Here is a 72,089-nt window from a genome sequence, read left to right as displayed (position 1 = left end):
AATTGTCCAAATTACTAAAAATAAATAACAGAATTTAGAAGTCAAGAGGAACCACGGTTACTATCTAGTCTGAAATATACACAATAGAAATCTATACTGTGACATGACCATCAAGCAGCAGGACAGACTTTGCTCAAAGATCTCCAAAGCAGCAGAAACTACCACTTCTCCAACCAGCTGCTATGATGATGATGAAGCTTTTCCTGATATCAGGCCTAAATTGGACTCTTTATGACTGCCATTCATAGGTCTACATAATTCACAGAACCACGGTCATCCTTTCCACACCTCAGGGGTTAGGGGTACAGTACCTCCACCATCTGGAAAATCTCTGTACAATTTTTTGGCCCTCCCTTTGTACCAGAGAAGAAGTCTAATTTTTTTCTTTTTCTTTTACGGGGTGTTTACAGTGCCTTATTGTAAAATTTGGGTTAAGCATTTGGTCATAGGCTCTGTGTTGTCTGCTGGCCTTCACATGTCATCTGGGACTTTTGCAAAACTTCCAAAAAATTCCATTTAATTTCTTATGACAACTTATTTTATATTGAAATTGTGATGGGAAAAATCACAGTGTGGAAGGGATAACTGTGGGATTCTTCTAGAACCAATGAGAACAAATCTAAACCCTCCTCCATATAAAGGCCTTTCAAATACTTGAAGGCAACCATCATGTCCCCCCCCCCCAATCATGCCCCACTTTTCTCTTCTCTAGGCTGAACATGCCCAGTTACATCAACAGATCCACATCTGTCATGGATTCAAGACTTTTCCCCAGTTGTCTGCCCTCCTCTGGACACTCTCCAGTTTATCAATGGCATTCTTAAATTGTGGTACCCAGGCTTAAATGCAATCCTCTAGATGAGGTCAGACTAGGGTACAATAGGACCATCACCTCCCTATTCCTGAAAGTGAAGCCTTTCAATGAGGCCCAAAACTGCATTTGCTTTTTTTTTTTTTTTGGCTGTCATATCACGCTAATGACAAATGGCGTTTGGAGCCCACTAAAACCCTGAGGCATTTTTCAGAGCAAAAGCTGACTTTCCATGCCTACCCTATCTTACCCTTGTGAAGCTGATTTTTGGACCCAAATGTAAGATTTATACTTCTCCCAAATGAATTTCATCTTATGAAGCTCAGCCCCATGTTTTTAGGCTGTCAGAATCTCATCTCTGCCATACAGGGTGTTAATGATCCTTTCCGTATTTATCTAAAGTGCTTTGCAAACCTTAATTTGCAATATAAATTAGCTATTATCATTATTATTGTCTGCAAATTTGATGAGCATACCATCTCTCCCTTTATCCAAATCATTCATTAAAATGGTAAAAATCCCAGGACCAAGAACAGATTTCTAGAGTACTCCACAGAAGACTTTCTACCACATTAATATCAAGTCATTAACAACTACTCTTTAAGTGTAGCCATCCAGCAACTGCCAAATCCACACTCTCCATCTTCTCCATGAGAATAGTGTAAGTACCATAAGGGGCTTTGCTAAAATTGAGGTAAACAATATCCAAAGATGTCCTTTCATGTACTAGTTCAGCAATCCTGTCAAAAAACAAAATAAGATTAGTTGGGAATAACCTATGCTTAGAGGAGCAAGGTGGTGCAGTGGATAAAGAGATGGGCCTACGGTCAGGAAGACCTGAATTCAAATCTGGTCTCAGATACCTAGTAGGTGTGACCCTGGGCAAGTCATTTAATTCTGTTTGCCTGCGTTTCCTTGTCTATAAAATGAGCTGGAGAAGAACATGGCAAACCACTCCGGTAGCTTTGCCAGTAAAACCCCAAATGGGGTCATAAAAAGTCAGACGTGACTGAAAAATGACTGAAATGAAATCTGAACTATACTTAGAAAAAAACTTGGTTTTCCTTCCTCATAAAACTCAGCACAGTGCAAATATAGTGTGGTATGCTTATCTATAGCAATATTTATTTTTAAACCTAGGCACCTCTCAGATTTTAAGATAAAGAGAAGGCCACATTCCTCTATCTGGAACTCCCTACACAGAAGAAATCAAAGTCAGTTGAAAAACACAAATAGAAATATTTAGGTTTGCTATTTTCTATCATTTGTATGGCAAACTGAATGGTGACTGTGCCAACTTTGCTCATGCCTAGGGATTACCTTTTTCTAAACTTTCTCCAGAGAGGGACGGAGCCAAGATGGCAGAGTAAAAGCAGTGCCTTGCTTGAGCTCTCCCTCAAACCCCTCCAAATACCTATAAAAAAATGGGTCTAAACAAATTCTAAAGCAGCAGAACCCACAAAAAGACAGAGTGAATTTCCAGCCCAAGACAACCTGGATGGTTGATTGGAAAGGTATATCGCACTGGGCTGGGAGAGGAGCGCAGTTTGGCATGGACGAGCAAGCATAACAAGCCTCAGCGAACCTGGAGCAGGCCTCAGAGGACTAAATTATGGACAACTGTTGCAGTTTACAGACTTCTCAACCCATGAATGCTAAAAACAACTTAGAAGGTCAGTGGGAAAAGTCTGTGTCTGTGGTAAGAAAGAGAAGGTTGGTGGTCTCAGCTCCAGTCCCCTAGTCTGGCCCTCGGGCAGCGGCTGCCTCCTGAGTTTCTGGCCCACAGACTGAGGGGGAATCGCATGGTTGATCAGAAGGAGATTGCAGGGATCTCTCTGCTGGTGCAGGATTCTCTTGCTTTGCCTGTGCTTGGATCTGGGTCACAGTTCTGGGTGGCGGTCCTGGGGTGAGGAGGAGCACCAGCGTGGTGGGGCTTGTAGTGGCTGTGGAGAGGAAACCCTTCTCACAGTTCCAAGACAGAAAAGAGTGCTCATAGACCAGAGCACAGGCCAGTAAAGGAGTAAGCACCTCGCCCTTGATCATAGCACCTTGGAAGAACTGAAAATTTACAGGTCCTTATAAGTATCTCTGGAAACAGCTGCATAAAACCCCTGAAGCCTGGGACAGTACATTCTCCACACTGGAAACAGACTCCTACCTTAACAAAGAGTTTATAACTCAAGTAATTGACTGAGGTCATGAGCAAGCAGCACAAAAAGAGTCAGACTATATTATCTTATTTTGGTGACAAAGAAGATCAAAATATACAACCAGAAGAAGACAACATAGTCAAAGCTCCTATATCCAAAGCCTCCAAGAAAAATATGAATTGGTCCAAGGTCATGGAAGAGCTCAAAAAGGATTTTGAGAAGCAAGTAAGAGAAGTAGAGGAAAAACTGAGAGTGATTGAAGAAAATCATGAAAAACAGGTCAACAGTTTGCTAAAGGAGACCCAAAAAAATACTGAAGAAAATAACAACTTAAAAAATAGCCTAACCCAAATGGCAAAAAAGGTCCAAAAAGCCAATGAGGAGAAGAATGCTTTAAAAACCAAAATTGGCCAAATGGAAAAGGAAGTCCAAAAGCTTACTGAAGAAAATACTTCCTTAAAAATTAGAATGGAGCAATTGGAAGCTAATGACTCTTTGAGAAATCAAGAAATTATAAAACAAGACCAAAAGAATGAAAAATAGAAGACAATGTGAAATATCTCATTGGAAAAACAACTGACCTAGAAAATAGATCCAGGAGAGAGAATTTAAAAATTATTGGACTATCTGAAAGCCATGATCAAAAAAAGAGCCTAGACATCATCTTTCAAGAAATTATCAAGGAAAGCTGCCCTGACATTTTAGAACCAGAGGGTAAAATAGAAATGGAAAGAATCCACCAATCACCTCCTAAAAGAGATCCCCAAAGGAAAACTCCTAGGAATATTGTAGCCAAATTCCAGAGTTCCCAGATCAAGGAGAAAATATTGCAAGCAGCTAGAAAGAATCAAGTATCATGGAAACACAATTGGGATAACACAAAATTTAGCAGCTTCTACATTAAGGGACTGGAGGACTTGGAATATAATATTCTGGAGGGCAAAGAAGATAGGATTACAACCAAGAATCACCTACCCAACAAAACTGAGTATAATCCTTCAGGGGAAAAAATGGTCATTCAGTGAAATAGAGGACCTTCAAGCATTCTTGATGAAAACACCAGAGCTGAATAGAAAATTTGACTTTCAAATACAAGATTCAAGTGGAACATGAAGAGGTAAACAGGAAAGAGAAATCATAAGAGACTTATAAAGGTTAAACTGTTTACATTCTGCATGGAAAGATGGTATTTGTAACTCATGAGTCCTTTGTCAGTATTAGAGTAGTTGGAGGAGAAAAAAATTATATGTATGTATGTACGTATAGATAGATAAATAGAGAGTACAGGGTGAGTTGAAGGTGATATCTGGAAAATAAAATTAAGGGGTGAGAGAGGATTATACTGAGAGAAGGAGAAAGGGAGAGGTAGAATGGGGTAAATTATGTCACATAAAACAGACAAGGAAAGGCTTTTACAGTGGAGGGGAAATGGGGGAAAGGTGAGAGGTAATGAGTGAATCTCATTCTCATCGAATTTGGCTTAAGCAGCGAATAACATACACACTCAATTGGGTATGGAAATCTATCTTACCCTACAGAAAATAGAGGGGGAAGGGGACAAGTGAGCAGGAGGATGATAGAGGGGAGGGCAGATTGGGGGAGGGAATGATTAGAAACAAATACTTCTAAGGAGGAACAGGGTCAAAAGAAAGAATAGAATAAATGGGGGATGGTATAGGATGAAGGGAAATATACTTAGTTTTTCACAACATGACTACTATACAAGTATTTTGCATGATTACACATGTATAACCTGCATTGAGTTGCTTGCCTTCTCAATGAGGGTGGGTGGAGAGAGAGGAAGGGAGAAAATTTGGAACCCAAAATTTTAAAAACAAAAGCTAAAAAAAATTTGTTTTCACATGCAACTGGGAAATAAGATATACAGAAATGGGGTATAGAAATCTATCCTGCCCTACAGGAAAATTGAAGGGGAAGGGGATAAAAGAAGTGGGGGACAGATAGAAGGGAGGGCAGATTAGGGATATTCAAATTCATGCCATCTTGGGGTGAGGGGATGGATGAGATGGGGAGAGAATTTGGAACTCAAAATCTTGTGGAAGTGAATGTTGAAAACCAAAAATAAATAAATTAACAATAAAAAAAGAAAGAAAAGAAAAAAACTTTCCCAAATTTCTAAATTAAATGAAAAAAAAATAAACTTTCTCCAATCTCAGTTTCATTACCTATAAAATGAGGGGACTGGACCAAGCATCTTTGAAGGTCCTAATTCCTTCCATGAAACTAGTGTAATGAGAAGAAGAAGGAGAGTGATGGAACTACTCACATGGTAAATTGGGAGAAAGGCAAGATGGTGATTAATGGGAGGTCTCTGTTCCCTGCCTTTAAGACTTTTAAAAAGTCAGGACCTAACACTAAGTCAATCTTTTTACTCTCTAGTAGTAGTTTGGGTGACAGAGACAATAATGTAAGGAGAGAGTCTTCAGGCCTTTCCCATCCCAGGCCCTAAGTGACTACAGAACTCCTTGGCATCTTGGCATTTTGTCCTGCTTAGTTTTAGACAAATGAGATTGAAGACATCTATGTCCTTGTGAGCCTTGAGAGATATAGAGACTCCTACATTCTCCACTTGAATTGAACAATCAGTCCCTCATTCTCCCACCTCGGGGACTTTGCTCAGGCATTCTCTCTGCCTTCATGTTGTCTGTAACAGAACGTTAAAGACACACACAAGCTGGAGAGCTCCTACCATGCTGACATTGGACAATTCCCAACCACTACATTCTTTGAATCTGTCCATCCAAAGTTCTGAATCTATCTCACTGTCTTATTGTGTTACATTGAGACATCACTTCTCCACTCATCTGTGTTCTCAACTCATCGGTAATGATCTCTGCTGCAAGCTCCTCCCTTTCTCATATACAAGGAGATTGGTTCCTTACAAAATAATTGATAACACAAAGCTATTCTTGGCTAAATACTGTCTGTTTCCTTCTCAAAGAGACAGGAATTTGTTCTAGGTCTAGGAGAAAGGGGAAGAAAAGTTTTGGAGAGTGATAGGAGTATCTCCTCCCTTTACTAGATCAAATTAGGAATAAAAGACTTTGAGACATTGTCAGACCAGCGTTTCTGGAGCAGTGGACACAACTGGGCTTTTTTCAAGCCTCTCTCCCTTGGTTTCCTAAACCTGGTTTTCTACCTACCTTGGCCAATTCCTTCTACCATGTCTTCCTTTTCTTCTTCCTTCACTACAAGTATTCCAGAAAGTCGGTCCTCAGGTCTCTACCATGTCACTTGCCTCTGTTCCTTCTTTTCTACACTCACTTTTTCTAGGCAAATTTAGTTATTCATTGCTTTTGGCTTTTCCATTGCACTATCTTTCTAAATAGACACCCTGGCTCCATACTTATCCTATACCCCCTGATTGAAATTGGTAAAGAAGAATTTAAAGACGTCATCCCTCCTTCTGTCTCTTCTCTTTTCCCTCACCTCCCAAATCACCAAACTTTCATTCACTCTTCATCTCCAACAGAGAGACAGGGAAGAAGGAATGGTGCATCTGGAATCAAAGGGACTTTGAACCTAGTGGTAAGTCAATCAACTACTCTGGCTTCAGTTTCCTCATCTGTAAAAAGGAGTGGGAATAGCTGACCTATAAATTTGTCTGCATTTTTCCATCTATTGTGATCTTCTGACCAAGTTCTTTTAACCGGCTACTCAAGACCCTAAGTATTTTTGATTTCTATTTTACCCTCTGGTTCTAGAATATCAGGGCAGTTTTCTGATGTGGGTACAAAGGGTGCTCTAGGATTAAAATAATATTAAGGGTTACTTTCCCAGGCCCCCTGAGGGGGATTGAGGCACATTTTGTAGCCCATCCTGTACCTTGAGACCCTGGAACTTGAGAGCTTCTCAAGCCCTTTTCCCCTTATCTAGAAATGTCATACAACTTGTACCAAAAGAGTTACCTTTGTCTCCCTTACCCTGTGTTCCCTCTCCTGTCATTCATCTTCTTCATCTTGTGTCCCTAATCTCCAACCCCCATAAGAAACCCTAAAAATACATCATCATCCTACAGGCTATGTAGCTTTAGCTCTCCCAAATCTAAACCTCAACATAAAATGGTGCTAAAACCCTGGAGTCCAAATATTAATTGGACTCTGCTGATCTTTTCCTAGCCACTGGGATAACAGGTAAGTGCCCTCTTCTTTCTTCTCTTCCCCAGACCTTTCTGTTCCTACTGTCTCCCTGGTCGAAAGACCCCTGGAGTGCCCAGACACTGCCAGCGGGTCTGAATCTCCACTGATGTCCGGGCGGTCAGTCAGACTGTTGACCCTCGTATAAGGGGACACCCTTGCCCTGGTTGGTCATATTTTTTCCTCTCAAGAGTCTTGGGATACTAAGACAAGTGAGAGGCTACCAGAAGACTGTTAGCATGGGGAATTTGGGGAAAGAGATCTTAAAGAAAATCACATAGTGTTCCATTTTAACATAGCCTGACCTCAATGTAATTTAGAAAAATAATTTGTGAAAGCGATTTCTAAACAAGACAAGCTCAGTAAGAAATTTGATCTCCAAAACTTAAAGAAAAGGTACTTGGCTCTGCTTGAGCAGGCATTTATTCCCCTGCACCCTAGTTTACCCTGTGTTGTTCCTTCCCCTTCCCCAAGGACATTGGGGAGGCAGGTAGGTGGGCCTTTGAGCCTGGTTTTCTTTGGGGGTTCCTGCACCCTGGTTTCAAGCTCTCATTTTCTAGTACATGCAGCTCACAATTCCCAGGAGGATGGGAATGGAGAGCTGGACTGCTTAAGGCTTATCTGCTAAGTCTCAAAGGTAAAAGGGACAAGGAACTACAGCTCCTCTCCAGCTGAGACTGGAACATATGTAAACCTCCTCTCTCTCCCTATCCGTTTCTCACCCTCCAGGTGGGGTGGCTCTTCAAGCACCTAGGAAGTCCTGACCTTGGGTGAGGTCCCCTTGGGTGAGACAGCTAGAGGCTGTCTCTCACTCAGCCTGACCTCTCAGACTCTTGGTCCATCAGTTTGAGGCCATGGACCTAAGCACACCTTCTGCAGGACACACCCCCCATCCCAGGCTACCATGTGGCCTATGACTACAGAACTCTGTTCTTGGCGTCTTGGCATTTTGTCCTATTTGGTTTTAGACAAAAGGATTGCCAATTCTGTCAATTCTTTCAGTTCTCTCAGAGCTAGGGAAGTGAGAAAACTGTAAGTACTCCCTTCCCTCTACACCGAGAGACTCCTAGAAACTCCAGTTCAAGAAAGTAAAAGGTTTTTTTGGAGTTGGAAATTGTCACCATGTGCCTTCAAAAAAAGTGCATTTAAGTGTAATAATCTTTTCTTTTAAAATGTTAAGAGTATCGGGCCTTAGAAATTAAAATGTTACCATTACTGATTATGAATCCAGATCTGATTTGCTCATCCATCTAAGTTAAGATCAGCTGATGGGTAATTAATTGGTGCTGTTTCAAGTTTAAATACATGATAATTGCTTGTAGTATGGTGATATTTCTAAATTTTCTTATATTCTGTAATTTGGTTAACAATTGTATCACCTGTGTTGTTAGAAAAACAATTTCTCTCATAATCTAGATGTTGTTAGATTAAGAATTGTACTGTCAGATTATGAGGTTGTTAACTAAGACAAGGGTTTTTGGAACTATCTAGTCTTAAATTCTTATCAACCCTGTGCAATGTCTTCTATAGTGGAATTCCTACTGGGTAAATTTTTAAAGGCCTGGTAAACTTTGTTATTGTGATAAGGCTAGTTCAATTGGGTATGTTCTTCCTTAGAAAAAACTGAAACTTCCCAAGGTAAACACCTTTTGGTACTTAGGAATTTGTGATTATTGAGAATTTTGGTTTTATGGCACTTTGGGGATTTGTGATACTTAAAAGGCATTTTACAGCAACTTGGTTTTGATAAATTCCAATCTGTAAGGTTTCCAGCTAACTTACTTCATGAAAGTTTAATGATTTATAGAAGGCCTACTAAATTTCCATTTGCAAGCTAATTTGTTTCAATAATTTGATATTGATAATAATTATGGGGGCAGCTAGGTGGTGCAGTGGATAGAACACTGGCCCTGAAGTCAGGAGAACTTGAGTTCAAATCCAGCCTCAGACCAAACACTTGACAAGTACTAGCTGTGTGACCTTAGGCAAGTCACTTAACCCCAATTGCCTTACCCCCCCAAAAAAAATAATAATTATGTACAAATCTACTGTGAATTTTCTTAATTTCATTCCTAGGTTTGTTGTGTCTTTGGATTGGCCTTAAATGGGCACTTTCAGAGAAACAGAGTCAATGGTTCAAGCTGCAGGTACCATAAGAAAGGACATTGGTCTCATGAATGTAGGTCTGAAAGATTCAATGCCCCACTCTAAGTTTTTAAGGGGTGGACGTAGAAATGAAAAAGTTAAACTTCTTAACAGTTTCTGGAAATTTTGAGATTGATCATTAAGGAGTTTTGAAACACCTCCTGACAACCCTGGTCACTCCCTTCCCCCCCTCCCTTTCCTTCAGTCAAGAGGGTGTGTCAGTGGGGACTTCAAACAACCTTGGAGCTTTTCTGTTAACCCCTCTCATCCCAGATCAGATTAAGAAAAGAAAGTTTCACCCTTTCCCTCACCTGCAGACTCGCTTTCCCTCATCTGGAGAAAAGAAGAAGAGGGAGGGGCAGCAGCTGCAGTCTGGAAGTATCTTCTAGCACTCAGCTATGGGAGAAAGTGAAAGGGGATGGGTCAAGGTAAGGAATCCAGCCAGTCTGCATCTGCACTTAGTAAGCCAGCCCATTCTCCTATCAATAATTTTTTATATGATCTAGAAATGAAATTATTGTCATCTGAAGTTTATTGTTTGTGTTACAGCTAAAACACTTCAGTTATCACTTATGAAAATTCTAAGATTGTCGGTTATTGCTTTAATGCTAAAACTTAAAGCTGGTAATTGATTACTGTGTGTGTGTTGGGAAAGAACAGTCCTTAGGGCTAGTCAAAAAGCACAGCCGATAGCAATTCTAAAGGTAGATGGGATGGGTAAGGCAGCCCCTTCTCTGGGAATCCTGTCAATCTTCCTTAACTGTGTTGTAATCTTGCCAAAGAGTTTGTTTGGGATATGGAGTTCTTAAAGGAGGAACTTGGCTTGCTGGGAAGTTGCAGGTATATAGAAATGATCTCTAGTGATTGACTTTTGCACAAGGACAAGTTTAAATTTGAGATGTGAGTCCTGGTAAGTTTTTGATTAGTGAAACTTGCCATCTGAGATAAAAGTTCATGAGACCATAACGAATTGTGTTTTGTGTTGTCTGACGGATCATAAAAATCCATCAATAATCAGTAGTCAATTATCTGCCATCTGAGATATACGCCACAAGCTACTCAGAGAGAATGTGACTGTTACAGGTGGAGGTCTGCCTCTGGAAAAACTGAGAGGACGGTCTTAGCCTCAGCCTAAGATGGGATCCTCCTGGCTCAGTTTCCCCATTGTGTTCTTTTGAAAAATAATGTTTCCCACCTGACTACTCCAGAGTCTGTCTATGAGGTGGAATTAATATTGATTGTTGGAAAACTATGATGTTTTATCTAATTCTGTTCTTCCTTATCCTTTTTATGGCAAATTTCTGTAATCAAAGCAAGTGGTCCATAAAAGATGTGAGCACAAAGCAAGTACATGAAATTTTGCTGTTTTCAATCTGAATGTGCAGTCATCCCTTATCCCAAACAGTTGGGGAAATTAATACTCCTGCATAGTCATGTGAAAGATTAAATCCCTGGAATAGAACATTCTTTCTGAACGAAATGGAAATAATTAGACAAAGGGAAAAAAAGTTTGTGAACCAAAGGTATAAACACAATGTTGAATCATTATCTCACAGACTGAGGCTAAGATACATCTGAGCTACTATATTAAAATGTATGTTTAAGATTTGAGCTATTCAGTCTAAGATTATATTCCTTTCCACATCTTCAACATCTTAGTAAATGGGTATTGGCCTAGTCATCTGCCTGTTACTAGATATGTGTCTGTATGGAATAAGGTCCTTAAATGTTTCAAAATGATGTAAGAATAATTGGGTATTGGTACAACTGATTGAGAGACCTAACTGTTATTCTTTTAATTACTGAAACTAAATCAGAAACATCAATTTGGGGAAAATAATTTCAGTGCACTTTTCTTAGAGGGAGGTAACTTATGGAATATTTTTGCATTCATGGAAAAGTCAACTTCATTTAAAATTTACTACTGTTGTGGAAATAATATCTGTTTATTCTGCATGTCCTGTGGTACAAACATATTTTATTGTAAACAACTTATTGATATGCACTGTTTTGGAATTAATTACTTATGGATCCCATCCAAGTCTTTTATGATAACTGGAGTGAAAGTCAATCTCTTACAAGCAAATTCTTTTGTATATTTATTGAACTCAAGGATGGAAAGCTTCCACTTACAAAAGTATTGTTACTTATATTTACATGTATAGAGTTGGATCCTCAACAGCATCTGATCCTCCTAAATGGAATCAGTGGAAACTTTTGAGGAAACAACAACATCAGATAATCCTGCATGTCAAAAGTAAATAATAGCACCATGGGGCTCTTGGTTTCTTTCTTGGTTTTCCTCTTTTCTGACATCACTTTTAATGCTCCTTCTATTTGGGCTCTGCATATTGAAATTGTTTGTCAGTATTATGTTTCCTAGACTATTGGCTATCTACCCAAAGATAGTCACTCAACCAGGATACCTGTTCACACTCTCCTCATCCCCTGGATGCTGCTTCAGTCTCATTATACTCCCCTCCCCACCCTACTGAGGCAGGGACAGCTCCTTTGTCCCTCTCCCAAAATGCATTTGGGTGAATGGTGAGGTAGACAGGAGTGCTCCAGGCAGATGGAGCAAGTGGGGATGCAGGATGTGAGACATGGGATAAGATGCAAGGTGTGACCAGCCAGAGGAGCGATCAAAGAAAACTACGCATTGAAGCCCCTCACTGTGAACTTATCTATGTGCTTTCTGGTTATGCTGTATTCTGGGCCCTGCCTTCAACCATTTCTCCTGTTACCTATTCCCGATTCTCACTCTGTGCCTAGGGTTAGGCCTGCTTTCCTGGGACTGGGAATCAAATGCTTTAACTCAAATAGGGAACTCTGTGGGGCAGGGCATTGTACATGATTGCTGGGTGTGTCAACTAGCTTACACCCCCATAGCTCTCCCCCTATTCCCTGAAAACCCTGCATGGAATTTATCCTTTGAGCACTTGAAAGATTGAACAGGCAGACTCTTGGATGCCAGACATCCACTTCAGCCTGATATCTCCTCTTACCTTCTTCTGGGGTTCATGGTTTCTTCCCTTCTTTCCCTCATTCTGACCTCATTACTTGCTCTTTTATTTGGTCTAATTTGTGTCTTCTCTCTGCAGAAATTCCACTTTCAACTCTTAGGATACCAGCCCTTACCCTTGGTATCCCCAAGTAGTTTGTCTCTCTCCACGCTGGACTCAGCTAGCACTGCATTCTGCACCCCCATGCTGACCACCCCTCCTCAACCTCTTCTCGACCCTTGAAGTGGACTCTTCACCCCTGTTCAGCAGGAAGTAGCTACTGAAAACAATGACCTGCATCCCCTTTTTCAAAAGATTTCTCCTGCCTAGTGGTTGATGTTAATAATGTTTATTTCAAAATTGGTCTCCCAGAGAGGTGCAGAGCTAAGATGGCTGAGTGAAAGCAGTGACTTGCTTGTGCTCTCCCCCAAAGCCCTCCAAATACCTGTAAAAATACTCTAAATAAATTCTAGAGCAGCAGAACCCACAAAAAGACAGAGTGAAACAAATTTCCAGCCCAAGACAACCTGGAAGGTTAACAGCAGAGGTCTGTTGTGCCAGGCTGGGAGAAGAGTGCAGTTCATCATAGGCTGAGCAGACAAAGATGGGTCCTCAGCAAACCTGGAGCAGGCCTCAGGGGACTGAATCATGGGGCAGCTGTGGGGGTTTCCAGATTTCTCAACCCACAAATGCCAAAAACAACTTAGAAGGTCAGTGGGAAAGGTGTGTCAGACCTGGGTGAGTGAGGAGAGTGGTCTGGATCCAGGCCTGGTGCAGCCCCTGGCAAAGGTGGCGTTGACTGCTTCTGGAGCTCTTGGCCTACAGATGATGAGGGTATCAAGTGATTGATTAGAGGAAAATCGCAGAGATCTCTTTGCTGGTGCTGAGGCAGGATTCTTTTGCTTTGCCCATGCTTGGATCTGGGTCACAGTCCTGGGTGGTGGTCCTGGGGTGAGGAGGAGCACTGGTGTGGTGGAGCTTGTGGCAGCGGTGGAGAGGGAATCTTCCTCACAGTTCTAAGGCTAAAAAGAGTGCTTGTGGTCACTTATAGACCAGGATACAGACCAGGAAAGGAGTAAACATTTCTTCTTTGATCATACCACCTTGGAAGAACTGAAACTTTATAAGTCCCTAGAAGTATCTCTGAAAACAGCTGCACAAAAAATCCCTGAAGATTGGGACAATAAATCCTCCACACTGGAAGCAGAGCCCTACCTTAACAAAGAATTTAAAACTCAAGTAATTAGCTGTGAACATGAGCAAACAACATAAAAAAATTCCAGACTATAGAATCTTACTTTGGTGACAAAGAAGATCAAAACATATGACCAGAAGAAGACAACAAAGTCAAAGCTCCCACGTCCAAAGCCTCCAAGAAAAATACGAATCAGTTCCAGGCCATGGAAGAGCTCAAAAAAGATTTTGAAAAGCAAGGAAGAGAAGTAGAGGAAAAATTTGGAAGAGAAATGAGAGTGATGCAAGAAAATCATGAAAAATAAGTCAACAGCTTGCTAAAGGAGACCCAAAAAAATACTGAAGAAAATAATACCTTAAAAAATAGCCTAACCCAAATTGCAAAAGAGGTCCAAAAAGCCAATGAGGAGAATTCCTTTAAAAGCAGAATTGGCCAAATGGAAAAGGAGGTCCAAAAGTTCACTAAAGAAAATGATTCCTTAAAAATTAGAATGGAGCAAATGGAAGCTAATGACTCTTTGAGAAATCAAGAAATTATAAAACAAGACCAAAAGAATGAAAAATAGAAGACAATGTGAAATATCTCATTGGAAAAACAACTGACTTGGAAAATAGATCCAGGAGAGATAATTTAAAAATTATTAGACTACCTAAAAGCCATGGTCAGAAAAAGAGCCTAGACATCATCTTCCAAGAAATTAATTTCAAGGAAAACTGCCCTGATATTCTAGAACCAGAGGGTAAAATAGAAATGGAAAGAATCCACCAATCACCTCCTAAAAGAGATCCCCAAAGGAAAACTCCTAGGAATATTATAACCAAATTCCAGAGTTCCCAGGTCAAGGAGAAAATATTGTAAGGATCCAGAAAAGAAACAATTTAAGTATCATGGAAACACAATCAGGATAACACAAGATTTAACAGCTTCTACACTAAGAGATTGGAAGGCTTAGAAAAGATATTCTGGAGGTCAAAGGAGCTAAGATTAAAATCAAGAATCACCTACCTAGCAAAACTGAGTATAATCCTTCAGAGTCAAAAATGGTCATTCAGTGAAATAGAGGACTTTCAAGCATTCTTGATGAAAAGACCAGAGCTGAATAGAAAATTTAACTTTCTAATACAAGACTCAAGAGAAGCATGAAAAAGTAAACAGGAAAGAGAAATTATAAAGGACTTGAACTGTTTACATTCCTACATGGAAAGATGGTAGTTGTAACTCATGAGACCTTTCTCAGTATTAAAGTAGTTGGAGGGCATATATATATATATAGTTGAATATGAAGGGATGATATGCAAAAACTAAAATTAAGAGGTGAGAGAGAATTGTACTGGAAGGAGGAGAAAGGGAGAGGTAGAATGGGGTAAATTATCTCACATAAAAGAGACAAGAAAAAGCTTTTATAATGGAGGGGAAAAGGAAGAAGGTGAGAGGGAATGAGTGAATCTTATTCTCATCAGATTTGGCTTAAGGAGGGAATAATATACACACTCAATTGGGTATGCAAATCTATCTTACCTACAGGAAAGTTGGGGAAAAAGGAATAAGAGAGGGAAGAATGGTAGAAGGGATGGCAAATTGGGGGAGAGGGCAATCAGAAGCAAACACTTTTGAGGAGGGACAGGGTCAAAGGAGAGAACAGAATAAATGGGAGAGCAGGATAGGATGGAGGGAATTATAGTTAGTTTTTCACAACATGACTATTGAGGAAGTGTTTTACATAACTACACATGTATAGCCCATACAGAATTGCAGCCTTCTCAATAAGGGTGTGTGGGGAGGGAGGGAGGGAGAGAATTTCGAACTCAAAGTTTTAAAAATGAATGTTAAAAATTGTTTTTACATGCAACTGGGAAATAAGATATACAGGCAATGGGGTATAGAAATCTATTCTGCTCTACAGGAAAATAGAAGGGGAAGGGGATAGGAGAAGGGGGGGTAATAGAAGGGAGGGAAGATTGGGGGAAGGGGTATTTAGAATGCATGAAGTCTTGGAGTGGGGGGAGGGGAGAGATGGGGAGAAGATTTGGAACTCAGAATCTTGTGGAAGTGAATGTTGAAAACTAAAAATATATTAAATAAATAAATAAGAAAAAAAAGGAAGAAAATGCTGTCTAGGCCCAACTAAATTCTTTTTTTGTATGTGTAAGGCAATGGAGGTTGCCCAGGGTCACATAGCTAGTCTGAGGTGTTTGAGGCCCGGATTTCAACTTGTGTCCTTCTGACACCAGGACCAATGCTCTGTCCACTGTGCCACCTAGTTGCCCCCTCTTTCTTTTTAACTTAGTAGCAGAGATTTTATTTACACAAACCATAAGAACAGCTTAGCTCAGGTGAGTTTTGCTTTCTAATGAATCTTTATTTCTAGTTTGACAGAAATTGTGCCAAGCCACACATTCAACTGGACCTGTGTCAGCATTAGTCAGAGATCCCTGGAATGACAGTCTTTCCCAAAGCTTTGGGACTTGTATTTGTACCTCTTCTTAGACCTGCCTTCAGAATGCTCCTCGCAGTGGCGCAAGCTTGAGCTTCTGTCCCCATGATTGCTCTTTTCCTCCTTCCTGCTGGAGCTGCTTGAGGACATGGCTTACCATGACTTATGAATCCTTCCTTGAGATCTCGGCTTTCTCCAGCTGATCTCAGGTGAGCCATTTCAGTATTTACGACCTCCTTTTCCCTCTGGAAAGGAGCCCTTCTCAAGGCCCACAGCGGCAGACTTCTCAAAGCCAACACCTTTCTTTTCCTTTCTGGTCTTGTGTCGGAACGCATGCTGTGGAGGCTGATGCAGGCATTCCCTGCTTATCCATACTCATTCTAACATCTTTGTCTCTTTTCTTCCTTTTTGTTTCTTTTTTGTGTTTCTTTTTTTCAACAGGCATCTCATCTTCGGAGGTTTCAGGTGAACTAGGAGATGGAGTTTTAACTCCACAGCCCTTCTCCCAGAGGGTTCTGGGAACATCATCCACATTCTTGAATCCTTGGGGGGCCTATAATTATCTACGTGGTCCACTCCGATAGTTCTTCCTCTTATCTTAATCCTGTTAAACTTGTCAACGGCCAAAATTGTGCTTCTCTGATCCTCATAGCAAAGAAAACAGAATCCTTTGGACTTTCCAGTATTCTTGTCTCGTACAAGATTAATGTTAACAATTTCGCCGTATTGCGAAAACACACAGATGATATCGCCTTCAGCCAGTTCATATGGAAGCCGTCCCAGAAAGATCCAAGCGCTGTCCTTGTACTCGGTGTGCCAGGACACCTTCTCGGCCACCCCGAGCTCCATCTCCCGCTGGTTCAATTCATTGATGAGCTTAACCTGGGTCAGGGCATTCATCTTGAGGCACTGTCCCAACGATGTCTTTCTGCCTTGCCTAGAGTAGGAGCCTTTGCAGCACAGGGAAGCAAGTTTGCGTTCGCCCCCTTCATATCTGAAAGGACTACGTCGTGGAAGGGTGGGGCCTGTTATCTAAGTAGGTGTAAACTCGGACTTCAACTGTAATCCTCCCCGCCCCCACCCCCAACAACCAAAACAACAATGTACTGGAAGGAAAGTTGATATCGGCCTAAAGAACCTAAATAAGCCGTGGTAATGAGGAAGGCTATAAGAGGCTAAAACTATGAAGTGCAGAGAAGGTGCTAATTTGTCTGAAATTAATTAATAATTAGTGTGAAAGAATTTCTTCATCCGGGACTTCCCTAGATCAGTGAATTCACAAGTCCAGTCTCATCCCTACACTTCTGAAGCCTTGTTTTACGAGGCTGGCTGCTGAATGAAGAGGGCTAAGGTGGGGAGTAGGGGGGTGGGGGAGGTATGGTGGGGCACGGGGTGGGGGTGGGGAAGACAGGGCTTCATTCAGCTCAAATGCACCAGACCCTAAGCTGAGGGCTCTAAAATGGCAAGGAAATCTCTCCCTTGAAATTCCTCTTTATCTTTACATTTCCCCCCCACCACTCACCACCCCCAGAGAATGTGAACAACCTTGGTCTTGTTCCCAATTCAATAGAATGCAAGATACTTAAATGACTGGGGTGGGGGTGGAAGGGTTGTAAATTTATTTTATTTTGAACAAATACAAAAGGAAAAAGGAAAAAAAAATTCATGTACACAGCAGACCACAAGAGAGGATTCAATAAACACAATAAATTTCCATTTCAAGAAAACCTACATAATATTACATGTTGTTTTCAAAGCTGCCCAGCTTTTCTTTGCTTCCTTGTTGGTTTTCTTTTGTTCTCTACTGTGCACTTTTTACTTTATTTTCCCCTCTCCCCTCCCACCCTAAAGAAGGCTACAATGAAGAGTGGAGATACACACACATATCTATAAACATACACATAGATACACATAGACACTCATACACATATATGTAAGACCATACTATCCTTATTTCCACCTGTCATCTGTTTCTCTGAAGGTGAATAGCATCTTGTTGCATAAGTTCAAGTTTTTCCATGTTTTTCTAAATCAGCTCATCATTTCCTAGACTACAGCAATATTCCAACCCAGTCACATCCTATCTAAGAGATTGTCTATGAAAGATTTCCCCCAATTTTCTGCATTCCTTCTATTCTCAGCTACAAAGATTTTATTTATGCAAGAAATTTTTAATTTAAGATAATCAAAATTATCCTTTTTACACTTCAACAATGCTCTCCCTTATAATATACTTTAAAATCTGATATTGCTGAATCTACTTCTTTTACATCTTTTTTCCTGGTTTCTTTGAAGTTCCTGACCTTTTGCTTTTCCAAATGAACTTGGTTATCTTTTATTGGTATAATAATTTTTTTAGTAATTTGTTTGGAATGACATTAATAAATAGATCAGTTACATAAAAATGTCATTTTAAAAATTATATTGACTTTACCTACCCATGAACAATAAATATTATTTCAATAAAAAAAAAGAAAGGTATGGAAAGTAAGCCACTAGAGTTTGGGACCTGGAATTCACCAGAGTCCAGAGTAAAGTCCTGAGGTGTCCTTGACCTGGCTCAGCAGTAGCAGAGATGCAAGACACACCCACTTGTGAGTTGTGCCTCAAATGGAAAGGAACTCAGTGACAGGAATACTATGGAGAAACTTCCTTGTGTTTGAACCCACCCTCCCCAGGGACTGAAGTGCTGGAGGGGAGAGTGTGCCCCTGGGTGTCATGGGGAAAAGTTTGTTTCTGGTCTTGTCATATCTTCCAAGTAAATATCTCTTTGTTAAAAGCTAATTGATGCTAATTGGAACTGGGGTGCTAATCACTGGTTGCAGACAGCAAGAGGAAACTTACCAGAATAATTTTAGCTGATATCATAAGAGAAGCAACACCCCAACAGCTGAGGGGTACCCAGTAGAAGGAAGGAAACAAGCATTTATTAAGTGCCTACTATGTACCAATATGGACAGCTAGGTGTCAGAATGGATAAAGTACCAGGTCTGGAGTCAAGAGGACTCCTCTTCCTGAGTTCAAATCCATCTTCAGACATTCATTAGCTGTGTGATGCTAGGCAAGTCTCTTAACCCTGTTTGCCTCCGTTTCCTCATCTGTAAAATGAGTTGGAAGAGGAAATAGCAAACCACTCCAGTATCTTTGCCAAGAAACCCCCAAATCTGGTCACAAAGAGTTGGATGTGACTGAAATAGCTGAACAACAATGGACCGGGCACTGTTAAAAAGTTCCTCGTGGATGAACTGCAACTTCTTCTGTGAGGGCTAATCTGCTTCCTCCTCAACTGTCAGTTGCATTATTTTTGTCTTTCAGTCATGCCTGACTCTTTGTGACCTTTTTGTGGTTTTCTTGGCAGAGATACTGGAGTGGTTTGCCATTTCCTTCTCCAGCTCATTTTACAGACAAGGAAAAGGAAGCAAACAGGGTTAAGTGACTTGTCTAGGGTCACACAGCTAGTAAGTGTCTAAGGCCAGATTTGAATTCAGGTCTTCCTGACTCCAGGCCTGGTACTTTATCTACTGTGCCAGCTAGCTGCCCCAGTTACCTTATACCTTATACAATTAGAGTACCCAATTAGTGGCAATAATGAAACCCATTTGGAAGGTGGTTACATTATTTGAATTCACCTTGCATATTTCCACTAGGTTGGAACCAATTGCCATATTTTACATATAATTGTAACATTGAATAGTGTAAATTGAAATAATTCAACTACTTTATGGGATTTTTTATTTCCAGTGATTGAGACTTGGATGCTTGTACTTAACAGGGTCATAGGACATAGACTTTGGCTTGGAAGGGATCTCGGAGAGCATCAAATCAAACCTCCTCATTTTGCAGCTGAGGACAAGGTCCAGAGAGGCCAGATGACTTTTCCCAAGCTATTGAAATTGTAGGAAACAGAGACAGGATCTGAACCCAGGGCCTCTGATTCCAGATCTAATATTCTTTCCGTGGCATACTTTCCAGTAGGATGTACAGTCTTGAGAAAAAGTATTCTGACTTTTGTCTTTGCATTTTGAGGCCCAGACAGTGCCTTACCTAAAGTTAGCATTTTGTAAGTATTTATTGCTTTGAATGAAATTGAAAAAAAGATATTTGACCTGATTTAAGTAGTTTATTTTACTGTTGTTGCTTTCTGACTTTATTAAGTGAGCTGTTGAACCAGATTTCTCAATGACTGATTCTTCTTCATTATTTGATCATCTCAGTTGATAAGAATTGTGGTTTTATTCTTTAGTTTTCTATGATTTTATGGCATGGGTGGATAAGGGAAACTATGTCTACAGTGACAAATCTTTTCTTTACACAAACTTGCAACCACACCACGTCACTGTGGACTGAAAAGATGCTTCTTTGCTTCTTTCAAAAGCACCTTAGTTCCCAGTTTTATTTTGACATTCTTGTGCAGGTTAGATCTATTGCTAAACTTTCTCAGTTAAAAACATCTTCTTTTGCCTGCCTTCTTAGTACAGACAAACAGAATTCCACAAAAGGGACCTACTCCCCAGGAAACACTAGAGCAAAAACAATAACAACTAGCATTTTATAGTATCTTAAGGTTTACAAAGCACTTACATGTTACCTCATTCAAACCTCACGACAACCTTGGGAGTTGAGTGCTACTATCACCTCTACTTTACAGATGAGGAAACTGAGTCTGAGATTGACTTACCTAAGGTCACAAAGCTGCTAAGTGTCTGAGGCCAGATTTGAACTCAGATTTAAAATTCCCGATGCCAGGCTCAGTGCCTTATCCACTATGCCACCTAGTTGCCCAAAGCCAAGAAGACCCTGGCCAGAGTCAATGACCTGGCTCTTGGAGAGGACACAAAGGCTTGTAGTCTTGAAAGAGAGAGGCTGGCCAACTCCATGTAAGAAGGGAACAAAGACAACTCACTAAACACTTAGTGAGTTCCAACTGTGTGCATATCACTGTTATGAGATATATAGGTGAAGAATATATAATCCCTTCCCTCAATGAGCTTACACTCTAATAGGTGAAATACATTAATAAAATGAAACAAGATAGAATGTGATGGTGACAAAAGAGGGATGTAAAATGCTTTAAGGAAATTTGAAGAGGTAGAGAATATATTCGAGCTGGGACAAATGAATGATTGAGATGGCACCCGAGCTAAGATTTGAACAGAGCCAAAGATTTTAATTGGTAAATTATATCAACAAGCAGTTATTAAGCACCTACTATATTCCAGGCACTGTGTCAAGGTCTGGGGATACAAAGAAAGGTATAAATAATCCTTGCCTTCAAGAAACTTCCAGTCTAATGGGGGAGACAACATGCAAACAATGGTGTACGTAAAAGATTTACACGGGGTAAATTGAAGATGATTTCAAGCGGGAAGACAATAATATTAAGGAGGAAGAGGAAAGATAGAGAGAATGGGGGAGGGGTTGGAGAAAGCTTATGAAAACACCCAGAGGAGAGGGTATGCTCCATCAGGTGATCGACTGGGATGCTATGTAAAGTGCTTGGGGTGGTCCAGCATCAGACTAAAGAATTCCCCCACCAATGAGGTACAGACTCACAGCAGTCCACCTCTGGTAATAAGAGCAGTCCAGCAGTAAGTGTAGGCACCAGATGTTGTTACTCAGTCATGTCTGACTCTTTGTGACCTCATCTGGGGTTTTCTTGGCAGAGATACTGAAGTGGTTTGCCATTTCTTTCTCCAACTCATTTTACAGCTGAGGAAACTGAGGCAAACACGGTTAAGTGCCCTACCCATTATCACATGGCTAGTAAATGTCTAAGGCCAGATTTGAACTCAGGAAGATGAGTCTTCTTGATTCCAAGACCAGTGGTCTATCCACTGTGCTACTGGTAGTTACCAAGAGGCAATTATCATCAGGGAAGAAGCCCTCCTTCTGGTTGATTAACATTCCATTGCTTCATGCAGATCCTCCCATATTATCGGTGTTGTTCTACAGTATGTACACCAGAACTGATGCTCTACCTGCAGCCCCAAGAATCTCTGAGACTGGTCCTAGGGAGGATGATCCTGTACAGGGATGTTATTATTGAATGGCTTTGTGGCCAAGGGACTATGGTCTTCACCATATTCAAATTTCAGTGTCAAGACAACAATCAGAGATATCATAAGCAATTTAGGGAAGCGTGGAAAATTTTACTTGTCATATCTAAGAATAAGAGAAGAGTTTATGACCAAACAAGTGATAGAGAGGATCATGGGAAATAAAATAGATAATTGATTATGTGACATTAAAGAAGGCTTGCACAAATGAAAATGATGCAGCCAAAATTGGAAGGAAAGTAGGAGACTGGGAGATGGAGGTGGAAGTTTCTTTGATTAAAGACCTCATTTCTCAACTATATAAGGAACTGAGCCAATTTTGTAAAAATAAGAGCCATTCATTCCCCAGATGATAAATGGCCAAAAGATATGAACAGGCATTTTTCAGAAGAAGAAATCAAAGTTATCCATAGTCACATAAAAATACTCTAAATCACTATGCATTAGAGAAATGCAAATTAAAGAAACTCTGACATTCCAGCTCACATCTATCAGATTGGCTCACATGACAGCAAAGGAAAATGACAAATGCTAGAAGGTATGTGGGAAAATAGGGAAGCTATTTGGTGAAGTTGTGAACTGTCCAAATATTTTGGAGAATCATTTGGGAAAAAAAAGAAAGGAAGAAAGAAAGAAAATAAATAAGTAAAAAAGAAAGAAAAAAGAAAGAAAGAAAAGAATAATTTGGAACTATGCCCAAAAAAGCTAACAAACTGTACTGTTTAGTGTAGCAATACTACTACCACTAGGTCTATATTCTGAAAAGATCAAAGAAAAAAGGAAAAACTAGTCTCTCCCCAAGCCCTCTTTCTGATTCATGTATTTCCTTTCCTTTAATCTAGATTGCACAATAAACCAGACCTTGGAGGCTGAACCTGAAGTGGAGAGGGGAGTGATTGAATGCCTTGACCTTGAATTCTGAAAGCCTTTGGCTCAACTCTCTTTCCTGAATTTAGAACCTATCAGTAACTATCCTCCCATCAGTAGCCCCACCCCCACAATCTCAACCAGGAGTGCTGGAAATTCCTGGAAGGGGCCTTGTTTTGGCCTTGAGGGGAAAGCCAGCTACATCCAGGATTTTCTCTCTGGGCCTCACCAGGCCCAATTCATCTGATACAATAGACTAGGTAAGTACTTGGAGTTCCATCATCCTCAGAACTTGCCCAGAGGCCCAAACAGGACAGTTAAGTGTCCTTGAAGTCCAGACCCAAGAGTCAAACGGAGATGTGTACCTTTTTTCAGGCCAACATTTTTTGAGTTTTCTGATGTATCTTTAAACGGGTTATTCGGTTTGCTTAGCTGTTAAGTGGGAACAATAATGCTTCCCACTTATCTCAATATTGTTCAGTTATAACAACAGATTTGGTTAAACATTGTAAATGTCAAATACAGTGTTTCACTGTTTATCATGAGCTAATTTGCTTCTACTGTTGCTGGTCTAAGACAGTGAAGAATGCCCGATATTTTGAAGAAAGGTGATTTTAAAATGTGAAGTGTATTCTGAACAGAAGGGAGAAGACTCTTTATTACAAAGACATGGACCTTAGTTTGTGTGTTAGTGTATGTTGGGAAGGGGGAGACAAGAGGAAGTGTAATCTACTAAATAGTGCATATGTCAGGAAAATAACTGAAAGAAGATTAGCACATGGCACATGTTAATACTTTACATGTGCTAGCACATAATAAACACATTATGTTATCAACATATAATAATTAACATGTCACTATGTAATTCATTTTAATTATATATTATTAACATGTTTTAAATCTTATTTACATATTACATTATTTGCATTTCCAAATATATCTTTCCCTCTCCCACTTCTCTCAGCTCCAGCTTACTCCTCTGGAAAATGAGGGTGATAATAATAGCACCTGCTTCATGGGGTTATCATGAGGATCAGTTGAAATGACAATTAAAACACGCATTGAAATGAGTTAAAACACTTAACTCTAAGGTCAAGCTTGGATCTTATAATGACAAATTTTATTCTTTTCTTTCTTTTTTTTTGGCCTTTCCATTTACATTGTTACAATTGCTGCACATACGGTTTTCCTTATTCTGATTATTTGTCTTCCTCAGTTTAGACATCTTCCAATGTTTCTCTGAATCCTTTATTCATGTACCACAATTTGTTGACCTATTCTCCTACCCATGGGCCCCTGCTTTGTTTCCTATGCTCTACTACCACAAAATGTACTGCTATGAATATTTTTTGGTGCATTTTGGACATTTCTTTGTCTTTGACTCCTTAAAGGTATATGCTTAGCACTGAGAAATGGATGGACATTTTGGTCACTTTTTTTAAAAAGGGTTGGAATAATTCACAAATCTATCAATTTTGTAGAGTTTTGTATACAGTAATTTGTTACTTTTAGGCATTTGGTTGTGAATATTTTTTCTTCCAAAAAAAAAAAGTCCAGATGAACTCCATTTCCATCACACCTTCAATGATTGCACAAGGAACATAGAGTTTGCCCTTTCCCATCGGGTCAGCTAACTAGTGATAGACTTGAGTGATAAGAATGAAAGCTAGTCAGCCTTCTGGGAATAGGCTGGCAAAAGTGCTTATACAACAACTTGAAAAGATAAGGCACCAGCATTAGTTTGTTCTGCATATTTCATGATTTGGAGACCTTTGAGCTATACCTAATTATAAATAACCTAGCTAAATATTTATGCATGGGTAATTTCAAAAGGAAAATGAGAGTTAAGAATACCCACTAAAAGTATTTTTTCTTTACTAATGAAAGTCATCTTTTTCAAAGGACTTTTCCTATTGCACCAGAATGAACCCAAACCTGAATCATAAACAAGACACCACCTTCTCTCCTTGACCACACACATATAGACTCTAAAGTAGTCATTTCTAAAGTATCTTCAAATGCAGAAACATACTTGAGGAACATAAGAAGTTAGTTGCTAAAAAATGGCCAACAACAATGTGGTTAGAATGAGAATGGCCACTGCAGGTGGATGTTTAATAAATGTTTATTGACTGATTGGATGCATTATAGTGAGGGATCTTCTTGTGTTAGGAACTATAGAGAATGAAGAGTATCAATCAATAAGTATTTATTAAGCACTTACTCTGAGCTACTCACTGGGGAACACACACAAAAAAAATAAGGCAATCTCTATTCTCAAAGATCTACTGGTATAGACAACATGTATTTGCAGGATGTCCCAAAAGTTTTTTTTTTCTTTTGCCTACCTTTGGGGAGTATATCTTTCCTTGTTTCATACCTCACCTGATGTCAGGGTGACATAGCAGAGGGTCATTAAACAGTCTGTTGTTACACTTGCCAAGGAAAGAACAATCTTGATAAATTGGTGGGAGACAGTGTTGGAAAAGAACCTGTATAGTAACATTCTGTCCTACTGAATTAAATGTGTTTGGTTGTTGTTGTTAATAGTAAACTATAAGCACAATGGTGTCTTATATTGTCATCTTTTAAATAGTTGTGAGATGATGAAGAAGACATGGTACATTGTTGACTCTCACTTGTGAAAAGTTGTTCAGTCTCTACTAATGGCCTCATTGAGGAAGCCCTTGATTTGTGTATTGAAGACCCTCATAAAGGTGTTATATAGCCAGGAAGATAGTCATATAGGTCAGTAGTTACTGATGTTCTCTTGATCTCACCCTTTCTTGGAGTTAATAAAGCATGAGGTTACTGATTCTCTTGTTTCTCACTCTTTTTGGCATTAATAAAGTCTGAGGACCCAAAGCCTTGGGAATCTTGGGGATGCATCTTCCCCCCCCATTTTCCTGTAGATTTCCATACCCAATTGAGTGTGTATGTTATTCCCTCCTTAAGTCAAATCCTATGAGAATAAGATTCACTCATTCCCTCTCACCTTCCCTCGTTTCCCCTCCACTATAAGAGCCTTTTCTGTTTTTTTTGTGAGATAATTTACTCTGTTCCACCTTTCCCTTTCTTCTTCTCCTAGTACCATCCTCTCTCACCCCTTAATTTTATTCTCCAGATATGACCCCTTCATCTTCAACTCACCCTGTGCCCTCTATCTATCTATCTACCTATCTATACATATATATAATTTTTTCCCTCCAACTACTCTAATACTGACAAAGATCTCATGAGTTACAAATATCATCTTTCCATGCAGGAATGTAAACAGTTCAACCTTAGTAAGTCTCTTATGATTTCTCTTTCCTGTTTACCTCTTCATGTTCCACTTGAGTCTTGTATTGGAAAGTCAGATTTTCTATTCAGTTCTGGTCTTTTCATCAAGAATGCTTGAAAGTCCTCTATTTCACTGAATGACCATTTTTTCCCTGAAGGATTATACTCAGTTTTGCCTGGTAGGTGATTCTTGGTTGTAATCCTATCTCATTTGCCCTCCGGAATATTATATTCCATGCCTGGCAGTCCCTTAATGTACAAGCTCCTAAATCTTGTGTTATCCTGATTGTGCTTCCACAATACCTGAATTGTTTCTTTCTGGCTGCTTGCAATATTTTCTCCTTGACCTGGGAACTCTGGAATTTGGCTACAATATTCCTAGGAGTTTTCCTTTGGGGATCTCTTTCAGGAGGAGATAGGTGGATTCTTTCAATTTTATTTTGCCCTCTGGTTCTAAAATATCAGGGCAGTTTTCCTTGATAATTTCTTGACAGATGACGTCTAGGCCCTTCTTTTGATCATGGCTTTCAGATAGTCCAATCATTTTTAAATTCTCTCTCCTGGATCTATTTTCTAGGTCAGTTGTTTTTCCAATGAGATATTTCACATTGTTTTCTATTTTTCATTCTTTTGTTCTTGTTTTATAATTTCTTGATTTCTCAAAGAGTCATTAGCTTCCAATTGCTCTATTCTAATTTTTAAGGAAGTATTTTCTTCAGTAATTTTTTGGACTTCCTTTTCCTGAAAATTTACAGGTCCCTAGAAGTATATCTGAAAACAACTGTACAAATCCCCAAAACTTGGGACAGTACATTCTCCAGATTGGAAGCAGACTATTACCTTAACAAAGAGTTTAAAACTCAAGTAATTGGCTGGGATCATGAACAAACCTTGCAAAAAGAGTCAGACCATGTTATCTTATTTTGGTGACAAAGAAGATCAAAGCATACAACCAGAAGAAGACAACAAAGTCAAAGCTCCTACATCCAAAGCCTCCAAGAAAAATATGAATCAGTCCCAGGCCTTGGAAGACCTCAAAAGGGATTTTGAGAAGCAAGTAAGAGAAGTAGAAGAAAAACTGGGAAGGGAAATGAGAGTGATGCAAGAAAATCATGAAAAACAAATCAACAGCTTGCTAAAGGAGACCCAAAAAAATACTGAAGAAAATAACACCTTAAAAAATAGCCTAACCCAAATGGCAAAAGAGGTCCAAAAAGCCATTGAGGAGAATGCCCTAAAAAGCAAAATTGGCCTCACAATATACTTAAATCTATTTTCCAAGATCCAATTTACTTATTTACAGAAAAGCACATCACTAGTAGTTGGGCCATTTAGCTATAGATTTATTATATTTTTTGCCATGATAATTGATGAAACAAAGAAAATTTTAAATGGACCTTAGTCTCTTACAGCCCATTTTTGATTCTGCAGTGATGGTGTTGGAGTGATAGGAAAAGGAGAAAAGGAGAATGTGCTATTCAGTGACACTGGTCTCCTTGTTATTCCTTCTGTGAGATGCTCTATCTCTTGGATCTATGTATTTTCACTTCTTGTAGTTGTTGCTGTTGCTTAGTCCTTTTTCAGTCATGTCCAACTCTTCATGACCCCTTTAGAGGTTTATTGGCAAAGGTACTGGAATGTTTTGCCATTTTGTTCTCCAGATCATTTTACAAATGAGGAAATAGAGGATTAAGTGACTTGCCCAGGGTAATATAGCTAGTGTCTGAGAATTTGAACTCAGGAAGAGAAGTCTTCCTAACTCTAGACCCAACACTCTATCCATTGCATTATTTAGCTTCCCTATGTATTTTCACTGGCTGGCCCCAATGCCTGACATGTTCTCTTCCCTCCTCTCTACCTCCTGGCTTCCAAGACTTTTTTGAGAGTCAGATAAAATTCTACCTTCTACAGGAAGCCTTTGGTAGTCCCCATAAATTCTAGTGCTTCCCCTCTGCTAATTATTTCCAATTTACCCTGTCTATAGTTTGTTTGTATATAGTAGTTGTGTCTCTGCTAGCCTGTGAGCTCCTGGAGAGGTGGGGTTTTTTTTTATGCTTTTCCTGGTATCCCTAGTATTTAGCAAACAGTAAATGCTTGTTGACTGACTGGCTGATGGACTGCTAAGAATCACTCCATTGTTTTTTGTTTTGTTTTGTTTTTTTACTGTTAGCAAACTTCATTTTGCTTGTGGGCAATCTAGATGTCAGATCCTTGTCTAGCAAGTGGATGTGTTGCTGGAGGAGCTGAATTCACATCATTCTTGATATTCTTCCTATTTAAAAAAAAACAACAGAAGAAAGAAGGACATTGCAGCTAAATGCAAGGATAGTTTGCAGGTACAAAGAAAGGTGTGGGAGGGATAGCTGTTCTTATTGTATAGCAAAACAATAACAAACATTATTTCAAGGCCTATCTGGTCATCATGTATTATAACACTAATAATATCTGCAAAAAGATCACCATGAAAATAATTGCAGGCTGAGGATGAAGAGTCAGAGAAATTCTGTGAGGAAGGTAGGGAGATTCTCCAAATCAAACCAAAGTACACCTTGATAGTTGGGGGCTTAAATGAAAAAGTGGGAAAAGTGAAAATTAGGGGCAATTTATGGGAAAACATCATTTGTAAAGAAGAAATGAGAGAGACCAAAGAATTTTAGATTGCACAGGAACATCATGCTTTTCTATCATGAATATTTTCTTCTAAAAAGAGAATTAAAAAACACTAGGTATAATAGGCACCAAATAACCCCACTAAATTGACTTAATTTTAACAGAAAGACAAAGACTTATTGATATGGGAATTATCCCTGATGTAGCTATCTGTGTACAGAATAGATAATCAGTCTATGAGTCAATTAGCATTTATTAAATGCTCATAATGCGCCACGTTCTGTACTAAAGTAGCATCAGGTCACTGATGTGTTAGAGCTAAGTTTGGAATTAATATTAAAAAAACAAGAAGAAAGAATAATGAGAAAAATTTATGGTAAAAAATTGAAACTATGTAACCTTAGATTATTTAAATGAGCAATTGAAAAGGAAAAAATGAGAATTGTACAATAGAAATTACATCAACAATGACCATAATAGTTTTACTCAGAAGTTTAACCAATTAATTTAATTGTCACCAGAAGGAGACCAAAAGAGTCCACCAAGCACCTTAGTCAGAAAACATTTGACCCACATGGGGAGAAGTGGCTGCCAAAAGAACAGTGAGTTAGAATGTAAACTTGCAGGTGGTGGATGAATAGGAGTGGTATTCATTCACAAGTAGAAAGAAAGAATGGGGAAAAAAACAATTAAAAGAAAATGTGGCAAAGGAAACTTGGATTTCTTTAGATGTGTTTTATATCACAATGCCAATCATTTTACACAACATTATGAAAAAGGGAGGGCAATGTTATTTACCAACCGATAGTTTTCTATTTTGTTTACAAACCAGTAAGGTTTTAAAATATCCAGCAAAAAACTAATTTCCATGTAGTTTATTTCTAGAGACAATTAAATAATTGAACATCTATTATATCAGGAAAAAAGAGAAACTGAGGAAGAATAATGGCTGGTGACAATAAATTAGCTTTTGTGAGAAAGCTGGATAACACAACATGTGTGCTAAGGGGAAGCCAATGGCAGTTGAAGAAAAAAATCTGCTTGTGAATGAAGCAGAACCCAAATGAAGCTGTCAGATTTCTGTTTCTGTGGTGGTTTGGGATGGGCTAAGAAAGTAACCAGGAGATTCACACATTTTTTCATCAGACAGACAGATCATGCTGGAGTCCAAGAAAACTAAGCTGTAGACAGAAATATAAGGAGTTAGACATTGGAAACTGGCAAATGCAACTACTCAGGGTTTAACTTACTATTTTGTTGATTGTCTAGATGTTACAACGTGATAGAGAAAATGGTAATAATGAAGATTGAATTTAAAGTGTGTCACGAGTACACTTTTTCCCCCCAGAGAACCAAGCATTTACCAGGACCTGCTAGCTTTCAAAGCAGCTGCCTTCACAAATTATCTTGTATACTTAAAAGTGTCTCTAGGATGGAAATGGGGGAAAAGCTCCATTATGACAGATAAAGACAAAGTCATGCTATTAGATTTCAAGATTTTATGAAAGGGAAATGTCATTATGTCCTTAATATATTTAAAGGTTCCTATTCCTAAGGATTGGGTGAGGAAATGGCAAACCACTCCAGTATCTTTGCCAAAAGACAAAAACAAACAAAAAACAAAAACAAAAACAAGAACAAACAAACAAAAAAAAACTCCAAATGGGATTGTAAGGAGTTGGACAAGATTGAACAACAACAACAATTTCTAAGGATTTCAATTGGAATAATTCATTCTAAACAAAATTGTAAGACACTGAACCAATATATGAAGTATACAAAGTATGTCAAGAGTCGGGAGTCAGTCCATATACACAATGTTAAGTCCTTAAATTTCACAGAAAATATAGAGATAAGGTTATGCTTACTACCTATTCCAAGATGAGTGGTAATAGCGTTAAGTTACTAAAGCTTAAACTGTACTTTGTAACAGTATCTTTGTATCTTTGTAACATCCTATACAACACACAGGATATTAATAATAGGATTTGAAATACGCCTTTACTGTCAACTTTGCTGGAATGATCATCATAGTTTATGACTTAAAGAAAAAAAATCACATGATAAACTATACCAGACATTTCAAAAGAACCAGAAAAGATTATAGTAACTTTTTTAAAAAAAATTGGAAAGTAACTATACAATATTGGACAGAATATTCAGGGTTGGCCTTAAAATAAAGGACTTAAGCTTTTGTACATTTAGTATTTTGAAGGAAATTTCTTTTTCTATCTCTTTGTTCTATCTATTCTTTTCTATCTCTTTCTGAAGATTTTTGTTGGTAATACAAAGCCTGTGATTTGTTTTTTCGGGGGATGTTTCATATCCTACTACTTTGCTGAAGTTATTAATTATTTTAGTCAATTTTTAGGTTCCCTAAAGAGTAAAAATTATATTTTTTGCTTATGCTTATTCCCTTAATGTCTTTTTATTTTCTTATTGCTAGAGCTAACATTTCTATAATTATATCAAATAACAATGGTGATAACAGTCATTGTTATTGCTTGTATGATATAGTGGAAATGGTGTTAACCTTGGAAGTAGAAGGTGTGATTTCAAATCTTGACTCTTTCACTTACCAACTGTTTGATTTGGAGGAGTTTGTTTAACCTTTCTGAGTCCTAGATTCCTGATCTGTAAGATGAGGGGGTCAAACAAGATAGCCTCCGATAGAACCTTCTGACTCCAAATCTATGTTCCTATGAATGATTACTAGCACTTTGCTATTGCAGATAATATCAACTATTGATTTTAAATGCACATTAAAGAAAGATCCATTTATTCCTTTACTACTTAAATGTTATCAGCACGAAAGGTCATTGTATTTTGTCAAAGTATATTTTTTTCTATCTATTGATATAATCATGTAGTTTAATTATTTTGTTATTAATATGGTCTATTACATTTCCCAGTTTTCCTAATATTAAACCAAACTCTGCATTTCTGGTATAAAACCAACCTGATAATAGTCAATCTGTTTAATATGTTGATATAACCTCTTTGCTAATATTTTATTCAGCATGTTTACATCAGGGCACCTAGGTGGTACAGTGAATAAAGCATTGGCCTAGAGTCAGGGAGATCTGAGACTCTCATATCCCTTTACCACCATGATTAGTATTTTTCTCTCAACATGGCAACTTCCTCAAATATAATTCTATTCTGGATGACATCAGGACTATAGGATCAAAGATTTAGGATTAGAAGTTTCTACAGTCATCCAAATGAGGTCATCCAGTCCAACCTCCTCATTTTACAAATGAGGTAACTGAGGCCCAGAGAAATTAAGAGACTTAATCTAGGTCACATAATGTGGTGATTAAAAAGGTTTGAGAGACATAGTTTCTGAGTAATTTAGTCATTTTGTTAATAAGGCCAGCGCATTATTAATAAAAGGATGGTCATTTGGCCATCTCTCTTAGACCAAAGACAATCATGGCGGTGGGCTCATAGTACGAAGATTAGGTGTTCCTGAAGGGTGGCAATCCGTTTTGACTGGATAACACAATAGGAGGTGAGTTGTATTAAAATGAAGGACTGAGAGTGACATCATGTCACCCTTGAACAGAAAAACTATCTCTGTACTCAGACCACCCCCAGTCTTGGGCTATCTAGACCAAGGGTGGGGAACCTGCAGCTTCTAGGCCATGTGAGGTCCTCTCAGTCCTCAAGTGTAGCCCTTTGACTGAATCCAAACTTAGCAGAACACGTGAAATTTGGATTCAGTCAAAGAGCAGTACTTGAAGACTTAGAGGGCCACCCGTGGCCGACAGGCTGCAGGTCCCCCACCACTGGTCTAGACAAAAGGCTCTGTCTACACCAAAGCTTGATTGAATGGAATTCACCTGAGATTAGGGGTTTTTTTGTAGAGTTAAACTTCTACAATTTAACTCAACCTTCAGAGACTTAGGTCTTGGGGGAAAAAAAGAAAGGGGGAACTCAATCTCTCCAAATCATTAGTTATTAATAATCTTTTCTCTCAATAGATAACGAACAGGTGTATACACAAGTCCTCTGTCTGCAAATCCAGAGCTCTTTCCACTGTGCCAGGGTATCTGGTTGGTTCTCACCTGTGCCTGACTCAAATTGGTTTCCTGCATCATTGCCCACATCCATCTAATAAACTAAAAATGCTAATTAGGCTATTGCTGGCAACTGGCAAGTTACATCCCCCCCAGTCTCTCTGTTGTTGTTGTTGTTTTTGCTGCTGTTTTGTGCTTCATTCTCAAAGAAGATCAATGGCATCACAACTAATAGAGTGTCCCAAAAGCCTCAGGGCAGTTTCAAAGTATTAAAGCTTGAGCTCAAACTAAGACTTTTGGGACGCTCTATTAACCAAATGAGAATAATCATCTAGAAAAACATACTTTCTGGTGCACCCTACAACAGGAAGGTTTTTTTTAAGTGAAATTACTGTCCTATAGAATTATATAGGTAACTCATGGTATGAAAGCATAAAGCCCTGGACCAAGTTCAGGGGAACAGTATTAAAATCTCGTGTCTGTCGCTGCCTGTATGACCTTAGGCAAAAACAAACACACAAACAAAAAAAATCTTGCAGCTCTTTGGGTCTTAGTTTCTTCTTTGTAAAAAAAGGGGATTGTACTAGATGCCCTCCAAGGTCTCTTTCAGCCAGGGACATGCTGGGGCCAGCTCACACAGGCCGAAGCCATTTGTTCAATTTTCAGCGTAAGCATTTACATCTCAGACAACAGTAAATGCTACCAATTGGACTTTGATTTTTGTTCTGTTGATTGTCTTGACTTAAGAAAATCATAGAGGAAATGTTAATAATATAGATGGAATTTTAAAGTGGGTCACGTGTACATTTTTTCAAAAAGCCAATTGTTAAACATTTACCAACACACCACTACTTCAAGCTTTAACTCTATAGTTCTACAACTAGGTGAGACTCAGGTTCTTTTTGCCTCTAAATCAAAAATCCTATAATTTCTGGGTCAATGAATTAGCTGACTTGAATATCAAGCCTATTTGCCATGACAAGGTCATGATCAGGGGGTGTGCAACTGGAGATAAGTTATCATAATTTATTACATCTAAATAATGTAAAAATTAATGAATAAGAATTGCAGATATTTTATGATCAGGTTAAATAAATAGAATACAATATCACTTGAATTTGGAAAACTTTTATTTTTTTCCCAAGAGGAAAGAAAGAATTACAATAAACAGGAAAAGAAAAAAAATACTTATGCAGCATAATATTAACATAATAATTTCTTATAACAAAAAAGGTAAAAAGTGGTTTTGGCCAGTTCATTATAGCATAAATCACTTTTTTTTCAAAAACTCTGTTAGTAGTTCATTTAGTTTTTAAAGAAAGCTACATGAAGAATTGTTCAACTATATTGTAAGCTCTCAAAACTGTTGTAGAATATTATTGATTCTTACTAAATTCACTTTTTTTATAAAATAGATCTACAAAAATGCAAGTATATAAAAGCCACAAACAGGAATTTAATTGTTTCCTTAACTTCTTTACCTTCCCATCTATATATGTATGCACACATATGTATATATAATGACTAACAATGTAAACATGGCTTCTAATACTATTCAATAAATATCTAACAAGATCCATGTGCAATGGCATTATGCCATACTAAAATAGACACCACATGTCTAAATTTATAAGGCAAGTATACATTCCTTTCTTTAAAACTCAAATACTTGGAAATTCTAAGTAAAGTAACACATAACAGATAGATGTATGACACCCCAGTTTTCTTGATCATTATTTCCAGACTGAGATATGAACCTCACCAAATGTGCTAGAGACTACTGCAAAATCTTTTTTATCTTCAGAGCCAGTTGGAGTGAATGCCTTTCATTTAATCTCTATTATCCTAATAATCATAGTTTCATTTTTGGATTAAAACTCACCCCATATTCATATACTAAGCTGTGGAGTGTATTGTGCTTATCTTTAACTCTTGAGATACCAGCTGCCACTTAGTGGAGTGATTTCTAAAGAGTTGGTCAATTGCCAAAGATTTCACTATATAGGAGTAATATGCCATATAAAAATAAATAGCTCAAATAACTTTTAAAAAAATCAATGCCAAGTTCATAATAAGGCAACGAAAATGCCAAGTTCAGGGAGTACTGTCCATAAAGTGGATCCGTTATGAATCCTGGATCAGTGAGTGATGGCTAGCAGACAGGCTGGCTGAAACACACACCCAGAAGAATGTCCATTTTCTTCCAGTATTCTTTGTCCTGTCCCCCTCCAAAAAAAAATTCTTGAAAGATTTTCTGCTAAGGAATCCAAATTTTCTTATAGAGCATCTTCACTTCACTGGTCTTTCTCAGTTCCACTGTTGAGAAAAGGAGAGGATCAGTTTAAACTTCAATCTGTAAGCACATAACCACTGTTTACACTCATTAAAACTGGTGAGTCTTTTAAAGTACAGCTTTAAATTCATTGAGAGATGAACAGAAACATCAATAAATAGTCAGGGGGAAAAACAGTGCTGTGTAATGGGAAGCATTAGAAGTTAAGGTTCAGGAAGATTAGGTTCTAAGAGTTCACATTTACTTCAGTTGCCTGGTTAAGTCAACAAGTATTGAGTAAGTACCTACTGGGGACCAGGCTCTGTGCTAAGGGATGAGGATACAAAGAAAGGCAAAGACAGTCCCTACTTTCAAGGTACTCACAGTCTAAAGGGGCAGAAAACTTGCAAACAACTATGTACAAATAAGATACATCCAGGATTATTTAAGGAGAATCTCAGAGGGAATGCATAAAGATTAGGGAGGACCGAGAAGAGTCCTTTGCAGAAGGTGGGATTTTAGCTGGGACTTAAAGGAAGCCAGGGAAATCAGGAGTTGAAGCGCTATGAGGTAGGTGTTGCTATTGTACCCTTTTTTGCAACAAGGAAATTTACAGAGGTTAAGTGATTTGTCCAAGGTCCTGAAGCTAATAAGTGCTGGAGGCAGAAATTGAATCGTGGTCTTCTTGACCCCAAGTTCAGTGTTCTACACACTGCCACATACACTTCTGTCACTACTCCGTGTGCTGTGATCTTTACTTTCCTCGGCAGTAAAACAAAGGAGCTGAACTAGCTGATCTTTTCCAAATCTAACATTTCACAATTACATCAAAGTATATTCATATGTGTACATATAGATGCATATATATGTATATATGAGAGAAAGAGAGAGGAGAGAGAGAGAGAGAGAGAGAGAGAGAGAGAGAGTCAGAGTCAAAGACCTCTGACCTCATTTTCTCATTTTCAGTGGAATCTGTTCATGACTAAAGTAGGGCGCTAGATAAAAGTAAATCTGGAATGTGAGTCAGTTGAGGCGTTTTCAGCAGAGAAGCGCTGATCCTGGCAAGTTAAGTTTTTCAGAAACTTACATTATTCGATACACACCTTAAGTAAATCAAAGTGCAGACTCATCGTTCATGTATCTCTGGATGAATTTCTTCACCCAAGGAGCTTCAGGGTTGAGACAAATTTCATTCCCCTTCCTCAGAGTGGCTCTGCACGGGAAAAGAGAAGAACCAGAGTGAGAGTGAGTGAGACGTGGCTGGCTCAGGGAGCGCTGGATTGGGGAGTTGGGGGTAGGGGGCAAAAAACCACCTTCCATAATTGGGAGCTGTCAGAGCACAGGGACTCACATGACTTCGTGTCTGGGACAGTGGGGTCCCGCTCTGATCACTTCCACACTGGCTATGTTTTTGGGGTGAATCCCTTGTGTGGTCTTCACACACCTGCAGCGAAGCTCTGTAACCGCCCCTGCCCTGGAAGCTGCGACACAAACAGACATTGGTCATGGGTTACAGTTACCCACGGATCCCAGTCTAACCACTCCGGGGTCATACTCCCTCCCCCCAACCCACGTTACCAATCCTCTTCTTAGCTCCCTTCCTCACCACTGGCAATCCAGGCTAAAGTGGCCAGCAACAAGAGAAGTAGCAGCCCTGACGGAAAGAGCGCAGAGCCAGCAGTGGCTGGGGCGCAAGCTCTAGGGCGCATGGTAATGGAGCTGGTGTGAAGTCCAAGAGGATGTCTGGGCGCACAGGTGGAGAGTTCTTCAGCTTTGTGCACTCCATACACTCCGGAGCCCTTTTATCTATGTCCACACAGGGGCTCCGAGAGGAAATTGGCTGCCCAGGCACTTTCGGGAAATTCCCTGAGCGGATGGGGGTAGGGAAGTGGAGAGTCAGGGGCGGGCTGTGTGAGGTAGGTGGAGGACATCGTTGGAGCTGGCCCGCCCTAGCCGGGAAGAAAGCTCGAAGAGCTCCAGCCTAGCCCAGCCCAGTTTGCCAGTGAACTTTTGCCCTGGGGAGCCTCTGGCAGAGACCAGGCACGAGCCGGCCTTGGGGCTGCAAAGTTACTCCCTGCTGGTGGCCAGACCGTGGTCACTGGTGACGAAGAGATGCTCTGTGCTATGCCAGCTCAGAGTGCGGTTTTCCCGCACGTGGAACTGTAAGGAAAGCTTCTCCACCCTAGAGACCCATTTTTCTTCATTAATTTCGAAGGGCTTAATCAATGAAGAAACTAAGAGTAGGAAAATTGGGTGAATAGAAGAGAGCCTTGTTCCGCATTCCGGCTCCCCGAAAATTTTCCATTTGAAACAGATGTCTTCTAGTGGCAATAAGGACCCCAGAACTTAAAAAAAAAAAGTAAGGCAAGACGTGTGCTGTATGGAGCTAAATTGAGCTTTAAATTTAAAAAAGGGGGGGGGCAGCTAGGTGGTACAGTAGATAAAGCTCTAGCCTTAGAGTCAGGAGGACCACAGTTCAAATCCAGGCTCAGACACTTGACACTTAGCTGTGTGACCCTGGGCAAGTCATTTAACCCCATTGCCTAGCCAAAAAAATTTTTTTTTGAAAGACCCACTTTTTTCTTCCCTCTCCTTTGCCCCATCCTGTCCGCTTCCCTCCCCTCCCCTCTCTCTCTCTCCTTTCCCTTCCCTCCCCCACCTTCTGCCTTCCTGCCCCTGTCTTTCCCTCCATCTTTCTCCTTCATCCCTTCCCGGGCCTAGGTGATGCAGTGGTGGAGATAGCCAAGGAGGCCACGGAGCCCGCCGAGGTGAACATCGCGGGGCTATACTAGGTCGTGCTCCTCAAAATGGCCACGTATCTGACAGACGAGTTGACAGCCGCTAGGGAAGACTATAGACTTCTGGGAAATATGAACAAAGTGACTAGCTTGAAGTGTCTAGAAATGTAAGCTATTGCAGTATACAGTAGACAGAGAGGACTTAAGCCAGAAATGTGCAGAACTTCAAACTTATCTGGATCACATCACTGTAATCCAGGAGCAAGTAGCAGCTCTGGAGCAGGGCTCCTCCAAGTTGGATGCATATTCAAAGAAACTAGAAGCCAAGTACCAAAAGTTAGAGAGGTGACGAAAGAATTCTTTAGCACAACGACTTTAACTACAAGAATGTTTCACAAGAGCCGAAATGCACAGGATAGAATTTATCAAACTTCCCTGCTTGGTGCTGCTGATCCAAGGAAATCCCAGCCCCCACCTTTGGGTAGATGTGTAACCTTGGCCGCCCCTTGATGTTTTCCTAAAACTGTATCCCCTGGAATTTCATCTCATCCTGTGCTTCATTGTGTGCCCTCAGAAATCAGGATCAACCCTGTCTAGAGCAGACACACATAAGAGCCTCTGGTCTCCCTTCCTCCTCCCTCCACCCCCTCCTCTTGGGCTTCATCTTTGACTCCGTTCTCAATGTGTCACCCACTCCCATCATAAATTATTCTTGAATTTAAATAATAAATGCTGATTTATGAAAAAAAAGAAAGACCTTGTCAGTGACTTTCTTTCTCAAGCCACCTTCCAATCTTCCCTAGATTCATCTTCCTTCAAAATATTCCCTTTTACCAAACCCAAAGTGGTAGCTTTTACTAGTGCATTAGAGAGAACTACAAAGCTTACCCCTCATTCCATGGATACCAAAGCTCCCTCTTACGAGATACTGCTTCATATGGTCCAAATATAATTCCTTTTTTAAATTAATTTTTGTTTCTTTTCAATGATCAAATATTAATTTTTCTCACTTCTACCCCTACCCCCAAAGGAAGAAGGAAAACAAAACTCTTGGAACAAATAGGTATCACCAAACAAAACAAATTCACACATTGGCTATGTCTAAAAATGTATGTCAGTCTTCATATTGAAGTCATCATTTTTCACCATTGGTCTTTTGGAATCATAGTTGATTATTGCATTGAAAAGATTTTTGGGGGCAGCTAGGTAGCACAGTGGACAGAGCACTGGCCCTGAAGTCAGGAGGACCTGAGTTCAAATCTGGCCTCAGACCAAACACTTGACACTTACTAGCTGTGTGACCCAGGATGAGTCATTTAACCCCAATTGCCTAAAAATAAAAGATTTCTTCAGTTTTTCAAAGCTGTTCATCTTTAGAGTACTGCTGTCATTGCACAGATTGCTCTCCTGGTTCTGCTCATTTCATGTTGTATCAGATCATACAAGTCTTTGATAGCACAATCGTATTCCATCACGTTTATATACCAAGACTTGTTCAGCCATTCTCCAACTGATGAGCACCCTTCAGTTTCCAGTTCTATGCCACCACAGAAAAACAGCTGCTCTAAAGTTGTGTGCCCATGTATTCTTTTCCTCTTTCTTTGATTTCTTTGAGATACAGGCCTGGTTGTGGTATTGCTGGACCAAAGGGTATGCAGAATTTAGTAACTTGGGGGCAAGCACCAGCACTGATGTGGTGAATCCATCTTTCATCTGACTGGGGCAGTGGGGCAGTGGGGCAGTGGGGTACTGATTATGTTAGGAGTTACACCCTAGAACATGGGGGTGGGCTCTCTCTAAGGTGTGTAGAAGGATTCTGGAGCTTACTCCATGCAATTTTAGACACAATCTGTGTAATGTGAGAGAAAGAAAAAAACTTTTTTTGACTTTATTTGGCCTAACTTCTGAGTAGAGTTTTTTCTTTTTAAACTAGATGTAAGATTCTGAATGCATATCAGACTCAGAGAGAGGAAACTCCTTTTGCCATTGCAGGTCATCACTGGCCAGGGGGAGGTTGGGACTTGCCCAAGGTCACAAAGCCAGCCTACGCTAGAGGCAGGTCTTATTGTGTCTTCCTACCTATGAGTCTAGCTTCAAATCCACTGCCTCTAGGATTTAGATAACACTGAGGAAATATTAAAACAGTTCTAGGGAAATGAAGTGTAAGCTGAAAGGTATTAGGGAGCTTTTAAATCATAAGACCAAGGTACTTACAAAACTGCTTTCCAATTAATCCCAAATAAACTCTTTCAAGCATGAGTGAAATCCTTGACTATCAAGACAAGAAAAGGATTTCTATTAGGGTCACTGTTCATCAGTGGGAACTCTGATCTCCCCCCTTGAAATGTGTTGTCTCATCTGATATGCACACTGAAATACCTCCTTGTGGATTGTCTGTTGAATAAAGAATCTTCACCTGTTGGCATTTAGGGAAAAAAAGAAGTGTCTACTGTAAGAAGGCAGCTAAATTGCCCAACCTGATCAACAAACAGTGAGTCACCTGAATCCTGCAAACTCAGCCAACCACAAAATTCGTAGGATCTAGCTTCCTTCTCTCTTGGGTCTGCTCAAATCAGAAAGGAATGTAGAAATATATCCAAGAAACCCAACATTCAACCTTGCAACACCAAGAAAGTGGGGATGGTTGGAAGAGAAGGGGATTTGAAAGGACATAGTTTCCCTTTGGGAAAATAGAATTTGAGTTCTTAGAGTTTCTGACATGAGCCATTTGTACTGAGATCATTGTCATAGTGAAATAATTGACAGGAAAAGAACCATCATGTACACTGAATGAATGAGTGAGTGAGTGAGTGAATATCACATTTCTTAGAATCACAGTGGGAAAAGTGTGGATTTAGAGTCAGATGGGCTCATTTCAAATCCTGCTTCTGATATGTAATACCTCTGTGTGACCTCTGCCAAATCACTTAGCCTTTTGGGGCCTCACTTTCCTCATCTCTAAAATGGGTTAGTTGAACTAGATGAGGCTTCTTTCATCTCTAAATCTCAGAAACTATAATCTTCATAGCCTGAAGACAGCTAGTCAAAAGTACCTAACTTTAACTACCTCACCACAGAATAACATAAGCATAAAGACTCTGGCTCAAGGTAATTTAAACAATCCTGAACTATTTCTCTGGAACCACTTATACCCCCCACCCCACCCCATGGCTCTCTATAAGCTAGATCAATGGTCTCCACAAAATGTAGGGTTATAGATCCTTATCAGTAAAATTTGTTTGAGCTTATATCCCAAATATAGGTGTATTTATTTATAAATTATGCATGTCATTATTGTTCAGTCATTTCTGACACTTTGTGACCCCATTTGGGGTTTTCTTGGCAAAGATATTGGAGTGGTTTGCCATTTCCTTCTCCAGCTCATTCTACAGATGAGGAGCTGAAGCAAACAGGGTTAAGTGACTTCCCCAGGATCACAGAACTAGTAAGTGTCTGAGGCTACATTGGAATTCACAAAGACAAGTCTTTCTGACTCTAGGACAAGCACTCTATCCAGTGTGCCATCTAGCTGCCCATATATACATGTCTTACTGTGCTAATAATTATGTAAGTTATAAAACAGGCAAAAAATGGAAATTGAATGAAATCTACCTCTAAGAGGACCCCTGAAAGATTGTGGGAAACAATGACTAGATTGGCTGAGAGATTGTTCAGAGAAGGAAGGAGAGAAACAAGATAAGAAAAGACAAAACAAAGACTTTGAATGGCATAGGGAGGACCTCCCAAGCTATAGGTATGTGGGGAAAAAAGCATCCCAATATGTATTTGATTTCCCAGTGCCTATATCTCATAGAAATTCCTAATTGGATGACTTATTGGGTGAGATGGTTCTCTCCATAGTTAAGCTGAGATTTCATCACGCGCCTGATTCTTGTGTATTCTATCACTAAACCAGTCTCTGTGGCTCATCCAGTTACTGTGTTGTTTGCTTTGATAAATGTTTGGTTACTATTTGTTATTGTCTTTTGATTAATGGTGAGAGGGGAAACTAAACTATCTTATATTAACTTAATTAACCTTCCAGATATGAGATAGAACTACTTCTCCCACCCACAGTGACCAGGGAAAATGACTTTTATCCCAAACTTCAAAAGACTCATACCCTTAGACTCCAAATATCTGATTTGTAATAGATAAAATTCCAAATCCAATAACTTCTTGAAGACAGGACATCAAGACTGATCACTCAGCATCTTCAGAGAAGTAAAATTCCCAACTCCCTAAAATATGAAGTAGGGCACTACACACACACACACACACACACACTACATGCTCTTTCTTTATAAATACATATGTTATATATGGGTGTGTATGCATGTATATATGTGTGTATGTATATATACAGACATACATGTGCATATGTGTGTGTGTATTCCTGTTCACATGCAGGTCACACTGGTCTTTGTTACAGAGTCCATTTGTTATATTAAAAAGATGAGATAAAGATGAAATTTTATATATTATATATATATATGAAATAATATATATTCCTGGAGTTACTAGGGAACCATTAAGCTTTTTGGGTAGAGGACTGACATTCTCAGATTTGAGCTTCAGGAAAATCACTTTGGCTATTGTGTGGCTCATGGATGCAGAGGAGGAAGGCTGGAAACAGAGAAACATATTAGGAGGCTCTTGAAATATTCTAAGGGAAGGTGATAGGGTGGTCCTGACAGTAGAGAGAAAGAGAAGGATGAAAGATGTTGTGGAGACAGAAACTATAAGGCTTGAGAACTGATTGCATGTTTGATATGAGTGAACAGCAAGAAGGGGTAGATTTTTGCAGAAAGGCAACAAATTCTGTTTCAGAAATGTTGAGTGTGAGATACCCAAGGAACAACGAATTTGAAATTTCCAATAAGCAACTGTGGATGTGATCTCTGAAGCTCCCTCCTTCAAATGTTGATTTCCTCCTAGAAACTCCATTTTGGGGAAGCGTTTAAGCAAGCCATGCCCATTCCTTATTTTATTTCAGTTTCCTCAAAAGTAAAATGGGCATAAAAATGTGTATAATCTACAGCAGATTGCTTGCCATCTTGGGGAAGGGTTAGGGAAGGGAGGAAGGGAGAAAAATTTGGAACTCAAACTCTTATAAAAATGCGTGTTGAAATTGTCTTTACATGTAATTAGAAAAAATAAAATACTATTTACATTTTTAAAAAATTGAGCATAATAATAGAACCTACCTCCCAGGGTCAAATGAGATGACATTTTTGAGGTACTTAGCACAGTATCTGACACACACTAGGTGCTTAATAAATGTTTACTCCTTCCTTCCAGTCTCTGACATGTAACTACATGTGGGAATACTTTGATAACCTCTCAGTGCTCTAGGCAACTCTTTAGGGCTACAAGTGGTAGAGAAGTTGGTGAACTTGATTGGTAGATGGAATTCCATCTTTGAGAATTGATGTTCTAGACAGCTCTTGAAGGGAAAGCAATAAAATCACATGCCTCATCTCTACTTTTGGGTAACTCTAAAACCTTATTTTTATTATCAACTAATGTTTACCAAGATTTCACTGTTTATAAAGCATGGAACTAGGTCTTGCAGGGAGCTAGAAAAGTAGCATAAAATGGAGATTATCTCAAGAAGTCTGAATAAGAAACAAGTACAAATGAGAACTGATTGAACAATGCACATACATGAGGAAAGTCAAGAGAACTTCTGGAGGCTGAGTGGGGTTAATGAAGTAGGGAAAAAAAATTGCAGATTTGCAAAGCAGAGTTTGGAAGGGCACATTTCTTTCATTGTACGGCATGAATATGCTCAATCTTAAAACGTAGAAAAACTTGAATTTAATCTTCGTGTAATGAGCCAACTTTCTTTAGAAACAGCTTATTAAACTTTGGATTACCAATGTCATGATTAAGAGATTTCTTTAATGCAATATCAGCCAACCATTAAACCTTCAAGGAAATGTTTTTGGAGTCTTCACTTTTTACAAGTTTCTTTGTCCTAAGTTGGCTCTCTAAGTTGCTATTATTTAGTTGTTACTCTTGGAGAAAATCCAAAATATCTCCCTCATGACATTTTCTTGAAGTAAACCACAAAATCTAGCAAGTTATTCAATGATGGAAGAACAAAAAATATAGAAGCAGAGGCACATTGTTAAGTTTATAACTGGAATTATCAGAGGTAATTTGCAAGACACATAGTTTGCTTAACTTTAATGTCCTAAATGTTAACTATATTTATTTCAAAATTGGTCTTCCAGAGAGGGGTGGAGCCAAGATGGCAGAGTAAAAGCAGTGACTTGCTTGAGCTCTCCCCCAAAGCATTCCAAATACCTGTAAAAATGGCTCTAAACAAATTCTAGAGCAGCAGAACCCACAAAAAGATGGAGTGAAACAAATTTCCAGTCCAAGACAACCTGGATGGTTAATTGGAAAGGTCTATTGCACTGGGCTAGGAGAGGAACACAGTTTAGCGTGGGCATGCAGGCAAAGACCAGGCCTCAGAGAACCTGGAGCAGGCCTCAGAGGACTGAATCATGGGCAGCTGTGGTGGTTTCCAGATTTCTCAACCCACAAATGTCAAAGACAACTTAGAAGGTCAGTAGGAAAGGTCTGTGACCACAGTGAGAGAGAGGCTTGGTCCCAGCCCCAGTCCTAGTGTAGCCCTGGGGAGGTGACTGCTGCTTCCAGAGCTATCAGCCCACAGACTAAGGGGGAATCAAGTGGCTGATCAGAGGGGGATTGCAGAGATCTCTTTGCTGGCACTGAGATAGGATTCTCTTGCTTTGCCCATGCCTGGATCTGGGTCACAGTCCTGGGTGGTGATCTTGGGGCAAGGAGGAGCATTGGGATGGTGGAGCTTGTGGCAGTAGTGGAGAGGGAATCCTCACAGTTCCAAGTAGAAAAAAAGTGATTGTGGTCACTCATAGACGTGAATACAGGCCAGGAAAGGAGTAAACACCTTACCCTTGATCATACCACCTTGGAAGAACTGAAAATTTACAGGTCCCTAGAAGTATCTCTGGAAATAGCTGCATAAAACCCCCAAAGCTTGGGACAGTATATTCTCCACACTGGAAGCAGACCCCATCTTAATAAAGAGTTTAAAACTCAAGCAATTGGCTAGGACCATGAACAAATAGTGAAAAAAAAAGTCAGACTATAGAATCTTATTTTGGTGACAAAGAAGATCATAACACATGACCAAAAGAAAACAACAAAGTCAAAGCGCCTACATCCAAGAAAAATATGAATCAATTCCAGGCCATGGAAGAGCTCAAAAAAGGATTTTGAGAAGTGAGAAAGAGAAGTAGAGGGAAAACTGGGAAGAGAAATGAAGGTGATGCAAGAAAATCGTGAAAAACAAGTCAACAGCTTGCTAAAGAAGACCCAAAAAAATACTGAAGAAAACAATACCTTAAAAAATAAACTAACCTAAATGACAAAAGAGGTCCAAAAAGCCAATGAGGAGAAGAATGCCTTAGAAAGCAGAATTGGTCAAATGGAAAAGGAAGTCCAAAAGTTCACTGAAAAAAATTCTTCCTTAAAAATTAGAATGGAGAAATTGAAGGCTAGTGACAATTTGAGAAATCAAGACATTGCAAAACAAAACCAAAAGAATGAAAAAATAGAAGATAATGTGAAATGTCTAATTGCAAAAGCAACTGACCTGGAAAATAGATCCAGGAGGGAGAATTTAAAAATTATTGAACTATCTGAAAGCCATGATCAAAAAAAGAGCCTAGATATCATCTTTCAAGAAATTATCAAGGAAAACTGCCCTGATGTTCTAGAACCAAAGAGTAGAATAGAAATGGAAAGAATTCACCAATCACCTCCTAAAAGAGATCCCCAAAGGAAAACTCTTAGGAATATTATAACCAAATTCCAGAGTTCCCAGGTCAAGGTGAAAATATTGCAAGCAGGCAGAAAGAAACAATTCAAGTATTGTGGAAACGCAATTAAGATAACACAAGATTTAGCAGCTTCTACATTAAGAGACTGTAGGACTTGAAATATAATATTCCAGAGGTCAAAGGAGACAGGATTATAGCCAAGAATCACCTACCCAGCAAAACCGAGTAGAATCCTCAGGGGAAAAAATGGACATTCAGTGAAATAGATGACTTTTAAGCATTCTAGATTAAATGACCAGAGCTGAATAAAAAATTTGACTTTCAAAATTGGTCTTCCCTCAACAGGAAGAAAGATTTGCAATTTTGCCATTTAATATGTTATCATTTTTTTGTTATTCTTAATGTTTTGCTAGGCTCTTGTTTTACTTTGCATACCCTAATTTAAAAAAATCATCATGAGCTGAAAAACATCAACAAAAAGACTATTTCAATAGATAAAGACCGTATTTGTGTATAAAACTATGAACTCCTATTACTTATGGCCACTAGTAGGTAGAGAACCAATTTTGAAGCACCAAAGACCTGGATTAAAGCTTTGCCTCTGACACATGCTGCCTGTGTGACCCAGGGCTGGTCACAGGAATTTGACTTGTCAGTACCATAGACAATTTTTTTGGTCTCAGGACCACTTTACACTCTTAGAAATTATTGACTCCTCCCCACTTCCCAAAGAGCTTTTATTTATGTGGATTATGTCTATTGATATTTATCATATTCAAAATTAAAACATCTTAGTATTATTGTGAAAAGAGTTTTGACCTCAAAGCCCCTCTAAAAGGGGCTCAGGGACCTCTAAGATGTCCATAGACCACACTTGGAGAACTGATGATCTAGGTAACCCTCCGAGGCAAGGGTTCTGAAATTTTTTTGCATAATACTCCCTGTAGCAGTCTGGCAAAACCTATGGACTCCTCAATATAATTATCACTACTTAGTAGTCAAGAATTTGGTTTATTTTTTTAACTAGTGGTGATTCTTCATTTGAATTCTATCCTCCAGTGAAATCCAACACATTTGTATGCCTGGAGGCTCTAAGTTCTTAAAAACCATGCTCTCCAAGTACAATCTCTTTTAGAAGTATCCATGTGGAAAGCCCTCCAGGATAGGCTGATCATGGACTGAATGTACTTTGCCTCAGGATTTAACCTAGCAAAGCTCTAAGAGATTCATTGCCAGATTGCCTAGAGGCCAGCAACTTCTTACATCAATGCGTTTATTCAAATCCCAGATCCTTGAAGCACTAAAATATTCTAACTCTTTAAATCTCATTTTATTATTGTAGGAGGTTATGCAGTCTGTTTTTCAATCTTTCCTAGAAGTGACTACTTTTAGAAATGATTTTTCTTTAGAACATTTACAAGAAATAAAAAAAAATGGTCCCAGGCCTCCAATAAGAGTTGCATAAAGGCCAAGATTAAGTTAAGGGGAAAATTCTCAAAATCTAGTTCTTTCTCTGTGAGGTTGGAATCTGATTCATAGAATTACATCTCATTGCCTCCATCTGGTGAGTGAAATTACTGAGCTGACTCTTCTCAAGTGTCATTATTCGTCGTTGAATCAGTTCTTTTAAAAAAAAAAGTGTTTGTAAGCTAGACTTACAATTTTTCTTTTGGAATAGTGTGTGCCAGATGATTTTTTGGTGGAAATATTGTGTAAGTTTTAGTCTGTGTCAGATGTTATAACAAATATCTAGTACCTTAGAATCATCGAGTGTGTTATATCAGATTCACTTGCTGGTGTATATTTTTCAACATCTTGCTTGTAGCAGTGGTTATCAAAGCCTGAGTAAATTCTCTGAGATTTACCAAGGAAGTCTCCAAAGATGTTTTTTAATGGTACTAAACTATCTTTCCAGGGGCAGTTAGGTGGCACTGCAGTGCTGGGCTTGTAGTCAGGAAGACTCATTTCCACTTACATGGTAGCAATCCTCATGGCGATCCTCATCACCTCAAGTCTGGACTGTTGCAAAACCCTGCTGATTGATCTATCTGCCTCAATTCTTTCCCTATGCTAGGCCATCCTTTTTTGTTGAAGAGATTTCAGGATTGACCATGGTATCTCCCTATTTAATAAACTCCAGTGACTCACTGTCACCTCTAGGATCAAATATAAAATCTTCTGTTTTATGTTCAAAGTCCTCCAAAACTTGCCCCCCCACCTTTGCAGTCTTTTTAAGCCTTACCCATCCACATGTACTCTGAGATCACCGCTCTCCCTGCTGCTTCTTCCACAAGAAATTCTATTTCTTGACTTCATGAATTTTCACTGACTGTCCTCCATGTCTAGAATTCTCTCCCCACCCATCTCTTCCTCCTGGCTTCCCTGGCTTACTTAAAGTCCCAGCTAAAATCCCACCTTCTACAAGAAACCTTTCCCAATCCCCTTAATGCTAATGGCTTCCCTCCATTTATTATCATATATACATATATATATATATATAATATATATATATATATAATGTGTGTATATATATACATACATGCACATATATCACAGCACATTATATGTGTGTATGTATGTATGTGTGTGTATTTAGTTTGCACCTAATTGTTTTCATATCATCTCTCATTTGAATGTGAGCTTCTTTAGACAAGAGACATTCTTTTATCTTTCTTTATATCCACAGTGCTTATCACAGTGCCTGGAACATAGTAGGAGCTTAATAAATGCTTTTTGATTGATTTGGTAAAGTATAAGGTTCATGAATCAAGTAATTTTTATTGTTCAGTCATTCAGTTGTATCCAACTCTTTGTGACCCTGTGGACTATCACACTAGGCCCTTCTATCCTCCACTATCTCTCAAAATCTGTCCAAGTTCATATTTGTTGTTTCCATGACACCATATATCCATCTCATCTTCTGCCATCCCCTTTTCTTTTTGCCTTCAATCTTTCCCAAATTCAAATTCTTTTCCAATGAATCCTGTCTTCTCATGTGGCCAAAATATTTAAGCTTCTGCTTCATTATTTGACCTTCCAATGGAGAGTATGAATTAATCTCTTTAAGTATTGACTGATTTGACCTCCTAGCTGTCCAAGTGGCTCTCAAAAGTCTTCTCTTACATCACAATTCCAAAGTGTTGATTCTGCAACACTCAATTTTCCTTATAGTCCAACTCTCACAACCATATATTGCTACTGGAAAAACTATAGTTTTAACCATATGGTGGTGATATCTCTGCTTTTTAGTATGCTGAATCAAACAATAGATGTTTCAAATAGACAGAAAGGTAATAGAATTAATAGTATAAGAAATGAATAATAAGAGAATGAGAATTAACAAAGAAAATAAGAGAATAAGAAACAATTAGGTGAAACAAGATACACATACACACACACATATATATATACATCCACACATATAATGTTCTGTGATATATGTGTATGTGTATGTATATATGTATGTATGTTTGTGTGTGTGTGTGTGTGACACATATATATGTATATATGTCTTTTAGAAAATGACATTGAGGGAGAGAAAGAAGCGCAGTCCAGCGCAAGGCTGCAGGGTGTTCCAATACAGCCCCATGCACCAGAAAACCAGAAACGGGCCTTGGGAGTGACCGAATCAGCAGCAGTATCAGCAGTGGCAGCCATTGTAGAAGCTGCAGCACTGTTCCTGGTGCCATTAGCCCATAGACTGAATGTTTGAAAATCACCTGTTTTGACTTCTGGGATCCAAGATGCAGAATAAACAGTAAGTGGCTCTCATCCCCCCTTATTGGCCTTGAAAAATCCAAAACATATTGCCTCAGGAAAAATTAGTAGAAATAGTAGAGTCAGCAGAAAGACTAGATACAGCAGTCTTTTAGCTCATGAAGCTAGGGGGATTAATGGGAAAGATTCCTCTTGCTATGGTTGAAGAAGACCAGTATAGTCAGGGAGGCATCCCAGCAAGGTAGTGGCAAGCCCCACCTCAGCAAACCAGTAACAAGGCCCCTAGCCCCCAGCACAAGAAGGCTGGGACAGTGCCCCATGTGCCCCAGAAGCAGAGATCAACTTTAAAAGCCAGAAAAAGGCAAACAACATGAGCAAGAAGCAACATAGAAAAACAATGGTCATAGAAAAGTGTCTTGGTGACAGGGAAGATCAAAACACAAATCCAGGAGCATATAACATTGTAAATATACCCACACCTGAAACCTCAGAGGGGAATATGAACTGGTCTTAAGCCCAAAAAACCTTCTTGGAAGAGCTCAAGAGGGATTTTAAAAGTCAAATAAGGGAGATAGAAGAAAAATTGAACAATTCATTTAAAAATGGAAAAAAAGTAAACTGAAGAAAACAACTCCTTAAAAAGTAAAATGGGCCAAATGGAAAAGGAGGTACAAAAACTAACTGAAGAAAACAATTCATTAAAAATTAGAATTGGGCAACTGGAAGCTAATGACTCTATGAGACATCAAGAATCAGTCAAATAAAATCAAAAGAATGAAAAAATAGAAGAAAATTCCTCATTGGAAAACAAAAAAACTATTGACCTGGAAAATAGATCCAAGGCAGAAAGGCAGAAATATTAAATGCATGCTTTTCAAATCATGAAGCAATAAAAATTTTATGTAATAAAGGGCCATGGAAAGATAGACTAAAAATTAATTGGAAACTAAGTAATCTAATCCTAAAGAATGAATGGGTCAAACAACAAATCATAGAAACAATCAGTAACTTCATCCAAGAGAATGACAATAATGAGACAATATACCAAAATTTATGGGATGCATTGAAAACAGTTCTTAGGGGAAGTTTTATATCTCTAAATGCTTACATGAATAAAATAGAGAAGGAGATCGATAAATTGGGCATGCAACTAAAAAAAAAACTAGAAAAAGAACAAATTAAAAATCCCAAATTAAATACCAAATTAGAAATACTGAAAACCAAAGGAGGGATTAATAAAATTGAAATTAGGGAAGTTATTGAACTAATAAATAAAACTAAGAGCTGGTTTTATGAAGAAAAAAAACAAACAATAAAATAGATAAACCTTTGGTTAATTTAATTTAAAAAAATAAAGAAGAAAACCAAATCACTAGTATCAAAAATGAAAAGGGTAAGTTTACCACCAATGAAGAGGAAATTAAAGCAATAATTAGGAACTATTTTGCCCAACTGTATGCTAATAAATTCGACAATCTTAGTGAAATGGATGAATATTTACAAAAACATGAATTGCCCAGATTAACAGAAGAGGAAGTAAAACACTTAAATAACCCCATTTCAGAAAAAGAAATTGAATGAGTGAGGAAAAATCTCCAGAGCCAGATGGATTTACAAGCAAATTCTATCAAATATTTAAATAAAAACTAATTCCTATACTATATAGACTATTTGGGAAAATAGGCAAAGAAGTCTTACCAAATTCTTTTTATGATACTAATATGGTGCTGCTACTTAAACCGGGAAGAGCCAAAACAGAGAAAGAAAACTATAGACCAATTTCCCTAATGAATATAGATGCAAAAATTTTAAATAAAATATTAGTAAAAAGATTACAGCAACTTATCATAAGAATAATACAACACAGCCAAGTAGGATTTATACCAGGAATGCAGGGCTTGTTCAAAATTAGGAAAATGATCAGCATAATTGATAATATCAACAAAACTAACAGAAACCACATGATCATCCCAATAGATGCAGAAAAAGTTTTTGACAAAATACAACACCCATTCCTATTAAAAACACCAGAGAACATAGGAATAAATGGAGTCTTCCTTAAAATGATAAGTAGCATCTACCTAAAACCTTCAGCAAGCATTATATGTAATGGGGATAAGCTAGAAGCATTTCCAATAAGATTGGGGTGAAACAAGGATGTCCATTATCACCACTGTTGTTCAATATGGTACTAGAAACATTACCTTTAGCAATAAGAGAAAAAAAAAGAAATTGAAGGTATTAGAATAGGCAAAGAAGAAACAAACCTATCACTCTTTGCAGATGATATGATGATATACTTAGAGAATCCTAGAGAATCAAGTAAAAAAACTACTTGAAATAATAAACAACTTTATCAGAGTTGCAGGATATGAAATAAACCCACACAAATCATTGACATTTCCACATATTACCAACACAGTCCAACAGCAAGAGATAGAAAGAGAAATCCCATCTAAAGTTACTGTACACATTACAAAATATTTAGGCGTCTACCTGCCAAAACAGGAACTATATGAACATAATTACAAAACACTTTTCACACAAATAAAGTCAGATCTAAATAATTGAAAAAAACATCAGTTGCTCATGGGTAGGCCAAGCTAATATAATAAAAATGACAATTCTACCGAAATCAATCTACTTATTCAATGCCATACCAATCAAGCTACCAAAAATTATTTTATAGAGCTAAAAAAAAAATAATAAGATTCATCTGGAAGAACAAAAGGTCCAGAATATCAAGGGAACTAATGAAAAGAAATGCTAGGGAAGGTGACCTAACCATAGTAGATCTTATATTGTATTATAAAGCAGCAATCATCAAAACTACTTGGTACTGGATAAGAAATAGAGTGGTAGATTAGTGGAATAAGTTAGGTACACAAGACACAGTAGTTAATGACTATAGTAATCTACTGTTTGATAAACCCAAAGACCCCAGTTTCTGGGATAACAATTCACTATTTGACAAAAACTGCTGGAAAAACTGAAAAGAGTATGACAGAAACTAGGCATAGACCAAAATCTTACACCCTATACCAAAATAAAGTCAAAATAAGTACACTATTTAGATATAAAGGCTGATGCTATAAGCAAACTGGAAGAGCAAGGAATAGTTTACCTGTCAGATTTATGGATAATGGAAGAATTTATGACCAAATAAGAGACAGAGAATATTATGAAATGCAAAATGGATAATTTGGGTTACATTAAATTGAATAGTTTTTGCACAAACAAAGCCAATGCAACCAAGATTAAGAGGGAAGCAGGAAACTGGGAAAGAATTTTTACAACCAATGTCTCTGATAAGAGCCTAATTTCTAATATATAGAGAGAATTAAGTCAAATTTGTAAGAATACAAGTCATTCCTCAATTGAGAAATGGTCAAAGGATATGAACAGGCAGTTTTTAGATGAAGAAATCAAAGCTATCTATAGCCATATTAAAAAATACTTTAAATCACCATTGACTAGAGAAATGCAAATTAAAACAGCTGTGAGGTACCACATCACACCTATCAGGCTGGCTAACATAGACTATAAAAATGAGCATACCCTTTGACCCAGCAATAGCACTTTTAGGGTTATATCCCAAAGAGATCATAAAAATGGGAAAAAGACCCACGTGTACAGACATATTTATAGCAGCTCTTTCTGTGGTGGCAAAGAATTGGAAATTGAGGAAATGTCCATCAATGTGGAATGGCTAAACAAGTTGTGATATATGAATGTAATGGAATGCTATTGTGCTGTGAGAAATGATGAGCAAGTGGACTTCAGAAAAAACTTGGAAAAACTTGTATGGACTGATTTGAGTGAAGTGAGCAGAACCAGAAGGACATTGTACTCAGTAACAGCCATGTTGTGAGATGACTGACTTTGATAAACTTAGCTCTTCTCAGCAATGCAAGGATCTAAGACTTCTCCAAAAGTCTCATGATGGAAAATGCTATCCACATCCAGAGAAAGAACTATGGAGTTTGAATGCAGATTGAAGCATACTATTTGCTCTTTTTTCCCTTCTGTTTTGTTTTGTTTCTTCTTTCTTGTGGTTCCTCCTATTGGTTCTAATTCTTCTTTACAACATGGTTAACATGAAAATATATTTAATAGAAATGTATTTGTAGAGCCCATATCAGATTGCATGATGTCTTGGGTAGGGAGGTGGGAAGGGAAGGGGAGAAAATTTAAAACTCAAAAGCTTATGGAAGTGAATGTTGAAAACTAAAAATCAATTAATTTTAAAAAATTTTAAAAAAGAAAATGACATTGAAATAAAGAAAAAAATAAATTTAAGGTGATGAGGAGGATTTTACTTAACTCTTAAATGAGAGGAAAATGAAGATGGGAATAGTTAACTAGATAAAAGAAAGAAAGAAAAGGGAATTTAAAGGTTAAAGCAAAGGAAAAGGGAAGAATGAGGAGGGAATTAGGAGGCTTGAGGATGAAGAAAACCTGTGAGAAAAGGGTTGTCTTAAAGTAGATTAAACAGAAATAACTGATGAGACAAAGAGAGAGAAACAATTAGATAAAACATTCAATGGTGACTCTGAAAATATATATAATATTCTGTTCCTGTTATTCTCAGCCTCTCTATGGTGAGGACAAAGTTTTGTCATTCCTCACAGTTCAATTTCCTTTCTCTGATCTTGTCATTTGCATTATTATAGTCATTGTGTGTATTGTTGTTTGAGTTCTGATGTTTCTATTTTGTCTCATTTCATACAAATCTTCCCATGTGTCTCTGACTACTTCACATTTATAATTTCTTACTATATAATAATAACTAATTTGATTCATATGCCATCAACTATTTTCGATTCAAACTCCCTTTCCCAGTTAATTGCCTTTTTTAATGGGGGGCAATTGGGGTTAAGTGACTTATCCAGGGTCACACAGCTAGCAAGTGTTTGGATTTGAACTCATGTCCTCCTGACTCCAGAGCCAGGTCTCTATCCACTTCACCACCTAGCTGCCCCACTAGTTAATTGCTAACACCAAGCAGGCTACTCAGAATATTGGGGAATAGATCTGACTTTTTTTTTTCTGCCATTGACATCTTTAACATCTGTAGTGGGACCTATGGTCTCAATTGTCTGATTAGTTTAGTAATTTCTCTTCTTTAAACCCAAATTGAAATCAGGAATGGTTGTAGCATATCACAGATTATGTACATATCTTACCACAGCCTATGAAAAAATGGACTTTTCTTCTCTTTTATCAACTTTGCCAGTTAGTATCATGTGATATGAAATCTCAGGGTTATTTTAATTTGCATATGTCTTACCACTACTCACTTGGAGTGTGTTTTCAAGAAATCATTTATAGTTAGCAATTCTTCCTTTAAAGACTTGTTAAATTTGTGGTCTCAGGATAAATGAAAAGGCAGATCAGTCATTTTCTCCAATTCTAACTATCTAATTCTTCTTCCAAAATAAATTATCCCCTAGATGTAGAACAATAACAGATGAATCTATGAAATAAAGAAGAGAGAATTCTGACAAGGTAAAATCCTTCTGCATTGATAGCTAAGACCATTAATCCTTATCATACTCACTCAGTTAAGGACAGCCCTGTCTCCATACAGACTTTCAAAGTAGGGACCAAAGCAGGTGAACTCTATTTCTACCATGGGTCAATGCTGAGGCAGCTTTACAGCCAAGTTCTTGCAAGGGTGAGAGTAAGGCAATAACATCTGGCAAAGAAAAAGAGTAAAAAAAAATGAGTGATGAGAGAATATTAAAAAGCTAAAGCACTAATGATTTGCAGAGGAATACCACTCAATAAAAGACTGGAACATAAGCAAATAAGCCAACAGAGAGAATCTAAAACCAGAAGAAGGGCTGAGTCTTAATTCCTCAAAAAGATTATAGAACTCTCCTAACAAATATTACAAGACAAAAGAAAGTGATCCAATGCCTGATGAAATACAGAATTCAGGGGACTCCAAATAGAGTATGGGACAATCACTAAAAACTCCAGAAATGTTCAAAAGAGAAATGAAATCCACAAAGGAGGCATTGGGAATGACTATAGCTAGGGGGCACAGTGGATAGAGTGCCAGGCCTGGAGTCAGGAAAACTCATCATGAGTTCAAATGTGGCCTCAGAAACTTACTAGCTGAGTGATCCTGGGCAAGTCACTAAATCCTGTTTGTCTTGGTTCCTCATCTGTGAAATGAGTTGGAGAAGAAAATGGCAAACTACTCCAGTATCTTTGCCAAGAAAACACCAAATGGGGTCACAAAGAGTTGGACATGACTGGAATTACTGAACAGTAATGAATAACTCAGAATGTAGATATTTTAGAATAGAATTTTAAAACTCAATTAGCAGAAAGCAAATAATAATACTAATTAATAATAACTACAATAACAATCATAATCCATAATGGAAATTCCCATTAAAGAAGTAAAAGAAATATTAACATATTTTGAACACACAAAAAATGCAAAGTGGAAAAGAATATAGAAGAATAGAAATAAAAGAGGACACTAAAAGAACATATGAATGCTATGCAAGAGAAAGTGATTAACCTTGAAGACAGAATACACAGTGACAATGATTAATAAACATAGGAATCCCAGAGGAAGATGGCAAATTAAAAGAAAAAGACTTTAAGCTATAATGCAAGAAATAATACAAGAATAATATTGAATAAAATTAGAATTTAGAATGAATAATAATAATACATGAGTAAATAATACAAGAAAACTGTCCAAAGCTTCTGAAAACAGAAACAAATCATTACTCATGTCAATCCATATTTAACCTCTAGAAAAAAAAATAAAAGAAACCTGCTCTTAAAATACCAGGACAGAAGGAGGTTAAATTTAAAAGCTTCAGTGAGAAAGAACAAATTCTACAAGTATTCAGGAGAAAGACCTTTAAATATAAAGGAAAGGAATTTAAATAACATAACATTGTTCTATAGCAACAAGAAATTTCAGGAGGGAGGGGAATAGTATATTCTAAAATTCTAAATTGCTCAAATTCTAATCCAATATGACACTTCTTAAAAACTCAGAGCTAATCATTAATGAAACAAAGAAAGATATTCAACATGAGAGGCATTTGAGAGACTCTTGGGGGCGGGGGGGAAGGGAGGGAATCAAACATGTAAGAACAGGATATTTAAATTGCAAACATCCCAAACAAGAAAAAAGTGCAAATGAGACGGTAGACTAGACCTTTTTCCTAATCCCCATGACCTCTCAACCTTCTCCAAAACAGGAATTATGTGCCAAAAATAAAGGAACTTCAGCTGCTCCCATGATATAGGACACAATCCAAAATAAGGTTTAAAAAAATTCCCCCAGACCCAGGAACTCATTGACCCTGAGTATTCAATCTTCCCACTCTATTGGCAGTGGCTGCACTAGCAGAACTAAGGACACAATACAAACTTATATCAAAACCTACTCATATCCTGATTCTACCCTCCTTCTTTCCAATGCATGGAGACCTCAGTTCTAGGCTGTGGAATTTCACTCAAGTCTCAATAGCCAGCTTGGCCATTGCCCTTCATTAGCAAAAGCCTACTGGGGACTGCAATCTGAAGGTATAACAGCTGGGGAAAGCAGGCTTGGAATGACCAGTTCTGGGCAAGAGAACTGAGAAACAGAGGGAGATCACCAGGACAGGACATTATGCATGTGGGGAGCTGTGCATCACTCTACTAAGCCTAGGAAAGAGCAAAGCATCAGTTGGGGTAGAGACCTAGGCTGGTGAATCCTGAATTTTCCAGTGTGGGAGGAGGCTAAGGCACCTTGATATCCAGACCTTAAAGAAACCACAATCAGAAAGGGGGGAATTAGGAAGTGAATGATAAGGAAAATAAGGGGAGAAAAAGGCTGTACTGTACCAAAGATTTCAGGATGAAGAAAACTCAAAGACCTTGAACATAAATACATAAATCAACAGGAAAAAAACAGTAAAAGCAAAGGAAACATGGCTTCTGGTTTCTATTAATGAAGTCTGTTCCCTTCCTGTGGCATGTATCCAAGATATAACAAAAAACCTCCAAAGACTTATCAAAGTAAATGATGATTAGTCACTTCAGGTGATTAATCTGAGCACAGATGATGCTACTATGCTGATGGAAAGAATCTAAAAAGTACAGCTAATGATGATGATGTTTGGGTAAGAAACTGAAGACAATTGGGGCATATGCTATTTTTCCCCTCACTCTTGCCAGCTGAAGGCAAAGAGTGAAAAAAAAAACTGTAATAGTTAATTAACATCTGGCAAAGAAGATGATTCCTGAGAATGGGTCATAGCTTAAAATACAGGGATAGCAGATTCTTGGCCAGACATAGACTACATCTAAGAAAGGCTGATAAGAATGTGAGGTGTATTGTAAATCTAAGGAGAGGGCTTTAAAGCAAAAAGGATGGTGGGGATGAAGGTAGAGAAATACAGCCTATATATTTCCCCAGAGCTAGGGGTCATAAATGGCAACAATGAAGGACAATAAAGTTTCATTTAAATACCCTAAAGTTCACGGGAGAAAAACATCCAAAGCAAGAGTTAGCAGTAAAAGCCATGTCTTCAAATGTTTAGCACAAATGCCAAATTTTATGCAATACACAGGGGTAGCTAAAAGTCCTACTTAAGGCAAATTTTACCTTGTAGATATTATTGAGACTTGGTGGGATGAAATTCATGACTGGACTAAGGCTCTTGATAAATACAACTTATTTGAAAGAAACAAGATTGGTAGATATATTAATGTCTATTAAAAGGTATACTGATGTGAGAAAATCTAGGAACCAAAAAGGGGAAGTATGATGAATAACCTTTGGGTGAAAATTAAGAGAGGAAGAAAAATAAATGATATTGTCATTGGAGTGTACCACAGGCCATTTGGACATATTGTCCAATTGAACAATAAGGGAGAATTTTGAGAAACACATCAGTGATAGGGGATGTCAATTATCCAGACACCTACTGGAGGTTTCTTTCTCCCTCCTTCCCTTCCTCCCTTCCTCCCTCCCTCCCTCCCTCCCCCCCTCCCCCCACCTCTCTCTCTTTCTTCCTCCCTCCACTTCCCCAAGAACAGGGCAGCTAATAACTTCTTGACTTGCCTTAGTGATAATTGCACCCATCAAAAGGTGAAGCCAAAACACTTGAAATGTAAATGATTACATTTCCTTTGGGATACTGTAAAACTCTATATCCTTTTTACTGATATAACTAAAAACTATATAAGAGTTCTGAAAAAAGTCCTTTTTTGGGAGGGCACTAGGCAGTGTCATACAGCTAGTAAGTGTCAAGTGTCTGAGGCCAGATTTGAACTCAGGTCCTCCTGACTCCAGGGCTGGTGCTCTATCCACTGCACCACCTAGACGCCTTGAGTTCTGAAGAAATTCTTACAAGAAAATAACAATTCTACCTAAAGTAATTTACTTATTTAGTACCATACCAATCAAACGACCAAAACAATATTTAATAGAGAAAGAAAGAATCATAATAAAATTTATCCAGAAGAACAAAAAGTTAAGAATACCAAGGGAACCAATAAAAAATGTGAAGGAAGGTGGCTTAGCAGTACCAGATCTCAAATTATGTTATAAAGTGATAATTACCAAAACAATATGCTACTGGCAAAGAAATAGAGTACTGGTTCAATGGAATAGATTAAGTACACAATACCCAACAGTAAATGAACATAGTAACCTCATGTTTAACAAACCCAAAGATCCAAGCTTTGGGGAACAAATACTATTTGACAAAAATTGCTGGGAATTGGCAGAAACTAGGTATACATCAATATCTCACACCAAGATAAGGTCAAAATGGGTACATGATTTAAATGTAAAGAGGGCTAAAAAGAAATAGAAAGCGTTATAAGATAAGATCAAAACAGGTACATGATTTAGACATAAAGGGCATTATCATAAGTAAATTAAGGGAGCATGGAATATATTACCTGTCAGATTTATGGAAAGTGAAAGAATTTATGACCAAAGTAAATCTAGAGAGCATTATGGGATGTAAAATGGATAGTTTTGATTACATCAAATTGAAAAGGATTTGCACAAACAAAACCAATGAAGCCAAGATTAAAAGGAAAGCAGGAAACTGGGGAAAAAAACATTTTAAAGTCATTTTCCCTGATAAAGCCCTAATTTCTCAAATATATAGAGAACCAAGTGAAATTTATAAGATTACAAGTCATTTTCCAATTGATAAATGGTCAAAGGATATGAACAGACAGTTTTCAGATGAAGAAATCAAAGCTATCTATAGTCATATGAAAAAATACTCTAAATCACTATTGATTAGAAAAATGCAAATTAAAACAACTCTGAGCCACCATCTCATAGCTATCAGTTTGGCTAATATGACAGAAAAGAAAAATGACAAATGTTGGAGGGGATGTGGGAAAATTGGGATATTAACGTACTTTTGGTGGAGTTGTGAATTGATTCAATCATTCTGAAGAGCAATTTGGAACTATGCCCAATGGGTTATAAAACTATGCATAGCCTTTGACTCAGCAATACCACTACTAGGTCTGTACCACAAAGATATTTTTAAAAGAGAAAAGGACCTCCATTACAGAAAATATTTATGGCAGCTCTTTTTGTGGTGGCAAAGAATTGGAGGTTGAGGGGATGCCCATCAACTGGGGAATAGCTGAACAAGTTGTGGTATATGAATGTAATGGAATACTATTGTGCTATAAGAAATGATGAGTAGGATGCTTTCAGAAAAACCTGGGAAGACTTACATGAGCAGATGCAAAATAAAATGAGCAAAACCAGGAGAACACTGTACATAGTAACAGCAATATTGTGCAATGATGAACTGTGAATGACTTAGCTATTCTCAGCAGTACAATGACCTGAGACCATTCTAAAGGACTCATGATAAAGAATGCTATCCATCTCCAGAAGCAGAGCTGATGTAGTTTGAATGCAGATTGAAGCATAACTTTTTAAAACTTTCTTTATCATTCTTGGTTACTGTTGCAATTTTTTTTTTGTAGTTTTGTTTTTGGTCTGCATTTTCTTTTGCAACATGGATAATATGGAAATATTTTGCACGATTTTACATGTATAATCTATATCAAAATGTTTACCTTCTCAAAGAGGAGAGAAGGGAGGGAGGGGGGGAGGGAGAGAATATGGAACTCAAATTTTAAAAAATTAAATGTTACAAATGTTGGTTTATATATAATTGAGAAAAAATAAAAAGGAAATTAAATGAAAAAAAAACCTGGGTTAGCAGAATCTTCCCAGGTCTGGGATAGAAGTCAGAAACTGGAGTGGAAAGTTGGCTTCTTTGTGAATAACAAGAAAAAGAACCACTGGTCAAGTATACTTATAATTTTGAAAATACTTTACATGTATGATCATATCTGATCCTGGCAATAACTCTGTCTGGTAGGGGCCATGGGAGGGGGTTGGGGTGAGGGGAGCAAGTGTCATCATCTCCATTTTGAGGACAAGAAAATTAAGACTCAGAGTCATGGAAGGACTTGCTCCAAATTCCACTCCAGCCCAGGAGTGGAAGAGACACCAGAAACCATGTACTAAGACTTCACGTTCTATGCTTTCTCCACCGTACCAGAAATCAGAGGAAGGCGATTTGACTGGTCATGACCTTGCTGTTCCCGTATGTTACACTCAGTGCCTTTTGCCCTGTAAATAGCAGGTTGTCCTGTTTATATCACAGAGTGCAGTGGGACAGAGTGGCCCGGCCTTTGTCCAGGAACAGGGAAGTGACCATCTCATTGTACTCTGCCCCGAGTGGACCACACTTTTAGTGCTGCACTCAGTTCAAGCTCTACATTCTAGGAAAGATACTGAGCAGGATGACAAAGGGCAAAGATTTCAAGTTGAGACTATCAGTAGTTGTTTAGTATTTGTAGACATTCTTAAAACTGTATTTTTGATACCCTCTCCTTCTCTTTTCTTTCCTTCTTCCCCCATCACAACAGAAACAGAAGGCAGCTACACAGGATCAAAGAACATCTGATATTTTTCATTTTTGAAATTTATTATTTATTTATTTTAACATTCCTCTTTAAAAAACTTTTGAGTTCTGAATTCTCTCCCTCCCACTCCTCCCCCACCCATTTCGAAGACAAGAAATGTGATATGAATTCTACATGTGAAATCGTGCAAAACATATTTCCATATTATCCATGTTGCAAACAAACAAACAAAAATACAGAAAGTGAAAAATTATACTTCAATCTGCATCCAGAGTCCATCAGTTCTTTCCCTGGAGATGGATAGCATTTTTTTATCCTTAATCTTTCAATTGTCTTGTATCATTGTATTGATCAGAATATCTAAGTCATTCATAGGTGATACTTATACAATATTGTTGTGCAGTTTTTATTTTTCTATCCCATACATTTCAGGGCAACGAGGTATCACAGTGGATAGAGTGTTAGGCCTGGAGTCACGAGTTTGAATCTGGCCTCAGAAACTTACTAGCTATGTGACTTTGGGCAAGTCACTTAACCCTGTTTGCCTCAGTTTCTTCATCTATAAAATGAGTTGAAGAAGGAAATGGCAAATCCCTCAAGTATCTCTGCCAAGAACCCTGCCTATATCTGCCAAACTCTGCCAAAACTATCTCTGCCAAATAGAATCATGAAGAGTCAGATATAACTGAACAAATCTGAACAGCAACAATTTCATATATTGCATTGTGTTATAGGAGCGACAGCTAGCTATGCCAGGTAGGTACTTTTTGGTTTTTATTTTCACTTAAAAAGTAACTGAAATGTGGTCAAAGGATATGAACAGGAAGCTTTCAGATGAAGAAATTAAAGCAATCTATAGTCATATGAAAAAAATGCTCTAAATCACTATTGATTAGAGAAATGCAAATCAAAATGACTCTGAGGTACCACATCACACCTATCAGGCTGGCTAATGTGACAAAACAAGAAAATGATAAATGTTGGAGAAGATGTGGGAAAATTGGAACATTAATGAATTGTTGCTGGAGTTGTGAACTGATCCAACCATTTTGGAGAGTAATTTGAAACTATGCCCAAAGGGCTATAAAAATTTGCATATCCTTTGACCTAGCAATAGCACTTCTAGGACTGTATCCCAAAGAGATCATAAAAATGGGGAAAGGACCCACATGTACAAAAATATTTATGGCAGCTCTTTTTGTGGTGGCAAAGAATTGGAAGTTGAGGGGATGCCCATCAACTGAGGAATAGCTGAACAAGTTGTGGTATATGAATGTAATGGAATACTATTGTGCTATAAGAAATGATGAGCAAGTAGACTTCAGAAAAACCTGGAAAGACTTGTATGGACTGATTTGAGTGAAGTGAGCAGAACCAGGAGGACATTGTACACAGTAACAGCCATGTTGTGAGATGACTAACTTTGATAGACTTAGCTCTTCTCAGCAATGCAAGGATCTAAGCCTTCTCCAAAAGTCTCATGATGGAAAATGCTATCCACATCCAGAGAAAAAACTATGGAGTTTGAATGCAGATTGAAGCATATTATTTGCTCTTTTTTTCTCTCTTCTGTTTTGTTTTGTTTTCTCTTTCTAGTGGTTCCTCCTATTACTTCTAATTCTTCTTTACAACATGACTAATGTGAAAATATGTTTAATAGGAATGTATATGTAGAGCCTATTTCAGATTGCATGCCATCTTGGGGGGAAAGGGAGGGAAGGAGGGGGAGAAAATCTAAAACTCAAAAGCTTGTGGAGGTGAATGTTGAAAACTAAAAATCAATTAATTTAAAAAAAAAAGTTACTGAAATGGTCCTTGAAACAAAATTGGTTTGAGGGCTAAGACTTGAGCCATTAATGTACCTCCCAGGTAGTCTAAGTGAAAAAGCTACTCAGGGAGGAGTAAGGAACTTCTCCCTCAGACTTGACTGGTACCCCAGCATGGCCAATACACAGAGACAGGGAGCTAAGCAAACTGAAACAATTAATATCTTCTATGTATTACTTGTTTGTACAGGGTTGTTTACACATTGTCTCTCCCATTAGACTGTGAATTTCTTGAGAGTAGGTATTGCTTTTTGCCTTCCTTTGTATCCCTAGTGCTTCATCCACAGTAGGCACTTAATAAATGCCTCTTGACTGACTGATTCTATCCCATGCTATGGTCAAGTGAACTTCCTTTGGCTAGTAGTTAGGTAATTTACACTTCTCATTTTCTTCCAGTCCTGAACTTGAGCATTCACCTTGAATGGGTTAGATCTGCCCTACTCCACCATGACTGAAAGTTTCATCATCTATTGACCAAACTAATAGTGATGGGTGTCTCTGTACTTCTCTGAAACAGTCTTTAGAAAACACACACAAGGTCTCAGCAAGTCCATACATAAAGCCTTTCTAACCTGACAGAATCTACCATTACCCATCCAATTGGCATAGACCTCAAGATCCCAGGATCATCAACTTGCCTCAAGGAGGCATCAGGGTAGGATGTTGTGGAAATAATACAAATGTTAATATTGCTAAAAAAATTAATTTAATGAGTGAAACCATTTGAACAAAAGAAAACATCATTTCAAGGGTTTTGATATTTTTTTTAATTTCATGAATTTTTTTTGCTTGAACAATTTGAGATCCCAAAGGAAATTTTATGAGAAATCACATGATTAAAATAACTATAATATTGAGTTAGAGGTAACTTTAATTTGTTCAATAAATATTTGGTGAATATCTACTCGGCAGTGTTGTGGTATATCAAATTGTCAAACAAAGGAAAGAGCATGCCACAAATGAAAGGGGAGAGAGATGAATGGTTACCATAAAATTTGGAATTTTGGCATTGTCAAGACATACTCAGATTTGTTGAAAGTGTTGCAAAGAGCCTAGAAAGTTTTCATTTTTTAAGCCTGGCACAGTCAAAGAGACCTGCACGTGGGAGGGAGCAGAGCTAGAGAGCTGGGAAGCATGTTGTGGAGTACCCTCTGACAGGAGAGACAGAAAAAGAAATGATCAACCAAAGGAATGTTTCCAGGATATCCCTAAACACAGTAAACCTCACAAGATCCTGCTGACCCCAGAGATTTGACAAGAAGCCTCATTGAGCTCCAGAACACACTGAGAAGTTTTTGCTGAATTTCATGATGCAGACAGCTAAGTAAGTGACTGAGCCTCTTTCCCAATATTCTGTAATATTAGTGGTGCAAACCTCTCTGGAGCCTTTAATGGGAGGTGGTGCCCATTTTGGGGCACCTCTTATTATTTACATTTTATTATTAATTAGTATGTTTGCTCTTGAAATGTTTATTTGTATATGATCTAGCAGTACGTAGTTTTGTATTGGTTGAGATTCTGGGTAAAGCAGAACAAATTATCCCAAACCAGTGTTCAGCATGGGGCAATGGGAAAGTACACTGGGTTTTGAGTCAGAAGATCAGGGTTTGAATTCTATGTCCTCAAATAACAATTTCATCAAAATTGAGTTTCTCCCTCCCTTCTCCAAATCTAATAGTATTTCCATTATATCATACTTTTCACTCAAGAAAAGGGGAGGAGAAGAAAGATGAAGAAAGAGGAGGGACAGAGAGGGAAGAGGAGTCAGAGAGAGAGAGAACATAAGAGAGAGAAGAGAGAGAGGAAAGAGAAGTGAGGGTCAGAGAAGGAAAGAGAACAGAGGAAAATAAGAAGAGAGAGAAAGAGAAGAGGAAAGAGAAGGGGGAGAGAGAGAGATAGAGAGAAGAAGAGAGAGGAAGAAATAGAGCTCAAATGAAATAGAATTCCCTTAACCATGCCATTATAGGGATTTAGAAGCAACAAAGATTCAATCAATTTCTCCCCTAGCCCCTAAGTTCAACAAGTCAGCTACAGCATGACTGGACTATGAGACATGCCCCACCATCACTGTTGCAAAAGAATTCCTCTTATTAACTACTTCTTGACAATAGCAAAGATTTGGTGGCCTCTGATCATCTTCCCCATTCTCTTCATCCATTGTTTAAATGTCATCATGGAAATGAAGACTTTTTTTCTGCTGTATCATATGATGTTGGTTGATGGCCTAGCAAATAACAGGATGTGGTATATCATAACAAGTCATATAATCTGCTGAGTCAGACTTTCCTTTTTCTGCAGTTTTCTTCCTCTTTTTGTGATGCACACTTCTTCAAAAGATGCCTCACCTCTGACAATTACAAATGACTAAGTAAGTTGAAATCTATAGGAACACTATTCACTCAGTGTCCTAGACCTGCTGTTCCATCAGTTCAGTCACCAGTATTTAATTTCTTTGACTAATTAAACATCTACACCAACTTTAGTCTAGTACCCTACATTTTTAGTCCCTACCTGATTCTCTTTCTTTCCATTAAATCCCATCACAAACCAGCTTTCATTTGGTTGAATTGTCTCCTTTGTCTCCTCTAGCTACCCATTTTGCTATTTAGATAGCATAAGACTTCTGGGAACAGTCAGGCAGGAGATTTGACCCCACATAATACAAGGACAATTGTATTAAAATTGTCTTTTGGCATGACCCACCCACCATCATCCTTATCTATTCTATAGTCACAGAACTTTGTACCTCTCCCATCAACTATATTATAATTGATACTATACTTATTTATGCATGTCCTATTTCCCAATAGATTATCAATTCTTTGAGAGCAAGAATTTTCTCTTACTCATATTTGCATCCCTTATGGGTCTAACACAATGTCTTGCACGTAATAGTCTAAAAAAAGCTTGTTGAATTAAATTATTTCACTCAACACCAAGAAAAAAATTAAGCTAGGGAATATACAAGGATTACAGAAGCAATAACCTCTGCCTTAAGTGGGCTAGTAGAGGAAAAAGACTCCAACACAGATCACTAGAGTATACACTACTACATAATATGTGCATAAAAGAGTTATAAAACAAAGTGATATATGGTTACAGAGTGGTAGGGGTTACTAATAGGTGTCATTAGTCTTTGGGCAGAGATGACATGGAAGTTGGGTTTTAAAGGACCACTAGAAACTTAACAACTGGAAAAGAAGAGTAAGGAAGTTCCAAATGTAAACAACTACATTTTCTAGAGACAAGAAACAGTCTGGTTTGTTGATATCAGAGAGTATATGGAAGGTATCTCATATAGTAATATGAAATAAGGCTAGAAAGATAGAGTGGTATCAAGTTGTAAAGGCAAGTTGAATGGCAGGAAGAAGAGTTTAAATTCTACTTGGCTGTTATCAATGAGGGTGGGTGGGGAGGGAGGAAGGGAGAAAATTTGGAACCCAAAGTTTTAAAAACACATGTTTAAAAAAATGTTTTCACATGCAACTGGGAAATAAGAAATACAGGAAATGTGGTACAGAAATCCATCCTGCCCTACAGGAAAATTGAAGGGGAAAGGGATAAGATAAGGGGAGCAGAGATAGAAGGGAAGGCAGACTAGGGGAAGGGGTATTCAGAATGCATGCCACCTTGGGGGGCGGGGATGGGCGAGATGTGGTGAAAATTCGGAATTCAAAATCTTGTGGAAGTAAATGTTGAAAGAAAAATAAATAAAAATTACCATAAAAATAAAAAAAAATAAATTCTACTTGGCTGGAAATGGAGAAGAAATGAAGATCTTTGTATGGAGTGATACAACCAGGTCTAGGCATCAGAAGAATTATTCTAGCAATGGTATGAATAATGGATTGGAGGTAACATAGAGTGGAGATAAGGTCACCTCTGAGGTGTCTATGGCAATACTCAAGGCAGCTAGAAATTCCAATGTGTGTCTATAGTGGTGAGAGTAGGAATAAAAAGGATAGGCTGGATGCAAAAAATGTTTTGGAGAAGGAATTAACAGGAATTAGTAACTGATTGTGTATGAAAAAGGAAAGGAAGGGGAGAGTGAAAGATGACTGCTAAGCTTATGATCATGGATCCATGGTGCATCTAAGTCCCTATACTAGCATGATTAAAGCAATTTTATTAGGCAAATGGTGGTACTAGAGGAAAAAAAACACTTAAGTAAAAAGGAAATTTAGGGGGAAATAAATTGATCTTGCCATGGCATACGTTGAATTTGAGATGCTGGTTGGGTAGACAGGTAGAGACATACTATATGTGGTTAGAGCTATAGATCAGGGTCAGAAGAGAAGTCAAGACTTAAGATAGAGATTTGGTAGTTATCTGTGAAAAGGTGCAAGTTGATACCATTAGGGTAAATGAAATTACCAAGAAAGCATGTAAGAAGAATACAGTTTTTACTGAGTAAAAACCCTGAGCCTGGGAAGTGGTTAAAGAGGTAGGAGGACAACCAGATTAGTATGATGTCTCTAAAGCCAAGGGAAGAGGAGAAAGTTTCTAGTAGGAAAGAGTGGTCTGTAGTGTCAAAACTTGCAAGGAAGATAGTCAAGGAAGGTGAAGATTGACAAAAGTCCATTCAATTTGATAATTAGGAGGCCACCAATATCCTAAGAGAGAGCAGTTACAATAGAGAGTTAGAGGTGGGACACAGATTGGAAGAAGTGGAGGAGTGGAGAGTGAAGAAGTAGGCTTAAGGTGTGATCTTTCCTAATAGTACTGAAGTATTAAAAAGCCTTCAATACTTAAGAAAATGGGGCTATTGTAGTGGAATAACTTCTGAAAGCTTTTCTTTTTCAGGGCAGGCAGCCCACCCTTTCAATGCAATCCTTTCTTGGTGCCTTTTCCCATCATACCATGAAAGCAGTAGCCTGTGCTCATATCGGGAAGGCAGATCCAAGCAGTGATAATAGATACATTATTGTCTGAACAGAATTTCCTTGAACCTGATCTCTGCAAATGGCAAGACTTCCCATAAGTTTGATTCTTGTAGGGATGTTTAGTAACCAAGGCCACACCTTAACATTGAGGCATTAAGTGCAATCAGAAAATCCTAGAAAACTGATGCAACTCATGTGAAAATCTAAGAGTGACTATGGGGAATTCCAACCTTCTTGAAAGATGAGTAGGATGGATTTCTCTTTTGTTGTTCCTGGATGTTCTGGGGAATCCTGAGAAGTACTTGGTTTGGTTGACTTGGTTTTGCCATGAAAAGTATTATTATCTTTCCTTTAAGGTGTAAAATTATTTCTTGCATTAGAGATTAGGGGCAAATATAGATCAGATGGTAGCAAATATATACATAATAGAACCTTTGCCAGATTAGGACAAGTTCCATTTAAAGCCAAATAACATTGGCTAGCAATTATTTAAGATGGGTCACCACATTTCCTCTGCTGGCCTTCTTTGTTACCTCTTTGCTTACCAATTCAACAACAATTCATTGAAGACACAAAGATGAAAAAGAAAGAATTCTTGCCTTCAAGGAGTTGACACTCTGCTGTGTGGTTACCACACATAGACAGATAAGTATGTATTTAGACTGTACTATTCTAAAAAACAACAAATTCAATAAGGAGAGAATACAAATTATGGGGGGAGTAAAGAATTTTGAAAGGCCTTATGTAGGAGGTGACAGATTCTTCATTCCTTCAAACCACAGCTAAGTTGTCATTAGAGATAAGTATGATGGTGGACGGGCCATCCCAATTTAATACAATTGTCTTTGTATTATGTGGGGTCGAATCTCCTGCCTGACTGTTCCCAGAAGTCTTATGCTATCTAAATAGCAAAATGGACAGCTAGAGGAGACAAGGGAGACAATTCAACCAAATGAGAGCTGGTTTGTGATGGGATTTAATGGAAAGAAAGAGAATCAGGTAGGGACTAAAAATGTAGGGGACTAGACTAAAGTTGGTGTAGATGTTTAATTAGTCAAAGAAATTAAATACTGGTGACTGAACTGACAGAACAGCAAGTCTAGGACACTTAGAGGCAGAGGTAAAGAAGGACTGTATTTTTCAAGAAATAACTAGTAAGCCAGCTTGCCTAAAACAGAGAGTGCATGAAGGGCAACCAAGTTATTTGAGACTGGAAGAGTAGGTAGGAGTGATTTTACCATAGGAAGAGAAGCTTTAAATATCAAGCTGAAGATTTTGTATTTTATCTTAAGCTACTAGAGATTTTTGACAAGAAGAATCATAATGTCTTCTCGTGTTAGTTTTAGTCATATCGATTTGGCAGCTTTGTAAAGGGAGGGTTGTGAGAGGAGAGACTGGAAGCAGGAAGACTAATTACATGACTCTTGCAATAGTTCAGGTGAGAGATAATGAGAGCTTGAATTAGAGTAGAAGCTGTGTGAATAGAAATAAGGAAATGAGAATAAGAGATCTGGTGGACACAGAAATGCCAACATTTGGCAACTACTAGAATATGGAGATTAAGGGTATTACGAGTCAGGATAATTTTGAGGTTGTGAAACTGAGTGACTAGAAATCTAATGACCACAATAAAATCAGGGAAGCTTATGGAAGTGATGAATTTGTGTTTGACATAGAAGAATATAATGAGTTTCCATTTTGGACATGTCGAGTTTGAGATGCTTAGGTGACATCCAATTTGTCATTCAAGAATGACATGCAAGGGAGATATTAGTACTGGAGTTACAAATTTGGAAGTTGCCTGAACATAAATAATAATTGAACCAATTGAAAGGAGCCAAGGACAGAGGCTTAGACTATTTAGACCTTTAGAAAGGTGATGATCCTGTGATCAGCAATGAAAACTGAGAAGAAATGGTCACACATGTGGTGGGAAAACCAAGCAGAGGTGTTACAAAGTAGTATCTATTTCCGGTCTGCTCTTGAACACTGAACTCAGATCTCATCTTTTCCATTTGGTGTCCCTAACAGATCCAAAATTAATTTTCCCTAATGTAATTTCTCCTTCTTTAATATGCCCTGCAAAATTAGCATAGAGAGTCCTACTCTTTATTCATCCTATTTGCCTACCCTAGCACAGAAGGCATAAAATGCTACAATTAGACCTATTTTGAAAAAAATGTAATTATTTCCTCTATTTAGACTTTGTCTCTCTAGCTACAGATATAAATTCATTGTGGCTCCAAAGCAGCTTAGTCACAGAATTAAAATCCCTTCCCACTCAAATTGCCTGATTCTGTAAAATATTTATTGCCCATCTTGTAGGTCTGTTGAGAGGAAAGTAAAATGTAAACTAAAGCATTGTATAAATATGACCTAGCATTGGCATAATCATTATTTTTTATCTTTTTCACAGAGTTCACATCACAATCCTGTTTTTCTTCTATGTTTGATATTCTGTGGACTGTTGCCCAGGCGGTTTAAATGACTTCTTTTTATAATTGAAAAACAGTATTGAGATGTCAACTCAACTTTCTGTAGAGTGACTAAAAGCATCTTTTGGAAAACTTTGCTAACAGTCTAGATGAGGGGTATGACATGTAGCTTGTCCTGTTCCCCCATTAGTTTGGGAGAGGGGTTGGCTTCTTTTTTTTCCATTTTAAAATAAGTTTTTATTAAACCCACATGGTTTTAATTTCTTCTACTATGTCTCTATTTAGAAAGATTTTCATTCTATGCAATTTGGAGATCATGTGTATCTAGTACCATACTCCATAAATAATGTTCTGAAATTTTTATGGACCAATGAGAAGCCTGGGTCATTGTGAACAGCAGTTGGTTATATGTGTAATAACACTGTGGTAACAGTTCTGTTTATTTGTTGAATTCTCAAGGACATTTTGTGGTTTATGTTTATAATACATGGATTTGGTCACTTAGTTGGTAAAGGATAGTGAATTTCTGATGTATAATCCTAGTTTCCTGTTCATGTCTTTCATGGTATTTGGTAGAAGCTAAATTTTTACAATCTTCAAGAATATATTGTACTGTTTTCCTAGGGGACAGGGCACTGGATTTGTAGTCAGGAAGACCTAGGTTCAAATCCTGTCTTGGGTACTTGTAAACTGTGTAATCTTGATCAAGTCATTTAATTTTATGTGCCTCAGTTTCCTCATCTATAAAAGGAAAGGGGTTGGATTCAGTGATTACTAAGGCCCCTTTTAGCTCTAAATCTATGATTCTATGAACCTGTGACTCCATTCATGAATAAGGTTAGGTTCCTTAAAGAGTTTCTGGTAGCCATGACCTGATCTTGACCCATACTCTTAAACACCTCTGTTTTTATAATAAAAGCTGTATCACTCAACCATTTTATTCTTCACTTCCCTATTGAAATATGGTTGATTAAGTTTGATCAGTTGCCCCACCAGTGAAGTGCCTTTTATACCATTCTTCAATCTTAGCCCTTTCATGATCTCTGTCCCATGATAAACTATTCTTGGTTACAATAAATTGAGTGATGTATACCTATTGTTAGTCTTCATTGTTTTTTTTAATGAGGAATCCTTGTTCTAAAAGCATTTCTGCACTTTTTAAAACTGCTTTTTGTGAACAGCGTGTGAGTATGTTTTGTTTAAATACTATATAGATCTGTTGTCATCAATTTTACTGTGCCTAAAGTAGACATGAAGACTGTTGTTATGACTGTTATGTTATGTTGTTACATTATGTTAAATTCTCTGAATGATTCTCCCATTCAACTTTGACTTCAGGATGCTAATCAGTCCCTTGATATACACAGCCTCAGCTTTCTCCCTTATTGTTAACATGTCTTGCCTAGAAAAGACCAAAGAATATTGATTTATTTATTTATTTTTAGTTTTCAACAATCACTTCCATAAGCTTTTGAGTTTTAAATTTTCTCCCCCTTCCTCCCTGCCTCCCTTTCCAAGGTGGTATGCAATCTGATATAGGCTCTACATATACATTCTCAGTAAACATATTTTCACATTAGCCATGTTGTAAAGAAGAATTAGAACCAATAGGAGGAACCACAAGAAAGAAGAAATAAAATGAAACAGAAGAAAAAAATAGCAAATAGTATGCTTTGATCTGTATTCCATCTCCCTAGTTCTTTCTT

The 72,089-nt window shown here is 38.1% G+C and overlaps 1 protein-coding gene and 1 pseudogene across 1 annotated transcript; both read right to left on the bottom strand.

The window, feature by feature from the left end:
* Positions 1-15,882: 15,882 nt before the first annotated feature.
* On the bottom strand, positions 15,883-16,794 carry LOC114037577 (annotated as a pseudogene).
* A 17,112-nt stretch (positions 16,795-33,906) lies between these two features.
* Positions 33,907-36,848, bottom strand: LOC114037611 (permeability factor 2-like). Its single transcript, XM_027854540.1, has 4 exons — positions 36,610-36,848; positions 36,355-36,484; positions 36,107-36,216; positions 33,907-35,047 (listed from the first exon to the last, which is right to left on the bottom strand). The coding sequence occupies exons 1-3, from the start codon at positions 36,710-36,712 to the stop codon at positions 36,117-36,119; spliced, it is 333 nt and encodes a 110-aa protein (XP_027710341.1). The 5' UTR covers positions 36,713-36,848; the 3' UTR covers positions 33,907-35,047; positions 36,107-36,116.
* Between the last annotated feature and the right edge of the window lie 35,241 nt (positions 36,849-72,089).

The sequence above is a fragment of the Vombatus ursinus genome, unplaced genomic scaffold (assembly GCF_900497805.2).
Source record: "Vombatus ursinus unplaced genomic scaffold, bare-nosed wombat genome assembly UNPS02010461.1, whole genome shotgun sequence".
Classification (NCBI taxonomy): Eukaryota; Metazoa; Chordata; class Mammalia; order Diprotodontia; family Vombatidae; genus Vombatus; species Vombatus ursinus.
Note: the sequence above shows the minus strand (reverse complement) of the source record. Positions and strands in the feature narration are given on the sequence as shown.

Coding starts and splice junctions, on each gene's coding strand:
- LOC114037611 (XM_027854540.1), bottom strand. CDS start 36,712: ATGCGCCCTAGAGCTTGCGCCCCAGCCACTGCTGGCTCTGCGCTCTTT. Junction 36,485..36,609: donor TTTAGCCTGGATTGCCAGTG/GTGAGGAAGGGA, acceptor TTTGTGTCGCAG/CTTCCAGGGCAGGGGCGGTT. Junction 36,217..36,354: donor TGTCCCAGACACGAAGTCAT/GTGAGTCCCTGT, acceptor TTTCCCGTGCAG/AGCCACTCTGAGGAAGGGGA.